Source organism: Triticum urartu, chromosome 3A (assembly GCF_056163025.1).
Source record: "Triticum urartu cultivar PI428250 chromosome 3A, HENAU_Tu73, whole genome shotgun sequence".
NCBI lineage: Eukaryota > Viridiplantae > Streptophyta > Magnoliopsida > Poales > Poaceae > Triticum > Triticum urartu.
This window is the reverse complement of record NC_141875.1, coordinates 388227559-388299647: the sequence shown is the minus strand read 5'-3', so window position 1 is coordinate 388299647 and position 72089 is coordinate 388227559. Positions and strand designations below refer to the sequence as shown.

The 72089-nt window shown below is 46.1% G+C and overlaps 1 pseudogene; it reads left to right on the top strand.

Annotated features, from left to right (window-relative positions):
* The first annotated feature begins 45932 nt into the window (after nucleotides 1-45932).
* LOC147979794 (uncharacterized) lies at nucleotides 45933-47139 on the top strand (annotated as a pseudogene).
* Nucleotides 47140-72089: the final 24950 nt, after the last annotated feature.

Here is a 72089-nt window from a genome sequence, read left to right as displayed (position 1 = left end):
CGGCGGCTCTAGCGATCCCTGGGCGAGGAGAGGATGTCAAAGATGTGCAGGAGGAGGTGGAGGTTCGGGTGAAGGTGCTGGGAGGGGCAGAGAGGGCTCACCGGCGTCGGGAGTGGCAGCGAACCGAGGCGACGGCGGCAAGATGCGTTCGGCGAGGGCGTGGGCGGTGGTGGGTTTCGGGGTTAGGGTTTTAGGGGGATCGAGAGAGGAAGGGCGTAGGAATTTATAGGGCATGGGCGTACGCAAGGGGAAAGCTCGGAAGCGTGATCCGAGAAGATCGGGATTCGGCGGCGGCGCGGGCGCGCTCTGGCTTGGCATTACGTGGAGAGGAATAAGAAGAGGGGTGGGGTCCAGCGGTCAGCGAGAGAGAGGAGGGGGAGGAGCGAGCGGGCGACCGAAGCGGAGGAGGCTCGGGGGTGCGGCGCGCTGCGCTGGGCTGGCGGCTTGGCGCTGGTTGGGCTGCGGCTTCGCTGGCTGGGCCGTCGGCCTGGCCAGTTCGGATTTGTTTTTTGAAATAAAGCAGAGGAAAAAAAACTAAAATAAGATAAACCTATAATATTTTTATATAGGACATATATATATATATATATATCAAAATGTTCATAAAAAGAAATCCTAAAAGATGAACATATTTTCATCTACAAATAAAATTCAAAAATAATAATAATAAACCAAACAGTGCTACTATTGCATTAAAACCCAACAAAAATCATTTGTAAAATACCAACATGATTTCAAATTTATTTTCTCCTAATTTTTCATTGTAGGGAATCATTTTACCCTTATTTCCATTTATTTAATTTCAGGAGAAAAATAATTTGATTAAAAGTCAAATAACTCCTAAATGGTTTTGAATTTGAATTTCAAACCACTTCCAACTCTATTTCATATAATTTGAAGAAGTCATTTTATCTTCTCTCATGAAAATCATTGAGTTGCATAAATCTTCTGAATTTGAAATATGTCCAAAAGGAATTCAAATCTTTTCAAAACCCTTTTAATTTTAAATGGAAGAAGTCATATTTTCTTCACTCTAGGGGTTTGTGGTGAAATAAAATTTGAATTCATTGAGAATCAAAAATGCAAAGTGAAAGTCTGGGAAAGTCATTTCATTCCCTCTCATTCAACTTTTCAAAAAGTTTCAAATTCCACTCAGTTTCACACAATCAGTCACTCACAATCAAACAAATAAATCAAAGTTATTTATTTAATATAACATTCCAAAATTTAGAATTTTGGGATGTTACACCGCCTATTATGTCGGGGAAGCAGCGCCTCGGTGTTTATCTTAGGGGCGTGTGGGGCCTAGAGCTACTGGCACCCGATCTGGAGGTCGGCCGTGATTAAAGGGATGGCCTGGGGGTGCTGCCAAGCATGGCGGTGGTGTGAGGTCGAGGGGAGGGTGGGGCGGCAGAGGCAGGGGTCTGGGCCGGTGGTCGCTGGCGGTTCAAGAAAGATCATCAACAGTGACTGGCGGTAGGTAGACAAAGGCCATCTGCCTGTTCCTTATAGATCGGACGGTTCATTAAAAAATCGGCTGACCTATTTATTTTCAGTCGACTGTTATCTTGATATGACCACATGTGGTGCTCTGCTGGAGGAGTACCTGCATTTCCCGTGCTCATATATTACAAAATCATATGGAGTAGAATCAAATTTTGTTTGCCTTGCAATGTTGTAGAGCTATCATATGTCTCCTGTCATTTATTTTTCAGCCACCTGGTATCTGCTACTTTTACAGTGCACTAGTTCTGCACACACTTCACCCATACTCTCACTATTGTGTTTTTATGCAAGGGTATTTCAGACTCGGCTGCTATGAGAGAAGCAAAAAAGAAAAGAGATAAGTCGCTCCAGCGTAGTACGCAGATAGGCCAGACACGTTTCAGCCTTATAATAGGTGCAGTGTCAGCAGTTGGAGACGGTAAACGTAGCTCTGGAGTTGATGACCTCGCTCGCAATGAACCACCATCCCAGGAGCTTGCTTTAACTTCGCGGTGTCATATGTGGTTTCATGTTCCATATGGTGTCTAGCTTGTACTCGAAAGGCCGAAGTCGGTCTTTATTAAGATAAGTAAAGATATTTTTTACATGAATCACCATCCCGTGAGCACCAAAAGACAAATAGCTAGTCAGGGCACTGGCCGAGCCAGTGACAAGCCCAGCAAAGAGAGGCATCACCTGGAAGCCAACTAAAAAGTGGCGATTGTGGCAAAGCAGCCCTCCTCCCACCAGGCTCAAAGGTCCTAGATGATCATGCTCACCACTCCAACCGGATGTCCAGCTTGTATTGCTTCCAATTTGGTTAAATTGCATCTGCTTAGCTTATACATTATACCTTTGAATATGACATGCCTTCCTGTTTTTGGTACATACTAGTACATCTGTGTATTAACCATGTTCTTACATCAAACTAATGTTCTTGGGTATCCCTCATCAATCACTTATGATGAGGCAGTCGGGCAAGTGGATTACTCCTTATTTAAAGAATGCAGCATCAGCCTCCCGACATGATTCTCAAGAAACAGCAAGGCTAGATGAAGATAGTGAACGTAGCTCTGTAGTTGATTACCGCATTTCCCCTACACTAGCATCGCATGTGCTTGCTCTAACTTGGCAGCGTGATATGTGGTTGCATGTTGCATATGGTGTCTAGATTGTAATTTTTCCAATCTGGTTAAACTGCATGTGCTATTCTGCTTAGCTTATACATTATACATGTTCATGTGACATGCCTTCCTGTATTTCGTACATAGTACGTCTGTCTATTAAGCATGTCCTCACATAAAACTATTGTTTTTTATATCCCGCATAAATCAATATGATGAGACACCTTTAGTATATGCAGTGTGATATTAGTTGCATCTTTGATATGATTTATAGCATGCGCTGCTTCTAATTTGTTGAAATGCCATTTATGATGGGACACTTTTAACTTGGCAGAGTCATATTGGTTGCATCTTTCACGTGGTGTCTAGCTTGCATTGCTTCTTATTTGGTGAAATGGTTTCTGCTTAGTTTACACAAACAGTTGTGAATATTCCATGTCGTCGTGTTTTTCATATTATTCCATCCTGGAATCATGTGTTTGCCTTACATCAAAGTAGTGATTGTCAGGATCATGCATGAATGAGTTCTTAAGAGTGGATTTATTGCTTTTTCTTGTCGGTTTTACTTGACAATTCAAAATCAATAAAGCGGAAGGAAGTTAGCAAGGAAGCGGATGAAGGTGATCCTTCCAAATGGAGGGCCTCTACAGGTTCTACTCCTCCATCCCCCCAAGATGATTTCCAAGACAACACATGCATAAACACTCAACATAGCTGTGTGGGTGATGAGCACGTCTCCCCTACTGCACCATCATAGGTGCTCCCTCTAACTTGGCACTGTTATATGTGGTTGCATGTTATGTATGATGTCTAGCTTGTATTGCTTCTAATTTTGTTGACTTTCATCTGCTTACTTTACACATTATACTTGTGACTAAGACACGTGTTCCTGTTTCTAGAACATACAATATCTGTCTATCACACCATGTTCTTACATCAAAGTACATTTGTTCTGAAGAACTAAATTGTTATTCGTTTTTCTTGTCGGCTTGACTTAACATGCATAGAGAAAGAGGAAGCAAGACAGAACGACAGGGAAAGGGAAGCAAAACAATCCTGCAGATTCTGCTTGTACTGATGGTGCAATAGAAGGTCAAAGTCCAGCGGAAAATTATACCGACAGGGTATCCCAAGGTACACGAGCTGCAGAACAAGCCAAACAGAAACAAATAGCTGCCACCAAACAAGCAGAGACAACCCTAGTTGTTGAAACACCTTCCATAGTACCACCAGCTGGATGATTTACTCGTTCGTCAACTCAGCTAGCAGCAGGTTCCCAAGCTCCCTTGCCACCTGACACTACATCCGAAGCACACTTGACACAAGATGAGTTGGCAAGATCATATGAACTTTGTGAGCTTCAACAGCAAGAAGGTAGTTGCTGGAGTCAAGTTACAGTTGCATGGTTCTTTATATGTAGTCTCTAAGTTTGATGTACACTAACACTTCCTATGTTTGTTGTTGGACTAGCACCTAGGAGCAAGAGGAAACAAACATCAGGGATAATGCTCGATAGGTTAACTAAATCTAGAGGAGGAAGAATGGAGATCCGTTTTGAGGCAGGTTTAAAAAGGCCACATGATGCTACAAAGTCAGCCAAGTTAGTATCAGTGGCAGCGGTTGCTGTTAGGTGTCATGTACGTATCCTCCCAACATGGATTCGGTACAGGAATGGCAAAGACGAAACCCAGTTCAACACCTTCCTCAACCATTTATATGTAAGTATGGTTATGTATGGAAACTAGTAATATCGTCTTGCTCTGTCCAATACTTTCTAGGTTGCTGATAATGAGACTCCAATAATTTTCAACAGATGAGGTTCAAGTTGGATAGCCAAGATGATGCAACCAGACAAGCTTGCTCCCATGTTTTCAAGTCTGCTCTACGATAGTATCGGTATAACTTGAGGAAAACTCACTTTGAAGGCAAGGCTAACAGTGAACTTGCCCAAACATCTCCAGTGGAAAATATATCTGATGAAGACTAGAGAGGCCTCATTAAACACTGGTTCGATCTGAAGTATCAGGTACATTATATATATGTGATCAGATCACATGTTGAAGTCCTATTTACGCATGTTCCACACAAATCTATTTTCTTGTAGGTTAACTGTTCAAAGAACAAGGCCAACCGTACAAAAGTGAAATTCCAACAGACGACAGGATTAGTAGCTATATTGCACACTGCAACGCTCTTGTAATTAGATGTTGTTTCACTCTTTTTGCTGTACCATATTATCATATCTATATTAACTTGTTCCAAATGCAGAGGAAAGCCCGCAAGGACCAAAAAGTACCTGAACCAAATGTCGTCGAGATCTTCAAGGACTGTCACACCAGCAAGAAGAAGGGCATGACTACACCAGTCAAAGCCGCTGTTGTAAGTCCTTAATCCTCATGCCTTTTAACTACTACTTACTCTGACTTGTGCCTTGAACTGCATGGTTTGCAGCCAATGTCTATTACTCTTTTCAATTTTATACACAATTGTCTTAGCGTATCATTGCACCTTACAAGGTTTAAAAGAGAGGAGTGATGTTCCTTTGATCTTGACCTGTAATCTAGTTCCGTGCTGGACTTGCCCACACAACGTTACAATTGCTTGTTTGTCTGTTCTCGGTTGTTTTGTGATATGAATGATGTCATACTATGCTTACCGTATTATAAACTTCGTATCTTTATCATTAGCCCTTAATACAATGTGAAGAAATAGACAATACACTAGCGATGGTACATGGTCATATGTTTGGAACCTGGTTTTATTATGTACTTTGCAATAAAATACAACTATCATTTTACATGGGTTCACCAGAATAAGTCCTGTATATAGACCAAAGCTATTTCGTTTGGTTTTGCTGCCTCCTTAATATCTTCTGTTCTGGTACTACTAATGTAAAACCACAACTTTTCAGCGAGCTATGGAAAAAATGGTGGAACCGCCACCTTCTGAAGGTGGCGAGGCAACTATAACTACAATGTCAGCTCTTGCTGCAGTGGGTCAGTACCTATCCACTAATAGTGCCAAAAGCACGTTCCTGTGTAATACTGGCTTGGTTGTTAAGGCAATGTCGTCCAAACTGCCTCATGATCAAGATATGCAAGCTCAAAACAATGTTGTATCTGCGCTTCAGACACAAGTCCATTCCCTAATAGAGACCCTTTGTGAAACAAGGAGAGACATTCTTCGATGTTGTCAAGATATGCATGATTTTGAAACCAGACTATCAGACATTTGCTATGTTCTTCAGGAGCCTAGGAGAACTGAAGGTGATGGTTATGGTGCTCCATCGGACAATACAGCGTGAAAACATAATAGTCAGGTCAAATGAACTGAGCTTCTGAACTTCTGGTGGTGCATTTATCTGCTAGACTGTTAACTTTTATGCCCACCTTCCTTTTGTTTTATAGTTGTAATTTGTTTTGGTGCGATACAAAATTTGTTCTTAACGTGCAGCCACCGGCTGAAGAAAACAGCAAGCCATTTTTGTATAGTGTAGGGTGTTCCCTATATTTTCACTGGTGGCGAACTTTGATGCCCACCGGCTGTAGTTAACATGGGCCTCCTACGGGCCATAGAAACAATGGGCCTTCTAAGGGCCGTAGAAACAATGGGCCTTCTACATGGCGTAGAAACAATGGGCCTTATACGGGCCGTAGACACAATGGGCCTTCTGCGGGCTTATGATCGATTGGCCAAACATGGCCATAAATGGGCTAGAGTTGAAATCGTTCGTTCATTGGCAGACCATAACGGGCCATCATTAATCGGCCGTATTTTTATGACGCTATGAAAACTGCCCAACATATTAACGGGCCACAAACGGGCCGACTATAACCACGGGCTGAATTTGGCCCACAAGCAGAAAATGACAGTAACGGGCCGTAAGTAAATGAATGTGGAAATGAGCCCAAGAATAAATGGGCCTCGAGAAGGCCGAAAGATAACATGGGCTGGAAACGGCCCAACGGAATAATGGGCCGTTAATGGGTATAAAGTGATACACTATTCATTACGGGCCAGTTTCACCACGTGCCGTTAATGGGTATAAAGTGATACACTGTTCATTATGGGCCAGTTTTACCACGGACCGTTAATGGGCCGAGAGTAATAAGGGCCTCATACGGGCCAAACGAAGTCATGGGCCATACATGAGCCGGAAGTTAAAACGGGCTAGAATTATATTGGACGGCCCAGATGATGCTACTGGGCCTAATTCGGATAGGCCGTAAACGGGCCCTGGGTTAGCGGGCTATGAATGGGCTATATGCGAACAGGCCATTAGCAGGCTTGCCATGGGCCGGCCCGCCACCTTTTGACCAAGTCAAATGGGCTGGCCTTTTCATAGGAATGGGCCTCTGTTCGGCCATGCCACGTGTCGACGTATCATAGGCGCTTTGGGTCCAATGAGTGGATGACATCTATCTCAACGGTGAGCCGACACGTGTTTCCTCCAGCCAATGATGATTTTACACGTGGAAAATCCCCATTGGCCGGGGCTGTTAACGGGTTATAGGATCCAAAACCGGACCCGATAGCTTAATGGTGTTCCGTTACGGTGGATGCCACGTGTCGGTCACCCTTGACGAAAGCACTTCTGTGACGCGCGATTTATCGTCATGGAAGTGGACACCTCCATGATGATAATTTTGGTAATGTCATGGAACACTTCTACGACAGCACAGGTATGACTATCTTGATTCTGTCATAAATTTTTCATGGATGTACATGCATGACAAAAAACGTGACCTACTGTGACAAACACGTATCATCACGGAAGTGTAATTTTTTTGTAGTGAGCTAAATCTTTGGGAAGGGGAGCTGGACACCTAATTAATTCCACCTTCTTTATCCAGCCCTAAAAAAGGATGATACTGTTGGTATCTTGCCACTTGGTATCTGATTATGAGGTATTCGGTAAACGGGTACTTACCGGGGTGTCCGGATGGTTACAGTCTAGGCCGACATCTTCGGCGGTGTCCGGCCATTGCCTTCGTTTCCCGAAGAATAATCTCCACATTCCTTCGTGCGTTGTGCCTAAGAAGTGCTGAATAGTCCGCGACCCTTCTGGATTGAACTCCCATAGGCAGAGAGGCCGTCGCTAGCACGACACGGTCCAACGAACTAGCATTACATGAACGACGTTGGCTATGTCGATGTCCCTCTCAATGAGGCTTCGGATGCGACTTTGTAGAGTTCGCACATCATTCATTGATCCCCAATCTAGCCCCTTGTTAATCCACGATGCAAGCTAAGTTGGGGGCTGTATCGGAATGCAGGCGCGGTTGCCCACTTGGAACTGCGGGGCTCGGTGTTATAGAACCACCCCTGCTGCCACAGATCGGAAGATTTGGCGAAGGATCCTTTCAGCCAAACGAAACTAGCAAGCTTGCTCACTGTAGCGCTGCCGCACTCGGCCTACTCCCCCTCTACCACTTGCGGCTTCACATCAAAGGTCTTGAGCCACAAGCCGAAGTGTGGAAGAGTTCGGAGGAGGGCTTCGCACGTGACGATAAATGTCGAGATAAGAAGAATAGAATCCGGGGCCAAATCGTGGAAGTCCAGCCCGTAATAGAACATGAGCCCTCGGACGAAGGGGTTAAGTGCAAACCCCAACCCGCGGAGGAAGTGGGACACAAACACGACCCTCTCGCCGCATCTGGGGGTGGGAATAACCTGCCCCTCGGTAGGAAGCCGATGATGGATTTCAGCGGTCAGCTACCTCGCCGCCTGAAGCTTTGCAATGTCTTCCTCCATAACAGAAGAAGCTACCCACCGGCCTTGATGGCTAGATCCGGACATGATTGAGGCTGGTGGCGACCGAAACTCGGGTGTTGGAACTCAGGGTAGCAGGGGTTGAGGAAGAGGCAAGCGTGGAAGAAAAAGACGGGTTTGTACCCCTATATAAAGGCTGCAAATATCAAACGTCTCCTCTTAGGCCTCAAAAACTTGCTTGTTTCCAAGGAGTTGTAGCCAAGCGATGGTTGGGTTACCCACGTCCGGATCGACAGGAATCCCTTAAAAAAGGGAGGCACGATCTCTGCTTGGATAAGACGTGCCAATAAGGCCACGTCCTGGGACGTGGGGCGACGGGCCGGCTAAAACGGTTCGCAAGTAGTGGTCGGGCAGGGGTGGTGTCATATTCCCAAAAAGTGGTCGGTGGGTCAAACCCATGAAATATTATGTCCTCTGCGGTTGTGTATACAAGTCCGGATACAATCATCACATCCGAAGATCAAATAGGAGTTCGGAAGGGGGAACACGCCTTGTAATGCCGAAGACAATCTGCGCACCGAACTCCTCGTCATCGAAGTCAGGTTCAGGGGCTACTGAGGTAGTCCTGGACTAAGGGGTCCTCGGGCGTCTGACTTGTTATCCATGGGCCGGACTGATGGACTGTGAAGACATGAAGGCCGAAGACTGTACCTCTGTCCGGATTGGACTCTCCTTGGCGTGCAAGGCAAGCTTGGCGACCGACTATGAAGATTCCTTCTTATGTAACCGACTCTATGTAAACCCTAGATCGCCCCCCGGTGTCTATATAAACCGAAAGGTATAGTCCGGAAAGGACACATTCATTACCATAGTCATACAAGTTATACTTCTAGGGTTTAACCATTACGATCTCGTGGTAGATCAACTCTTGTAACACTCATATTCATAAAGATTAATCAAGCAGGACGTAGGGTATTACCACCATAGAGAGGGCCCGAACCTGGGGAAACATCGTGTCCCCCATCTCCTGTTACCATCGATCCTAGACGCATAGTTCGGGGCCCCCTACCCGAGATCCGCCGGTTTTGACATCGACACCTCCCCCTCCCCCTCCTCTCCCACTACAAGGGAAAAGCCTAGCAGCAGCACGGGTTTTGGGCCTCTCAGTAGCGCGGGGACCGACGCTACTAATAAGGCGCTATAGCTAACGTAGCAGTAGTGCGTGTTGTCCCACGCTACTGCTATACATGAATAGCTGTAGCGCTCTTTAGAAAAGGGCACTTCTGATATTATGTGCAACGCTGTTTACTAGGAAGCGCTACTGGTAAGGCGGCGCTACTGCTAAATTTCCCCCCTCTCTACTACTAGTTTTATTAGTTTTTTTCCCTGCATATTTGTTTTGTATTTGTTTTGTATTTGAATAGGCTTTATACAATAATCTTTAGCATATCATACACATACAAATGTAATCATAGCATATACATACAATTAGTCTCATCAAATCATGTCATCATCATAATCATCATCCAACACAAAGTGGTCTCTCGTCATCATCTTGAAAATAGTGATAAAAGTCTCGATTACTTGCAAATACATCGTCATCCATCTAAACAATGATATACGCGAGAAGAGCTATCACTTTGAGTACATGAGTTCGTATCCCTCTCTCGCATTAGCGTGAACCTAAACTAACTACTGCATGTCACTCGGAAACCGGAAACCGGTACACCTGGGCCTGACACTCCGGCCACTTGTCGTATATATACTCCTGGCGTAGCACTTCTTCGCCATCTATGATCTATGCACCTGCATCATCACATGAGTCGATGATATGCAACATCTATAGTTGAGCAACAGAAAGAGACAAACTTGGCAAAAATAGAAACAACATATCATAAGCATAAATAACAAAGTTCATCATACCCCAAAATGCCCTAACTAGAGTGATTTTCGCTAGTCGAGGAGGAGGACGGTTTAATTACATCACAAATAAAGTTTCATCGTGCATAACTCAGAGTAATGTCACACAGAAAGTATGGACTAAACGAACCTATTGTTTTGTAGGAATGTTGACTCCTTCCTGGTGCGGCAAATCCCGGGCACTCGATATGTCCTAGTTTGTAGCACAAGTCATGTCGAAAGTCACGGAAAATTTTGACATGACCTTTGCTAAAAAGTGGACAAATCGAGAACCTGAAATTTGCCGGAACAGAAATGAATGAACATTCTGGCAAAACATAGGCCACTCAGCATCATTCCCTGGAAACAACAAAGCCACTTGGGCACAATCGAACAACTTTAATGAAAAGATATAACACGAGCAAACACTATTGAGGAATTTCCATATAACATGTCCAATTCAAAGAAAAGATATAATCAACAATAATGGAATATGCAAATGAACATCAATGACATATATCATATAAAAACAGTCTTGTTTTTTGTTTACATAGCAACAATTAGTCTGACCAAGTTTTTGAAAAGAAAAACAATTTTGTTTTTTGTTTATAGCTAAATGCCATTGCTACTGTTTTTTATTTATAGCTAAATACTTTTGTTTATTTGTCTAAAGCTAAAAGTCTAGGAACTCCATTTTCTCTAACCCTTCTGACCTCACCATAATTTCCACAGCAAGACCTTAGTACCTACACCCAATTTCTTCAAAAATATTCAGGTCCATAGTCCAAATAATTCAATTTCATTTGAATGAAATTTGGAACAAATTCAGGTCCGTAGTCCAAATATTTTTTTATAGCTAAGTGTTTTTTGTTTATAGCCTCTGTTAATTTAAATCTAAATGCTACTATTATTTATATACCCTCTATTAGTTTAAAGCTAAATGGAATTACTGTTTAGGCATTTTCATAAAAAATTTCCCTAGCTAATTTCCTAAAAAAATTGCTAATCATTTTTCCTAAATGCTATAAAATGCCTACTGCCCTAAAAAAATCTAGGGTTCATATGAACACCTAGGGTTCATATGAACACAGTATCAACATATATATGAATTGCCATAGCAGTGAGAGAGAGGAGGTTAGGGGACAGGAGAGGCAGAGCCTTACGGTCGGCGGTGAGGGCAGGCTCTAGCTCGGGCGGCGGCGGTGAGGTCGAGGGCGGCGACGATGAGCTCGAGGGAGGCGACGGTGAGGTCGACAATGGCCTCGGGCGGCAGCGGTGTGGTCGAAGGCGGCGGGCGGCTGCGGTGTGGTCGAAGGCGGCCTCGGTCGGTGGCGGTGTGGTCGAATGCGGCAGGGCGACGGCGGCGATGGAGCAGTAGGGGGACAGGGGGCCGGGAGTAGAGAGGGGGGAAAGGACTTAGCGAAATTTTGAGCCCGGGCCGCCGGGATTTGAGTCAAACTAGCAATAGCGCGTTTTGCCGAAACGCGCTATAGCTAAGATAGCTATAGCGTGTTCCAGAGAAACGCGCTACATCTATTCCTTTGTGTTTTATTTTTCTTTTTCTTTTGTTTTCTTTACATTTTCTTTTTTTCATTTCTCCTTTTTCTATTTCTTTCATTTTCATTTACTTTTCTACTTATTTTTCTATTTATTTTCTTTTTCATAGCAGTAGCGCTCTACAGCATAAACGCGTTGCTACAAAGTTTTTAGCAGTAGCGTGCTTCTGGGTGAACCGCTACTACTATTCCTAGCCTACAGGCATTAGTGAGGGAATTTTAGTAGTAGCGCTTTTCTTGGAGACGCGCTACGCTAAAACAATGGTTGTAGCGTGGTTTTGTAACAAGCGCTACTACTAACTAGTGCTAGCGCCGAGCTTTGACCAACGCTACTGCTATAACTCTGTGTATAAGGTTTTCCCTAGTAGTGTCCCTTCCTCCCCCACCCCATGGATTTGAGCTTCAGCGGCCCTCCCTTCCCAGTCGGCCGGCGCCAGTTCATCCCATCCCTGGCCGCTCGTTCCGCCTCTTCCCGGCCGCGGTCGGTTCCTCCTCTCCATGGGCCGGTTCCTCCCATCCATGCCGGCCGTTTCCTCCCTTCCGGATGCCTGATAATATCTCTTTCTCTATAGTTTTGCAGCAGCTCGACGGAAGAACTCCAAGCAGCGGGTGCTCGACGGTCGGACTCGAACTATGAAGGTAGAATAACCCCCCTGTATATGCAACTAGTGTTCATGTTTATTTGCTGTCCAGTATATGTTTGCAATATATATGTTGATGTAAGCATCATTGGTAACTTGTAGATGGTCATGAAGATGAACAAAAGAAAAAAGATGGTTCGGGAAGTTGTTGTTTTTGTTGCACTAGCTGCAATGGCAGTAATTGTTTGGGCTATAGTAAGGAAGAGAAGACCACATATTACCTATGAACTTGACATATGTGGTTGTCAACCAGTGGTGAACTTGACATGTATGACTATTGCACTTTGATAATGTTGGGAATTTCTTATGTGAACTATATGGTTGTATGTGCACCTTGTTGAAAATTATGTTATGTGATGTCATTCATGTGTTATAAACTTGTCAATGTCTATTGTTATGTTGTTTTTAATGAAATTACAAACGAAACGATGCCGAAATTTTAAATTTTAGGTCGTTTAATTTTTCATTACGTGCTTCCAACCAAACACCGGAACGGAACCGACCCGTTCTATTCTTTTGCTCCTACCAAACACAGGAATGGAACGGACCCGTTCCTCTGAATCGAACCATTCCATTCCATGACAGTTGTGCCCCAACTGAACACACCCTAAACTCTCTAGGGAGGGCTGATCTGGAGTCCATTCGGGGCTCCGCAGAGGGGAATCCGTTGCCATCGTCATCATCAACCTTCCTCCATCACCAATTTCATGATGCTCACTGCCGTGCGTGAGTAATTCCATCATAGGCTTGCTGGATGGTGATGGGTTGGATGAGATTTATCATGTAATCGAGTTAGTTTTGTTAGGGTTTGATCCCTAGTATCCACTATGTTATGAGATTCATGTTTCTATGACTTTGCTATGCTTAATGCTTGTCACTAGGGCCCGAGTACCATGATTTAAGATCTGAACCTATTATGTTTTCATGAATATATGTGAGTTCTTGATCCTATCTTGAAAGTCTTTAGTCACCTATTATGTGTTATGATCCGTTAACCCCGAAGTGACAATAATCGGGACCATTGCCGGTGATGACTGTAGTTTGAGGAGTTCATGTATTCACTATGTGTTAATGCTTTGGTCCGGTACTCTATTAAAAGCAGGCCTTAATATCCCTTAGTTTCCAATAGGACCCCACTACCACGGGAGGGTAGGACAAAATATGCCATGCAAGTTCTTTTCCATAAGCGACTATATTCCGAATACATGCCTACATTACATTGATGAACTCGAGCTAGTTTTGTGTCACCCTATTTTATATCAGTTGCATGATTGATCACATCCGACATAATTATCCATCACTGATCCAATGCCTACGAGCTTTTCATATATTGTTATTCGCTTATTTACTTTTCCGTTGCTACTATTACAATCACTATAAAACCAAAAATATTACTTTTGCCATCGTTACCACTACTATCATATTACTTTGCTACTAAATACATTCGCTGCAGAGATTAAGTTTCCATGTGTGGTTGAATTGACAACTCAGCTTCTAATACTTGAGAATATTCTTTGGCTCCCCTTGTGTCGAATCAATAAATTTGGGTTGAATACTCTACCCACGAAAACTGTTGCGATCCCCTATACTTGTGGGTTATCAAGACTATTTTCTTGCGCCGTTGCCAGGGATCGAAGCTCTATTCTTTGAGACACTTGGGATTTATATCTGCTGGTCACTATGAAGAACTTGAAAGATCAAAGAACCAAGATTTTTCCCTCAACTACGAGGGGAGGTAAGGAACTGCCATCTAGCTCTACACTTGATTCACCTTCTGTTTTGAGTAAACTTGCGACACCTACTCTTGCTATTCATTCTGATATTTCACATGTTATTGATGATGCCACTTTTGCTTTGTATGATACTTATGATGAAACTAATTCTATGCTTGATACTACTATTCCACTAGGTGAATTTCTTGATGAACAACTTGCTAGGGCTAGAGAGAATGAAATAATTGAAACTGATAATATTGATGAAAGTGATGATGAAGATTCTCCCCCTAGATATGAATTGCCTGTTGTGCCTAAGGGTTATGTTATGGATGAAGAAACGGCTAGAGACTTTCCTGCTTGCAATGATAGATCTGATCTTAAGAAATTATTAGCTAAGCTTAAAGAAAAGTCTTTGAATGCTAGAATGAAATATGACCCTACTTTTGCTACTTCACCTATCTTTATTACTGATAAGGATTATGATTTTTCTGTCGATCATGAGTTAATTACTTTGGTTGAATCTGATCCTTTTTATGGTTATGAATCTGAAACATTTGTGGCACATCTTACTAAATTAAATGATATAGCCACCCTGTTTATTCATGATGAGAAAACTCGCTATTACTTTATCCTTAATTTGTTTCCATTCTCATTAAAGGGTGATGCTAAAAGATTGTTTAATTCTCTTGATCCTGGTTGTGTGCGTAGTCCCCATGATATTATTTATTACTTCTCTGCTAAATATTTCCCCGCTCATAAGAAACAAGCTACCTTACGGAAATATATAATTTTGTGCAAATTAAAGAAGAGAGTCTCCCACAAGCTTGGGGGAGGCTTCTCCGATTACTTAATGCTTTGCCTGATCATCCTCTCAAGAAAAATGAAATACTTGATATCTTTTATAATGGAATAACCGATACTCCAGAGACCACCTGGATAGTTGTGTTGGTTGTGTTTTCAGGGAAAGAACTGTTGATCAAGCTGAATTGCTATTGAATAATATGTTGACTAATGAAAATAATTGGACACTTCCTGAACGAACTCCTAAGCCAACTCCGAAGAAAAGGGGTATTCTATTTCTCAGTCCAGAATTTATGCAAGAGGCAAAGAAATATATGAAAGAAAAGGGTATTAAAGCTGAAGATGTTAAGAATTTACCACCTATTGAAGAAATACATGGTCTTGATAACCCGACACAGGTAGTAAAGGTAAATTCTCTCTATATATTTGATAAATGTGAAATCCCATTTACTAAGTTTGCTAGCCAATGCTTGGATGAGTTTGATGAATTTATGGTTAATCAAGAAAACTTCAATGCTTATGTTGGTAGACAATTGAAACACAATGCTGATATGCTCGAACACTTGAGTGAGTATATGTCTAGAGTTAAAGGTGAACTAAAACTTATTAGTAAACATGCTTCTATGGTTACCACTCAAGTAGAACAAGTACTTAAGGCTCAGAATGATTTACTCAATGAATTAAATAATAAGAAAAATGATAATGCTGTTAGAGTTATGACTAGAGGGGGTAAAATGACTCAGGAACCTTTGTATCCTGAGGGCCATCCTAAGATGATTGAGCAAGATTCACAGAGAACTAATGTTGATGCACCTAGTCCTTCTTTAAGGAAGAAAAAGAAAATGATAGGACTTTGCATGATTCTAGTGAACCAGTTGTAGACACACCTGAGAATCCCAATGATATTTCTATTTCTGATGATGAAACACAATCTGGTAATGAACATGAACCTAGTGATCATGTTAATGATGATGTTCATGTTGATGCTCAACCTAGTAATAACAATGATGTAGAAATTGAACCTGCTGTTGATCTTGATAACCCACAATCAAAGAATCAATGTTATGATAAGAGAGACTTTGTTGCTAGGAAGAACTGTAAAGAAAGAGAACCATGGGTTCATAAAACCATGCCTTTTCCCCTTAAACCATCCAAGAAAAAGGATGATGAGGATTTTGAGCGCTTTGCTGAAATGATTAGACCTATCTTTTTGCGTATGGGCTTGAGTGATATGCTTAAAATGGATCCTTATGCTAAGTACATGAAGGATATTGTTACTAATAAAAGAAAGATACCAGAAGCTGAAATTTCCACCATGCTTGCTAATTACACTTTTAAGGGTGGAATACGAAAGAAACTTGGAGATCCAGGAGTACCAACTATACTATGCTCTATTAAAAGAAACTTTGTTAAAACTGCTTTATGTGATCTTGGAGCCGGTGTTAGTGTTATGCCTCTTTCTTTATATCGTAGACATGATTTGAATAAGTTGACACCTACTGAAATATCTTTACAAATGGCTGATAAATCAACTGCTATACCTGTCGGTATTTTTGAGGATGTGACTGTTGTGGTTGCAAACGTTACTGTTTTAACGGACTTTGTTATTCTTGATATTCCCGAGGATGATAGTATGTCGATTATCATTGGTAGACCCTTTTTGAATACTTCAGGGGCTGTTATTTATTGCAACAAAGGCAATCTCACTTTTCAAGTTAATGGTAATGAGCATACAGTACACTTTCCGAGGAAACAACCTCAAGTCCACAGTATCAATTCTATTGGAAAAATTTCAACAATCACTATTGGAGGTTTTGAATTTCCTCTTCCTACTGTCAAGAAGAAATATGATATTCTTATTGTTGGGGTTGTGCATATCCCCGTTGAGGTAACCTAGTGTTATTCAGAATTTCTCCGGTTTCATGTTATCCGAAATGAGTTTGTTAACAAGACCTGATCAACCTTGTTAGTAGATTCCTTTTGAGGAGCATGAGATGGATGAAGCTAGAAAACACCACTCTCTGTACCCTCTTTTTACTTTCTGTTATTTCTATTAAATAAAGTAAAAATAGTTTTTTTTTGTCTGTTTTCTGAATTATCCTTGCAATAAAAAATACCCCAAAAATAAAAGTTCTCCAAATGACCTGAAAATTAAATATGATTTTTTACTAGAATATTTGAGAATATCTAGCACTAAGAACACAGCAGGGGAAGCAGCCACGTGCCCACGAGGGTGGAGGACGTGCCCACCCCCTGGGCGTGCCCCCCTTCCTCGTGGACCCCACGTGGGTCCCCTCCACTTTTCCTTTCACACACACACTTCGTGTTGCTCCAGAAAAAATCACTAGCCAGCTCAAACCCGAGTTCTTGCTCATCTTGCTACCATTTTCGATCTCCTTGCTCAAAGCTCCATTCACAAAACTGCTTTGCGGGATTGTTATTTGGTATTTGACTCCTCCAATGGTCCAATTAGTTTTTGTTCTAGTGCTTTATTTATTGGAAATTATTGCTGCTTAGGTGACCTCGTTCTTGAGCTTGCATGTCAAATTTATGTGGTCAAAAGTAGTTTTAATGCATGATATAGCCTCTAGGCACTTGTAGGAGTAGTTCCTATCAATTTTGTTGAGTTTGGTTCATTATTATTTTGAGTCACTAAAAATTTCAAAAAAAATTCAGACGAAGAAATATGTTCAAGAAAATGTACCAAGGTGGTTCCTCAAGGAAGCAAGGACCTAGGCCCGCAATAGGCGAGCCGGACAATGAACTACCATGGGAGGCTCATGTGCGGCCTTGTGAATGGCCGTCAGAGGACTTCATGGTTCCAGCAGGAATCAAGGAGGAATTTGACGCATATGTGCTTAACGCTGATCTTGAGAGCTTCGAGGCAGATACGTGCCGTTAGTACTACTACCTCACTGATTTCTTTGTGAGAAGGCTTGAATTTACATCATCACACAATTCTCAAACTGTCGTGTTTGATCTTTATGATAAATCTTATACCATGGACATAGAAGATTTTAATACTGCTTGTAAACTCCCATAGTGGGGTAATGTTAGTGAACCTCGTAAATCTAAATATAAACATTTTCTTGCGAGTATCACTATGGGGGGAATCTAGAGAAATTACACAAGCTACCATAGGGAGCATTCATTTTCCTGCCATACATTATTTTGCTCTCTTAATAGGTAGATGCATTAATGGTAAGGATGAAGCATGTCACATGTGTGTTCCCGACCTAAGTGTTCTCAACAGTGCTGTATTAGGAGATAGACAATATAACTTGGGGGGCCATTGTTGCACGTAGGTTGCATAATAATAGTATTAATGGAGATTTCTTTGGCAGAATTTATGCAACCCGTTTAGCTGATTTTCTTGAGATACCCATACGTGGAGATGATATTGAGTTGCCTCCTACTTATTTAGATTATAATGCTATGGTTCATCATCAGTTTGTTGAGAGGAACGATCAGCCCCTCCAGTACCAACTAATCTTTGACAGACGACACACATATCACGTCGCTCTCCCTCCTCCTACTTTCTTTGACTTTCAGGCAAAAAGGAGATATGTTATAACCAGGGAGGAGGTGAACGAGTACGAGAGGAGGGCGGAGGCAGCTCGCCTCCAGGCTGCAGCTCTTCAGGTAGTAGCTGATGCATCTCAATACGACCCCAGCTTCAACTTCGGATATCCACCAGGCCATCCATGGGCATAGACCAACTTAGGCCAAAAGCCTAAGTTTGGGGAAGTACGTATTTCTCACCGACATTACATTCATGTTCACACACTCATGCCAATTTGTCGGTGCTCATACTTTTTCATTGTATCATCCATGCTAGTTTATTTTCCTTTTAAGCTTTCTTCTTGTGTGTTTGAAAAACTTCATTAAAAACCCAAAAAATTAGTTGTGGCTTTTAGCTAGTTTACTTTTCATGCCTGTAGTAGTAGTAATTAAAAAGAAAACCCCTAAAAGATATTTGTCGTTCTTCTTTTGCTTGTTGGGAGCTTTCCCATGTAAATAGTTTTGTTTCTTTTCTTTTTCTTTCGGGTCGAGAGGAGAAGACCATATTGAAAATGTTGAGTGGCTCTTATATGCATTATTGTTGATCTAACAGAGAACCCATATTACCTTGTCTTCTCCCATGAATTGAATGCTTGCAGATTCCAACTTAGTCCAATGCACTTGCACTATTATTATTATCCACACTATTCGGTCGTGCAAGTGAAAGGCAATAATGATGATATATGATGAACTGATTGAGATGAGAAAAGCTGGTATGAACTCGACCTCTCTTGTTTTTGTAAATATGATTAGTTCATCGTTCCTGATTCAGCCTATTATGAAAGAAACATGTTTGCAATGACAATTAGAGATTGTAGTTGCTTATGCCATGCTTAATTAGCTAGGAGTTTATAATGGTTTACCTTGCGTGCCAACATGCTATTAAAATGGTTAAGATGTGGTATGATAGGGTGGTATCCTCCTTTGAACGATTCGAGTGGCTTGACTTGGCACATGTTCACGCATGTAGTTGAAACAAAATCAACATAGCCTCTATGATATTTATGTTCATGGTGCATTATATCCTACTCATGCTTGCATTCAGTGTTGATTAATTTTAATGCATGTTCATGACTGTTGTCGCTCTCTAGTTGGTCGCTTCCTAGTCTCTTTCTAGCCTTCACTTTTATGAAGCGGGAATACTGCTTGTGCATCCAATTCCATAAACCCCAAAGTTATTCCATATGAGTCCACCATACCTTCCTATTTACGGTATCTACCTGCCATTCCAAGTAAATTTGTATGTGCAAAACTCTAAACCTTCAAATAAACATTCTGTTTTGCATGCTCGAATATCTCATGTATCAACTAGGGCTGTCTGTATCCTCCATGCTAGGCGGGTTATTCTCAAGAGGAGTAGACTCCGCTCCTCACTCACGAGAAAATGGCTGGTCACCGGGATGCCCAGTCCCATGCCCAAATCAAATCAAAATAATTGCAAACAAACTCCCCCAGGATTGTTGTTAGTTGGAGGCACCCGTAATTTCGGGCAAGCCATGGATTGATGCTTGTTGGTGGTGGGGGAGTATAAAATTTACCATTCTGCTTGGGAACCGCCTATAATGTGTGTAGCATGGAATATATCGAGATCTCTCGGTTGTTATGTTGGCAATGAAAGTATACCGCTCAAAATATTATTCATCTCTATTTCAAAACCGAGCTATGGCACCTCTACAAATCCCTGCTTCCCTCTGTGAAGGGCCTACCCATTTACTTTTATGCTGAGTCATCATCCTCTTATTAAAAAGCACCAGTTGGAGAGCACCGCTGTCATTTGCATGTATTATTGTTAGTTTACATTGAGTATGACTTGACTGGATCTCTTTTACCATGAATTACAATGTCTAGTCAGTCCTTGATCTTTAGAGGTGCTCTGCATTTATGTTTGGCGGTCTCAGAAAGGGCTAGCGAGATACCATCTTGTTATATCATATTATGATTGTTTTGAGAAAGTGTTGTCATCCCAGATTTATTATTATTGCTCGCTAGTTCATTATGCCATTGATATGAGTAAACATGAGACCTAAATGTTATTGTGAATACGGTTAGTTCATAATCTTTGCTATAAACCTGAATGCTGGCTTTACATATTTACAACAACAAGAGCAAACAGAGTTTGTAAAAGTTTTTCTTTGTCACTTTCAGTTTATCATCTGAATTGCTTGAGGACAAGCAAAGGTTTAAGCTTGGGGGAGTTGATACGTCTCCGTTGTATCTACTTTTCCAAACACTTTTGCCCTTGTTTTGGACTCTAACTTGCATGATTTGAATGGAACTAGCCCGAACTGACGCTGTTTTCAACAGAATTGCCATGGTGTTATTTTTGTGCAGAAATAAAAGTTCTCGGAATGACCTGAAAATCAACGGAGATTATTTTTGGAATATATAAAAAATACTGGAAGAAGAATCCACGTCAGGAGGCCCACACCCTGTCCACCCTCTTGTCTCGTGGGCCCCCTGACGCTCCATCGACCTCAACTCCAACTACACATATTCGTGTTCGGGGAGAAAAAAATCAAAGAGAAGGATTCATCGTGTTTTATGATACGGAGCCGCCCCCAAGCCCTAAACTCTCTCGGGAGGGCTGATCTGGAGTCCGTTTGGGGCTCCGGAGAGGGGAATCCGTCGCCATCGTCATCATCAACCTTCCTCCATCACCAATTTCATGATGCTCACCGTCGTGCGTGAGTAATTCCATCGTAGGCTTGCTGGATGGTGATGGGTTGGATGATATTTATCATGTAATTGAGTTAGTTTTGTTAGGGTTCGATCCCTAGTATCCACTATGTTCTAAGATTGATATTGCTATGACTTTGCTATGCTTAATGCTTGTCACTAGGGCCCGAGTGCCATGATTTCAGATCTGAACCTATTATGTTTTCATGAATATATGTGAGTTCCTGATCCTATCTTGCAAGTCTTGAGTCACCTATTATGTGTTATGATCCCTTAACCCCGGAGTGACAATAAGCGGGACCATTACTGGTGATGATAGTAGTTTGAGGAGTTCATGTATTCACTTTGTGTTAATGCTTTGGTCCAGTACTCTATTAAAAGGAGGCCTTAATATCCCTTAGTTTCCAATAGGACCCAGCTGCCCCGGGAGGGTAGGACAAAAGATGTCATGCAAGTTATTTTCCATAAGCACGTATGACTATATTAAGAATACATGCCTACATTACATTGATGAACTGGAGCTAGTTCTGTGCCACCCTATGTTATAACTGTTGCATGATTGATCGCATCCGACATAATTATCCATCACTGATCCAATGCCTACGAGCTTTTCATGTATTGTTCTTCTCTTATTTATTTTTCCGTTGCTACTGTTACAATCACTATAAAACCAAAAATATTACTTTTTCCACCGTTACCACTACTATCATATTTCTTTGCTACTAAATACATTTGCTACAGATATTAAGTTTCCATGTGTGGTTGAATTGACAACTCAGCTGCTAATACTTGAGAATATTCTTTGGCTCCCCTTGTGTCGAATCAATAAATTTGGGTTGAATACTCTACCCTCGAAAACTGTTGCGATCCCCTATACTTGTAGGTTATCAATATACTTGAGGCTCTTGTGATCGGTGAAAATGTCCACTTGCCTTGCCAACAAGAGATGTCTCCATGCTATTAATGCATGGACAACTGCCGCCAACTCAAGATCGTGAGTGGGTTAGTTCCTTTCATTGGTCTTCAACTGGCAAGAGTTATAAGCCACAACTTTATTCTCTTGCATTAACACAGTGCTGAGATCTTACAAAGCGGCATCACAGAAGACTTCGAATGGCTTGGATTGTGGCACCCCGATCCGCATGGAGCAGGGGGCCTTCGCACGTCTGCCCAAGATAACACCTGACGCACGACAGGTCCATGTTACCACATTTCAGGTACAATAATATTCATCAAATACATTTGTATAAGATTACATCATGGATGAATACAATTATCTGGCATAGACCTAAGGTTATTAAATGGCAGCGGAAGTCTATTTAACTGGCGGCAGAAGTCTTGTTTGGCAGCGTCTCATCTAGGCTGGGCTCCATAACTCATAGGACTGGCAAGATTACGGCCTAGCACGACGGAATAAGCGAACAAGTTGGGTACGACCTACAAAACTGGCATGACACGCCAGGTCAGTACATGGAATGTACATGCAAGACAACCAAATACATAGCATCCAAACAAACAGATGACAAAGCAAGAACCAAACATATGCAATAGTCTACTTTAACACAACTTCTAAGCATGGCAATGATATTAACTAGAATCATAAATCAAACTAAGCATCAACCCCATAGCATCTACTAGCATGGCATATCCAATTTACTTCTAACATAACAACAGCACAACATAGCATATCAAAACATGGCACGGCAATCATGAAACTATAATGAAAATAAACTACCATTTACCTCCCGTGAAGACATGTTGTATTAACCTTATGCAACTATCACTTACACTGCCACGGCTCCTCGGAGCACACACATGACTTACCAAGACCTCGTCTCGGGGTCCTATCAACACATCATCGTGACTTCTCACGATTTTCCCATAGTCCAAGTCATCACATGATTTATCACATTTAATTATCACACAAGTTATTAGCAGGTTTATCCTCCATTTCAACCAAGATCCGATAGTGTGACCTACTACGAACTTTTGCCCATGACCGAGGACGCGGCTATCAATAGATTAAATACACCTCTGTAGAGGTAGCGCACTTTACCCACACCACGGAACCCTGGCCTCGCACTCCCATACGTGCGGACCAAAGCATTCTGACAAAACCAAGCTACTGCCATGACACTCTCCCGGCCACTCCGACCAACACCCCCTTGGGGTTCAGTCCTAGGTGGCCCTGTGTCTACCAAAGACACCAACGGCCACCGTCGTGGCAAAACGGTCCCAAACGGGGACAAGGTACCATAAAAACAAAAATGAGCACACAAGGTTATGTCCGCCTACCTGATCAGGGTAGCGCATGCCCATAAGCTTCCCTCGCGGGAGGCACCGGCGAGAGACATGACAATAGACCCAGCTAGTACCTTCTCATAAGGTAAATGTGGTTGCACTAGAGAAAGCTCGACTTGGGTGGCACTATGATATCCCAGTGATAATGGAGGAGGTTTGTAATTAAGTCATATTATTAACTTCTCCATCATCAATCATCATGCAAGCGTTATTAACATGAATGCAACAACTAACATGCAACATACTGATGTAGTAACAAACATCAAGCTTTTGAAGAGAACAATGATAGCATGCGAAACATGGCAATACCAAGTACTAGCAAACTTACCAGTGCAACAGAATTATCATAACATCGATACTTCTAACATGAAACTAAACTAGACAGAGGCATGATATTGTTAGTAACAATGGTAAACTAGTATGTCAACATATTTCATGAAAGCACAAGCATGCAAGACAGATAACAAAATCAGATAGCACGAATGAAATAATAGCAGACGGAACAAACAAGAAGCTACTACAACTAAACACACACACACGAGGTGCAAGCAAAGTCAACGTGCAAGTTCGGGGCTCCCGATAAGAGGTTGGCTTGCCTGGGGTCGAGAAATACTCTGGAAAAAGTGCGGAACAATCGCGGAAAGATTTGCCGGAAATAGTTGTCTCTCGGAGGGGGCTATTTACGTGCAAGGGAAAAGTGGTCATTTTCACTGTGTGAAAACATAATGAAAATGATACCAATGGAAAGAGTTCGACGAGATGAAGAAGTGAGCGTTGGTTTCACCTCAATCGAAGTTATGGTTGTCGAGATACGAAGGGTTGAAGCTCAGGGACCTATCAGTGAAAAAGTTTCAGCAAACAGGCCACTGGAGGAAAAACCGAACGTGCCTTTCCCAGAAATACGCTTTCTAGAGAGGAAAGCACACTCTGGCCTGAAGAGGAAGCAAACACTACAAAAAAATACACTTCCGTGATGATACGTGTTTGTCACAGTAGGTCGTGTTTTTTGTCATGCATGTACATCCATGACGATTTTATGACAGAATCAAGATAGTCATACCTGTGTTGTCGTAGAAGTGTTCCATGACATTACAAAAATTATCATCACGGAAGTGTGCACTTCCATGGCGATAAATCGTGCGTCACAGAAGTGATTTCGTCAAGGGTGACCGACATGTGGCATCCACCGTAACGGAACGCCGTTAAGCTATCGGGTCGGGTTTTGGATCTGATAACCCGTTAACAGCCCCGACCAATGGGGATTTTCCACGTGTAAAATCATCATTGGCGTGAGGAAACACGTGTCGGCTCATCGTTGGGACAGATGTCATCCACTCATTGGACAGAAGGCGCCTATGATACGTCGACACGTGGCACGGCCCAACAGAGGCCCATTCCTGTGAAAAGGCCGGCCCGTTTGACTTGGTCAAAAGGTGGCAGGTCGGCCCATGGAAAGCATGTTAACGGCCTGTTCGCATATAGCCCATTTACAACCCGCTAACCCAAGGCCTATTACGCCCTATCCGAATTAGGCCCAGTAGCGTCATCTGGGCCATCCAATATGATTCCAGCCCGTTTTCACTTTTAGCCCATGTATGGCCCATGACGTCTTTTGGCCCATATGAGGCCCTGTGTAACTCTTGGCCTATTAACGGTCTGTGGTTAAATTGGCCCGTAATGAATAGTGTATCACTTTACACCCATTAACGACCAGTGGTGAAACTGGCCCGTAATGAACAGTGTATCACTTTATACCCATTAACGGCCCGTTATTCCATTGGGTCGTTTCCAGCCCATGTTATCTTTCGGCCTTCTCAGAGCCTATTTATTCTTGGGCTCATTTCCAGCATTCGTTTACTTACGGACCGTTACTGTCATTTTCTGCTTGTGGGCCAAATTCAGCCCGTGGTTACAGTCGGCATGTTTGTGGTTCGTTAATACATTGGGCCATTTTCATAGCGTCATCAAATATGGCCTATTAACGATGACCCGTTATGGTTGGCCCATGAATGGACGATTCCAACTCTAGCCCGTTTACGGCCATAATGCGGCCTGTTATTGGCCCATGTTTGGCCAATCGATCATACGGCCCGTATAAGGCCCATTGATGATACGGCCCGTAGAAGGCCCATTGTTTCTACGGCCCGTAGAAAGCCCATTGTTTCTACGGCCCGTAGAAGGCCTAATGTTTCTATGGCCCGTAGAAGGACCACTGTTTCTACGGCCCGTAGAAGGCCCGCTATTTCTATGGCCCGTAGGAGGCCCAGTGTCACTACAGTAAATATTAGCCCATGGTTATTGTGGCCTAGTTTTAAGAAATAGGTTATTGCAGCCACTAGAAAACCGCCAAAAGAGAACTGCACTGACTACAAGTAAACAAATAAACAAGACAACAAGGAAATAAATAAGCAAGCAACTTATGCTAGGCTATCACGGCTATTACACATATTACATCCACTGGGCATCAAAGTTCGCCACCAGTGCAAATATAGGGAACAAAGCAGCATATAAACGTCGTAGCAAAACAAGTCCAAAACTGAAACCACTTCAGAAGAGTTCAAGAAAGAATATCCTGGGTACCCATAATGCTGGCAAGATGCTTAGCAAGCTTATTAACTTTCTCTTGTTTGGCGCTTAAATCCTCCAGCGCTTGCTGTTGCACAAGAAAGTACGCATCTGAATTCTACAGGGACTTCCTCGGTCCTTCGGCTTCTTGCCGTAGCACAGCTGACTGATGCCTTTCAGCTTATAGCTGAGACTGAAGAAGCCGAAGTGATTCAGGCAGCGAGTTCGAAGAGCTTGTGCCAGCGGTACTGGCCAGTAACTCGAACACTACATCAGCGCAGAACTGTGGGGTTATCTCACTGTCTACAATATCGTTTTTATCACATTTCTTGGAGACCAACAGGCTTGTCTCACTATCTTGAACCTGATCTGCATTACTTTCTCTACCATTGCATAGTGGGGTGCTCTTCTCCAATATTCTGTTTGCATACTACAAGAGAAACAAGCAGACACATCACAAGTTTAGCTTGTAGTATACGAAACTCATTTTGGTAAACCGGTTCAGTAGTAAGGTGGACAGGATAACAGCATGAAACAAACATATATCTATGTACTATGGTCACTATATTGTCCATATCATTCTAGTTTATGTTCCCTAATCAAGATAGAGACACAGTTCAACTCATATATTTTTAAGACACAGCAGCATAGACAGAATATAAGTGTGAGAAACTACACAGCATTGGCAGCACTTGTAATGTGCATCACATGAGAACATAACTGTTTATACAACTTAAACTGAAATCAATATAGAGTAAGAAGTTAGAACAACAATCTAGTTAAAGAAATAGGTTTAAAGCATACATGTTGCACCATTGGATTTTCAATTGGATCCTTCAAATTCGAAAGAATTTGGTATGAGTAAATACAGTGATGCAACAGCAAAGGAGTATGGACCATAGCTACATAATCTGACCTAAGAACAGTTGCTCTTCTGCTTTAAACGTGGAGTTTGGGTTAGCTGTGGTGGTCTTTGTGCTTTGGGCACTGCAGTAGCTTTACAAACTGCTCGTGTGGGGGTACTCTGTGGTGGACATGGCGCTTTGTCAACTATAAGTGGGTTACTATCCGCTGGGGTTGCGGTTAGATGGGTTGTAGCTGGTTCTCTGCCCAACGGTGTAAGTGTGCAATCTGGAAGAGTCTCGATTATGTGTGGTGGGGCTAGTTTGTGGGCCAGTATAACCATGGTTCTATCTGCATCGATGGGTAGCATTGTCTTTTGTGAAGAACGGGTTTTTGCTCCCTTAGATACTGCCATCACCCCCTCCAATTCAAATGGCTGATAAATAAGAAAAGAAATTGAACGTACAGACATTGTATGATAGACAGATGTGGTAATTCACATATATGTTGTCTAACCAAACAGGACAGCATGACACAGTTTCACATATATGATGCCTAACTAAACAGGATAGCATGACACAATTTCAGATATATGATGGATAACTTAACAGGATATAATGGCATAATTCAACATATGATGAGTACCTCAACAGGATGACATGACAAAACTATATGATGTCTTTCTAAAATAGGTTGGGATGAAATAATTCACATACATGTTGTCTAAGTATACAGGATGGCATGATATAATTGACATAATTGATTCATATACTAAGCGGGTGGCACTCGCATGTATGATCTCTAAACTAAGCAGATAGAATTCAATATTGTGCATATGATGTCTAAACTAGGCAATGCAAGACACCATATGCATCATATGAGAAATATAAACATTGCAACTTAGAGCATACACCTCAGGTGGGATATAGGACTGGTCATCTGTCTCTGAATCCTCCTCTGAGGAGCTCCCTGTAACCATCGAGATATATGCTTCAACAGGTACCATTGCCTGCTCTGAAGACCTTGTTTTCACTCCAGATTTTTCCATAACCGGCTCAAATGGCTGATACACATGAAGAGTAGTTCAATATACACAGATTGTCGACAAATGGAATATGTAATGAAAAAAAGATGGCATGAGATAATTCACATATATGATGCCTGGCTCCATGGCGGTGCATAATTCACATATATGATAACTGGCTGAAAAACATCGCATTGCATAATTCACATATCTGATATAGAAAGCAAACAGGAGGCATTCACACAAAGCATGTCTAATCTAAGTAGATGGCATGGCAATGCAAGACACCATATGCGTGATATGAGCAATATAACCCAGCCAAGTTAGAGCATGCACCTCGGGGGGGGGGGATACGACTGGTCGTCTCTCTCTGAATCCTCCTCTGAGGAGCTATCTATAACCAGCAAGAAATCTGCATCGACAGGTAGCACTGACTGCTCAGAAGACCTTGTTTTCACTCCAGATTTTCCCATGACCGACTCAAATAGCTGATGCACAGGAAGAGTAGATGAATGTATAAACATTGTTAACAAATGGAATACATTATACGATGACTGGATAAACAGGATGGCATTGCATGATTCACGTATACGATGCCTGGCTAAAGAAGATGGCATTGCATAATTCCCATATACTCCCTCCATTCCTAAATATTTGTCTTTTTAGAGATTTCAAATGGACTACCACATACGGATGTATATAGACACATTTTAGAGTGTAGATTCACTCATTTTGTTCTGTATGTAGTCACTTGTTGAAATCTCTAAAAAGACAAATATTTAGGAATGGTGGGAGTATGATATAGAAACCAAAAAGGTGGCATTCACCCAAAGCAAATCTAAACTAAGCTGATGACATATAAGATGTATAATATAAGCAATGCAAGGCGCCATATGCATGATATGACCAACATCAGCATGCCAGGTTAGAGCAAACACCTCAGGTGGTAAACAGGCATGGTCGGCTCCTTCTGAATCTCCATCTGAACAGTTATCTTCCTCTGTAATACAATCTGGAAATGCAGGAGGGGGGCACTTCTCCCACCATGGAGCGGCGTCTGCATGACATTATATTCGCACGCAACAGTCTTCTCTTTTTCTCTACATGTTCAGTACGATTGCGTACAATATCTGACAAGCATAATAAAAAAATAGTTAGATTTTGTAAGGCCTAAGGGGTGCATGCAAAAATCAAGACTGATGGTAGCAAACGAGTGGATGGATCCAAAACTAATGATAGCAGGTAGATTATATCTTCAGTTTAAAAAGATAGGCAATGGATCATCTATTGTTTGTTGCCCACCCAACATGAACCACATAGAAGACCCCAGATGAACCAGATAGTAGACAGATACTATTTGTTGCTGGCTCGATATGAGACCCATGGGCAATTCAAAACTCAAGATTGAACGATAAAGTAGCAGGTAATAATAACCGATGTATAATGTAAGCAAACACGAAAGACTGCGACCTCTCTTCCGGAACTGTGTAGTCCTTAGGTTCATCTGCTCAGTCGATGATGGTAATGCAGTTGGCGTGGCTGCCGGCAACGGGGAAGATAATCTGAGGCGGCGAAAGGAAGTCTGCAGGGGGGGATCTCTACTGTAGTGAACGCTTTTGTCGATGGTGCACCTCAGGTGGGGTGGATGACGGCACGGCAGGAGCAGGACATAACACATAGATTTTTCTTTGACGCCTATCTGAAAATGAAGTAAATCTCTAAGGGCTCCTTAGAATTGTAGGATTCTATAAACGCAAGGACAGGAAAACACAGGAATAGGATAGGAATGCACATGCAAAACAGAGCATTTGGAAACATAGGATTTCAGTCAACCTGGGTGTTTGGCTCACATGAATTGGAAGAACAGAGGAATGGAGAAACAAAGTGATGCGACGAGTGTACAACCACTTTGGCATAGCCTTGTGGACCTCAGCATCATTGGGTTGGACGTGGAGGATTGTGATGATGCTGGTGTGACTGTCGGAGGCGGGGAAGAAGATCCGAGGCCTCTGGAAACGGCGCCGAGGGTACTGCTCCGCTGTGATGGACGGTTCCGTCATTGGAGCAGCTCCACTAAGGTGTACGGCGACGAGGCTGAAGCATGACAAGACAGACAATGTTAATCTGAAGTGGGACCCTAATATCATCTGCAATAGATGATGTAAAATACATCACCAAAAAGTGCTAGATGTAAAATGTATCAGCCATGCCACGGCCGCTCTGACAGATGTTGTAAGTACTGTTCACTCTGAACTTAACTAAAGAAAATGAACTTCACAGTCGAAACTGAATTTTAGTGTCGAAACTGACTGAACTAGTAACAGAGCATTGCAATAGATGTTTAGGGCATTCGAGAACTAGTAGCAGAGAAGCAGTGATCTAGATCAACAGATGCTCGAGCAGGGAACGCACTAGCAGAGAGCAAGTCGTGCAGTAGCACCGCTAGCGAGTGCTAAAGCAGCAACTCCTGTAGCTGCCAGAGGTCGTGCAGCAGCAGCAGCGCAAGAGAGAGCAAGAGCAGAGCAGCAGCACGAACGAAAGCAGGAGCAGTCCAGCAGCGCGACCGGCAGCAAGAACAGAGTCGCAGCGCGAGCGAGAGCCGGAGCAGCTACAACTAGTGCCGTTGTGGAAGTCGCCGCTGAGGAAGCAACGACATGGGGGAGAGACGCCATGGATGATGTGGCCGGTGACGGCGCTGTCGATGGAGACACGCCATGTCTGCTCGGTATCGAGCACCGGCAGCCCTGTGAGATCGAATAAAAGATAAAATGCATCGGTGAGTGCAGAACCTCCATGGTGGCGCCGAGTTGGCCTCGGCTTCATCGGAGGAATTGGTGAGGGTGCTGCGGTTCCGGTGGGTCAGGTCAAGACGGCGATGTGGGGATTGAGGTGGTGTGATAGACGAGGCGAACATCGGGGCAGCTCCTTGGAGGTGGAGGACGGGGCGGCTGATCCAGCAGGACGACGAGATCGACAACGGATCCTCATCCGGTGCGGTGGATGAGGGACGGCAAGCTGTTGCGGTGGACGACGTAGTCGGGGAAGAGTCTCCTGCTGGGCGGCGGTCGGGAGGCCGGCGGAGGAGCGTGGGGTTTCGTGGGTTTTGGCGGCCTCGGTGTACGAATGGGGGGTGAAGGGGGAGGGGGAGCCAAGCTTAGGGACGCGCTTGTCCGAAATGTAGGGTAAGTTACCAGCGTACCCCCACCGGTTTTGACACCGTGATGTGGAGCTTCATTTTCGGCTGAGGGGCAGAAGGGGGATTTCGCGTGTCTGGGCTGCGGGAGCGATTTCGAATGAGGAGGGAGTTCTCACGCGTGTCCAAATTTCGGGATAACAAGGCGCGGCACGGGTTGAAGAAGCGGGAGTTTCAAAGCAGGTGAGACAAAAGATACTCGAGCTTGAAAATTTCGGGATAACAAGGTGCGGATTCCTTGTTCGGAAGAACAAACTTAACGTGTAAAAAAACAATTCATACAAGACACAAGAGAGTCATGTCCCCTTTTACTATATTGCTATAGATGCCATTGAAAAAACTACAAGAAAAATGTAAAAAAAATCAGGAGAACAAGATTACCCTGCACAGTACCAAATCGATTCACACTTCCCTCAACAACAACAAAAACAAATCAATTCCCACCAAAGAAAGAGTAATGTCCCTTTTTATATGATTACAGATGCCATGATCTCGAATTTCAATTTTTGAATCCATGTTATGTTGAATTCGAATATATCGTTAGGTGACCTTGCGGTTTATAATTGATGTAGTCGTACATTTTGATCTTCCATCATATATGAACATTTTACTCCACCATGTGAACATATATATTGTCGTCTACCATATGGACTAAATTTGAATCAATTTTCCTTATTTGAATACGATTGTTGTCAAGTTATACAATAATTTAAATATTATCTTGATAACAAAAAGCATACATATAGAAGTAATCATATTTCACTATGAACTACATGTACCATACGCTCTCCAATTCAAATATTTGTATTCATTTTATGTTGAATTCAAATCATTAGTACACTATTGGTCTAGGTAGCGAGATGCTTGGGATAATCTAAACCCTGTTTTCATACGTATAATTTTTTTGGCTGAATTGGGACAAGTTTTGGTATAAGCCTCTTGCAAAACCAGAGATTCTCTCAACAAGCCTCGTGGTTTCGAGAGGGAACATGTCACCTTTGTGTGCGAAACGATATACGCTGCCTCCCGCTGATTTTATTTACAGAGGCAACATAGAACTATATGAGTACCCTGTTAAAATTTTGGAATTATTTCGGGGTCATTTGGCCTTTTTATACATTAATTGAGTTTCTGGACTTTTAATGTGCATAATCTAAATATGAATTGCATGCACATGCTCCGGTGCACCAAAGTGGGTTGAAAAATCACATGTGTGTCCTTGGTTGAATTTCTAGGTCCCATGGAAGAAATGAGAATGAAATTCAAACATCTGGGCGTCATGACTCGGCCGAGAACATTGAGAAACTTTGATTTTAATTCATGTAAATCCAAAACTCGCCTGGAAATCATGAAACTTGGCATGGTGTCATGTCATGGCACTAACATGTTGTGGTAAAAAATTGGACCGATTTGGAAGCTCGTGGTTCTAAGTGGGAACGTGCCACCTTTGAGTGTGAAATGATATACGCTGCCCCCCCTTGAGTTTCTTAACAAAGGCAACATAGAACTACATTAGTGCCTTGTTAAATTTTGGAATTATTCTGGGTTCGTTTGTCATTTTATATACATTAATTGAGTTTCTGCTCATTTAATGTGCATAAGTCAAATTTGAACTACAAGCACATGCTCTCGTGCACCAAAGTTGGTTAAAAAATCACATTTGTGTCCTCTGGTGAATTTCTAGGTCCCATGCAAGAAATGAGAATAAAATTAAAACATCTGGGCATCGTGGCTCGGCCGAGAACATTGAGAAACTTGGTTTTAAAATTCTTGTAAATCCAAAACACATCTGAAAATCATGAAACTTGGCATGGATGTCATGTCATGGTACTACCATGTTTTGGTAAAAAAAATTGGCCAAATTGGAACAGCTTTTGGTATAAGCTTTTGCAAACTGAAGCTTCTCTCAAGAAGGCTCGTGGTTTTGAGAGGGAACGTGCCACCTTTGAGTGTGAAACGATACACATTGTCCCCCTTGAGTTTATTTACAAAGGAAACATAGAACTACATGAGTGCCCTGTTAAATTTTGGAATTATTCCGGCTTCGTTTGGCCTTATTTACACATTAATTGAGTTTTTGGTCATTTAATGTGCATAATTCAAATTTGAACTACAAGCACATGCTCCCGTGCACCAAAGTTGGTTGAAAAATCACATTTGTGTCCTCAGGTGAATTTCTACTCCCTCCTTCCATCTATGTAGGTCCTAATGCGTTTTTCGAGGCTAACTTTGACCAAACATTAGAGTAATAATATATGACAGGCAACTTACACAAAGCATACCTTCAATTTTGTATGTCAAAGGAGCTTCCAATAATATAATTTTCATAGTATACATCTCATGTGCTATTAATCTTGTCAATAGTCAAAGGCTGTCTTGAAAAACACATTAGGCCCTATATAGATGGAAGGAGGGTGTAGGTCCCATGCAAAAAAATGAGAATAAAATCCAAACATCTGGGCATCGTGGCTCGGTCGAGAACATTGAGAAACTTGGTTTTAAAATCATGAAACTTGGCATGGTGTCATGTCATGGTAGTACCATGCCATGGTAAAAAAATTGGCCGAATAGGAACAAATTTTGGTATAAGCTTCTTGCAAATCGGAGCTTCTCTCTAGAAGGCTCTTGGTTCTGGGAGGGAACGTGTCACCTTTGTGTGCATAATTCAAATTTGAAATAGAAGCACATGTTCCAGTGCACCAAAGTTGGTTGAAAAATCACATGTGTGTCCTCGGGTAAATTTCTAGGTTCCATGCAAGAAATGGGAATGAAATTCAAAAATTCTGGGCGTCGTGGCTGGTTGGAAACATTGAGAAACTTAGTTTTTCAATTCCTGTTAATCCAAAACACGCATGGAAATAATGAAACTTGGCTTGGTGCCATGACATGGCACCAACATGATGTGGTAAATTTGCACGCCGATTTGCGAAGGCGCACAAATTAACAATCAACAAAGTCATTTTGGAACAAATGCTGTCATGTTACAATCAGAAACACATGTATTATTGAAACCATGGGCGTTCTACTTACTAGTACCATTTACGTGCCGCCACGCGTCCCCATTTTTTATTATCTAGGAGGCTCCATGCATGGTAGCTATTTGAGTACGAGAGGCGTGCGATCAGACCCCTGCGCGTGCTTACCGGGAGGAGAGCCCTTTGACCTCCATCTACCGTCCACCTCTCTCCCAAGGTCTCCATTAATGGCGCCCGAGCCTCTGTTTAATGGTGTGGCTATGTCTCACTCGACTGAGATTTAAGAGAGAAAAAAGAAAATCTGAAAGCACGGATCTTGATGTAAGATCTGACGGACCTATATAGCATCTACTGCGACTTATAGCAAGACTGATGAATATATATAAGGACGATTAAATTTTTTTTGATCAAAGAAGGGCTTGCCCCTTCCGATTTTCATCACTGAAAACCACCACAATTCACAAGAAGATCAGCACAACTCCAGCCTAACACGAAGGACTAAAAGCTACCAAATTGAAATCGCAACATCCCAAGATGCCAACAAAGGCCAAACATCCGCGCTAGAACCCAACATTTCACAACCGACGACACAATCCACATCCTAAACCGATTATTACATCAAAAGAGACCAGGAAACTAGTCTTCGCGGCGAGCGGCGATGAGCTCTTTCGTGTCCTCAAGACGCTGCTTGAGAACATCCATGGATTCCTCCACCAGCCTTTGGCGCTCATTGCGGAGCATGTCATTCTTGTCCATAAGTTTCTTCAACAAGGCACTGGTCTCCTCCTGCAGGTCTGCACTTTGGACGATCTTCTCCCTCAGTAGGCCGCGCTCGGCCCGGAGCATCTCATTGCCCTCCCTTAGTTGCCGGATGATGTCGGTAGCCTGTTCAAACGAGGCTATCATGTCGTCCTACAACCTCGCCGAGCTGGAGATCTGATCCATCTGGCTATGGACGATGGCATGCATGCGCCTGTAATAGTCGTCGCCTGCCCGTGAGAAATTTTCCCAGGCCGCCGCGGCGCGGCGGGACATCTCTGCTGCATTCGTGGCGTGGCGGGACATCTCTGCTGCTTCCGCGGTGCGGCCGGACCAATCTGCTGCATCGACGGTGCGGCGGGACCTCCGTGCTGCTTCAGCGGCGTGGCGGGACCTCTGTGCTACTACTTCCGCGTGGCGGGACATGTCAGTTGCTCTCGCAGCGAGGTGGGACATCTCTCGTGCTTCCGCTTCCATGCTCGCCTCTCCCTGGTGGCAATCTCTCGACCCAGAACTCACGTTCGCTATGGCAGACGCAAGGGAAGGATGCTGAATGACTTGTTTGTTTTTGTGGATGAGGAGGTGAGGAGGAATGTGCAGTCATCTTGGCATACTAGTATTTATAACCGAGTACTAATACGCTCCTAAGTGGGAAACCGTTTAGGTTGTGATCGGTGTGAACAGGTTTGCAATTAAATATAGCATGGAGTAATTTGGAATGTGACGAGATGCAAGCTCAAAATTTATTGACGGTTCTAGTTTCGAAGTGCGGCACTATTCCCGGATGGAGTACTTCTTTTTCTACTCCCTCCTTTCCGGTTTTATAGGGCTTATCTCAAAATTTTAGTTTTTCCATTTTATAAGGCTCAATTTGGTTGTCCCCAACACATGTTCAGATTCCAAGGTGCATTAAATCATTGCATGCAAGTATTAAGAGAAAATTGACCAATGCATGTACTTTATGCATGCATGCATTGCAATTAATGCATTAAACCTATCTCTCAGGACTTCTCGCACGCACCATCGTGCCACCCACAAAAACTTGTACTCTGAGTTTAGTAGTATGTTATACAGGAAGAGAAGAGGTGCACGCACGCACTCGTCCTCTCACACACGCGTCTGTTTTTTCTCGAAAAGGAGGATGATGACCCCCGGCCTCTGCATCTGGGAGTCACACATGCAAATTATTGATATATATATAGAGGGCAGTGCTTTGATGTGTCGCGTCAACTCGTACATCAACGAGAAGTTTGATTATCCTCTCCCTCACGGACTTAACTGCACCTGCCTTTGGCTGTATGACAGGTTGGCCACACACCTGTAGGGCCCACCTGTCATACACGCAAAGGCAGGAGCGTCCATCTCTCGCCCATGAGCGTGGTGGCTGGCAATACTAGGAGAAGCTTTCACTACACGCTCTCCCTCCCGCACGTGGTGGACATGCAGCAGTTCAATCGGTATTAGATGGCCAGAAGCGTACTGTAGTACTCCTCCAGTGCAGTAGTATTCCATCATTGTTCGATTTCTCGAAGAGGTGAAGAGCCAAGCGCGGCCCGGACGCTCGTGTGGCATTTTCATGTGTATAGTAGTCTAGGATAGCGTGTACCGTGCTTGTAAGCTTAAAATCGTTGGGGCCGGCTCCATGCTATGTGGCCGTCTCGAAGTTTTTAAAAAATAAATTAAAATAGTCTTCTGGCCCTACCCGAAAACTGCCGCGCGTACTGCCCGGGAAAAGCCCCGCCCTCAACTTTTAACTACGTGAAAATAGTTCGAGCTTGTTCATTCTATATAAATGCAGTACTTACTGTATGTTTATTCACCCGTGGGTTGTTTAATGAATGGAGGGGCGGGGAGCACAAGTGAACAATACTGTAGTACTACTAGTAGTAAGTAGGAGTCGTACAGTAGTCACCTTAAATAGAGAGTTTCTTTTCTTTAATGCCACGTACACAAATTGAAACGCTCGTTGTGGAGAGAAAAAAGATAGTCACTCCACTATATATGGACGCAGGGGCCTGAGCGCTTGCTTTACTAGGGTTGCTCTCTTATCTCTCATCCTCTCCAGATATAAACAAGACAGCGGTAGCGACATTTTCTCTCTGCTCACCGCTGGTCATAGATCCGGTCGGATCCCTTCGGCCAGTGTGTGTAGAGGACTAAAAGGTGCATCGTTCACGCGGTCATCGCCGCCGAGGGAGGAAACCCACAGCTGCCGGAGGGGCCTGATCCTCTGCCCGTGTCGTTCTCTCCGACACATGGCCGACTCGGGAGGTCCTCCAACCCTTCTTCCTCCCTGCCGTATTGTTCGCAGATCCGACCTGCCGCCGCCGACATCCCGTCGACCCTCAGGTATAAGTTCTTCAAAAGCGGCCTTGCTCTACTGCCCCAGCTCCCCACGTGTCTGCATGTGCATCTTTTTCTACTCCCATCAGCTCTTCCAAAGCCACCTAAATTTTTAGTATTACTAGAGGTAAAGCTACTTCATGCATTCGAATCTAGGGCTTTGTTCAACCAACAAAGAAAGGGGGGAAAGTTGTAGCATGAATCTAGGACTTGATTCAAAGAGGAAATAATATGGTGAAAGTAGTAGAGACCGGATACCCAACCGGTCTCTTGGTTGAAAAGGGAAATAATGGGAAAATGCAGTACAGACTGGATAAGGAACAGATCTATTATTGGTTGAAAAAAGGATAGAAAGTGGCGGCTGGTGGACAAGTCAACAGAGTATGTCCAGGATTAGATTTGCTGACATCACATAGTAAAAGGTCTCCAGGATTAGATTTACTGCCCTCACATAGTAAAAGGTCCCAGGATTAGATTTGCTGACCTCACATAGTAAAAGGTCTCTAGGATTAGATTTGCTGCCCTCACATAGTAAATGGTCTCCAGGATTAGATTTGCTGCCCTCACATAGTAAAAGGTCTCCAGGATTAGATTTGCTACCCTCACATAGTACAATGGCACTCCTGCTATTTTCCCCAATATGATAAGTAAGTTGCTCCTTTACGCTGCTGAGTGTCCTGGTGTCCCCACGGTCCCATACCCTTAAACCAACTCTTTAGCTGCTGTTGATTTACTGTGTGTGGTAAACAAGCAATTCCACCATTAAAGTAATCCCATATTTGTGGAATCTCATCGTTGATCGTAATGCTTCTGGTAACATGAAGCATTGCTGACGTTTTAAAATTTCTACTGTCCTTGCGTGATTGCCATGAACATAATTAAGATGCTTCTTTTCATTTTGTATATGTTCGTATATTCTTATTGACCAGCAACTGTTTACTTTCTATCTTTTTGTGCAGATAGGGATATCCATTTCACCTTGTTGCTATTGTGACCTTTTGGTGAACTGCACAAAACACTTTTTTTGGAATGAGTTTCTTGTGCAGTTCAACTAAAATGTCACGTGGGCAACATCTCTCAATTTTGGTGGAACTGCACAAAATGGTGATTGGAGTTTCCAAAATCTCCGTCAAGTTCTGCTGGTAATCTCGTGCAACATTTTATTAGCCTTTGCAAGATGGAGCCGTCACTGTCACCACAATGGCACTTTATTTTAGTGGAACTGCACAAAAGGATAAGAAAATTACAGTTGCACCATACATGAGCCGGACAGCCAACCTTAATGTTCCTCAATTTTAGTGCAACTACTAAAGAAGAACCTGCCAGCTCACAAGAGCAAGTACTTCTTGCTAGCTGAATGATGCAATCTTTGCTTCATTTCAGGTGAACTACAGAAAAAGGCACATGAATTGAATCATGGAACTCCAGGCAGACCTCATCCAAGTACAGCTGGAGGTTGAGTTCAAGGAGGCCGCTATTAAAGCGAAATCATGCTCTCCTCTCTCCTTGTTTGTGATGTGCAAACATGTTGTGCAAACATGAATACTCAAATGCAGATGTTGTGACGGTCAAGAGCATTCGCCAAGTTCTTCGATTTTATGACATGGCTAGCCAAGATGGATTTAATCCTGATATTCACTTTATCAAAAGTCTCTAATGGGTTGGTTCTGAATCTCGCAAGCTTGGAATCAGTGAGATGTGTAGCCATCTTTGTTGTACTTATTATTTGGATCTTATTTGTTGGTTCTGAATCTTGCAAGCAGGGAATCAATGAGATGTGTAGGCATCTTTGTTGTACTTATTATTTGGATCTTATTTGTTGGTTCTGAATCTTGCAAGGTGGGAAACACAGCATGATGATGCAGAGGACAACAACCATAACAAATAGTTCAAACTTGGTAGTATTATCTTTGTGAAAGTGCGACAAATGTGCTGATCGTGTGCGTCCTGAGAATAATAATTCTAATTGTTGTGCATGTTGATCTTGTGGCACTGATAGAACGAGCAAATGCATTGCTTGTTTTAAGTACAAATTTCTATTAAAGCTAATTCAATTTAAGTAAAGTGACCACTAACTCCTGTTATTACAGTACCAATACAGACCCGCTCGTGAACCGACGTGTGGACGAGGGTGCATCTTCTGCCGGGCGTGCAGCGGATGTGGGAGGGGTAGTAACTGTTGTCGCATGTACACACTCAGCTTACTGTTGAATCTAGTTCTAGTTCCCCAAGAGCTGAAAAGCGAACTGTTGCCGCCGCCTACATACTCGTTCACTCGAAGAGACTCCAATGGCGATCCGAGGGGTGAGCCTGCTGGATATGGACTTTAGCAAGGAGTTCCCCTTTGAGTTCGCCGTTCAGTCCTATGGCTGCACCAAATTGAATGTGATGTACACCAACGATACGGACTCGGTGAAGCTCTGCCTTGCCTCAGTCCTATGGCAGCACCAGGTTCTGGAGCATTTGCCTGTTTCATCGGCAGCGCCGACTGCACCTTCGCTACGGTGGAGAGAAGGAAGAATGCGACGATTCGGCCATCTGGTGCAACAAGCTTGTCGACACCCAGAAGCAATACAAGATCATCAGCAATGGGCAGGAGAAGGACTCCGTGGTTGACCTAGCTAAGACCATCATCGACCCCTGATACGCCAACATGAAAGAAGACGACCTGAACACGTGGGAGGTACCTCTGAATCTAGCCTACATAACCTATGCGACCAAGGTCACATACGCATGCTACGACATGTACAGGCAGATCTTGGACATGAGGGCGTGTCTGCTTCCTGTAACCGACGAGTACACGGACAGCCGCAGCGTCATGATCAAGCGTGCCAGGAAGGTCTAGATGTTGTACTTTATCTCTTTATAAGCACCTTTATCATCTGAGTGTTTCATGCATTAGCCTATGTGTCGTAATTATCTGTTTTGTCTGAAATATTTCTTTTAAGAACTCATTAACCTGATTGCTTTTTTAGTGGCTATTTGCTTATGTATGTAAACTAGTTCACTTGTCCGTAAAAAAAACTAGTTCACTCGGCTGCCGTGCTTTGAATCTCCTTCCTCCCAACATATTCCCCTCCTCAGGTGGACCCAGCAGGTCTCTGAATTTTCTCCCACTTTCTTTTTCGATGTAAATTGAGTTTTCTCCCACATTCTTTTTCGATGTAAACTGAGTTTTCTCCCAGTACTTTCCCCTAGAACCAACTTAACTGTCCCACGTCTAGCCTAAAAAATAATAATACCCCACGTACTATTAACTTATCAAATTAAAATGATATTTTATTTCGTAAGTTGAAAGTTCTTACAAAATAATAATAATAATTGTTTATATATAACTTGGCAAGTTAGCTCCTAGTGATTGTGTACATAAGCTTGCAAAGATTTTACTGACGTGCAATCATGTGTTTATGTTTTTATAAGATTTCTTTGTCTAGCCCAACATGATATTTTCACCCAGCCCAGCAAGTCCGCGGATTTTGAGAAAAATGCAAATGGGATTTAAACGGGCTGCATAGATGCTACATCATTGTTTCACCCAGCCCACCAAATGGACTAAAAAACAAATGGACTGACAGCTGGGTCCACGGCCACAACCCAGTTTTTTTGTGATTTGCCAAGTAAGTCGCTTTGTCAGGCCTGTTGGGCTGCAAATCTTTCAAGACGAGGAGAGCTTTCATTCGGCTGGCCGAGAAAATGGCCCATCAGTAATGAGAAATGGGTTGTACATTTTTAAAGCACCTCAAACCGGCAATTAGTTTCAAATATCTTTTTTTTCATTTTGAGATTTTAAATTACATTAATTTTTATGTGTGGAGAATTTGTTGGATTTTATATTGATATACATTTATTTTTAAAATCAGTTTGAATGTGATTCAAAATTTCGGGATTAAAAACAGTTTGGACTGCACCGAAATATGCAAAATTTCGTATAATTTTTTAACCGTGGCCACAATATGGGCTATAATGCTAACAAAAAGAATATGGGCTCCAAAAAAACCTTAAGAATTAGCAAATGGGCTGTATGTTGTTTTTCACAGATTTGAGGGTTTCCTAAAAGAAGGTTGACGCACAAGCAGTGACTATTGGATGTCCATCGAACGGCCGTCGTGCTTCTTCAATCTCTGCTCTTCTTGCTGCAGCCGCTCAAACAAGCGCCGGCGGGAGGACTGCCTGCTCCCTCCTCCCCGTGGCCGGCTGTGCTGCCATGCAGGCCTCACCGCCCCACCGTACTCCCATCGCTGGCCTAGCCATCCCTCTACTCACCCACACTTGTTGTTATTCTCCGGCGACGACAGACGAACCAGTAAACCCTCGTACAGTCGTACTCCCCTCTGCGTGGGAAATAACTGCCGAGTCTTCCCTTCCTCTGTGTCGTTCCCTTCCTAGGCCTCGCCGTCACCCACCGCCCTGGTGCTCTTGGCGCGGCCTAGTCAACGTGGTCAACGACCTACATGCATCTGAAGTGGATTGTACGTGGAGTGGCCGACATCTGGGTCCACGGCCGCACGCAAGGAAATGCCTCCTTATTACGCGCAAAATAATGATTCCTCCACCTGACACCAGGGACCCACCAAAAGGGCCTCTGTATTTCGCGAAAAAAACGTTACCGCCGCTAACAGCTCAGACCCATCAGCTATATCGTCGCATGCAAGGAAGTGCCTCCTTATTACGCACAAAAAAATGAATACTCCCCCTGTTAGCTGGGACCCAGTATAGTGGCAGGCTGACTTGTGGGCCCACTAAGTTGACGGGGACGGAGGGCTTTGTCAACTTAGTCAATATATGCACGATTCTAGCTCCAGTGACCGTACGATGTCCATCCAACGGCCATAGTGCTTCTTCAACCCCTGGACTTCTTGCTCGACCCGCCCAAACCAGCGCCGGTCATGCCCCATGCTCCTGCCTCCCGTGGCCGGCTGCGATGCGGCGGAGGCCTCACCGCCCCCTACTACTCCCACCGCTGGCCAGGGCATCCCTCTACTCACCCACACCCCCTGTTATTCTGCGGCAACAGCAGCCTCACACCACAGCGAACATGTGAACCCTCGTACTCCTCTACGCGTGGGCATCCACTGCCGCGTCTTCCCCGGCTCCGCGTCGTCCCCTTCCTAGGCCTCACCATCATCCACCGCCCTGGTGCTCTTGGCGTGGCGTGGTCAACGTGGTCAAGGAACGGCTTCCATCGGACGTGGACTGTACGTGGAGAGGCTGACAGCTGGGTCCACTGTCGCAGCAAGGAAGTGCCTCCTTATTATGTGCAAAATAATTATTCCGCCACCTGACAGCGGGGACCCACCGGACGGGCCACCGTATTTCTCGAAAAAAACGTTTCCCCCCTGACTGCTAGGACCCACCAGCTACACCTTCGCACGCAAGGAAGTGCGTCCGGGCAAAAAAACAAAACGAATCGCCCCCTGACTGCTAGGACCCACCAGCTACATCTTCGCACGCAAGGAAGTGCCTGACAGTCAGGACCCACCTGGTCGAAGTGTACGTAGCATTGTCATTCTGGTCGCGAACGTGTACGTATATGTATACTGGTCGATGTAGAGGTGTGCACGTGTCATAGTAGAGGCGCGCACGTAGCATGTACACGTACGTATAGCGGCCAGGGTGCAAGAAAGAAAATACAACCACGTACATACATACGGGCAGGGTCTCAAACGCCTACTCGCGCATACGTACGGCCAGGGCTCGTGTACATGGCTGGGTCCGAACGGAGTGTCGGATTTCGGGTTCCGGCAGACCCTTGAGGTTCGAACACTGGGATGCGCACGGAGATCTCTCCCCTACCGATCTACGTCCAATCTCCTCGCGTGATCTAAGATGGAAACAACGAACAACACAAGGGACACGAGGTTTATAATAGTTCGGGCCACCGTTGTGGTGTAATACCCTACTCCAGTGTGTGGTGTGGTGGATTGCCTCAGGGGCTGATGATGAACAGTACAAGGGAAGAACAGCCTCGCGAGAGGTGTTCTTGAGCAGGTGCGACGAACTGCTAGGGTGAGTTTAGTCGCCTATCTCTCTCTGCTAGGGCTCTACCAGATTTCTAGATCTCTCTCTCTCGATCCTTGTCCCTCTCTCTCTATTCTGTGTGGCTAGTTCTATTTATAGAGGCCCTGGGCCTCTCCCCAAATAATGAGCGGGAAGGGCGCCAACACTTGGCCATTTTGAAGGGGAACATATAGTACGAGTTATCCTGACCAAAGGTGGTCTTCGGCTCCCAAAAGTACTGGCGATGACGACGTCTTGGGCTCCACGGTGACCTCCATCCTGCCGCTCTGCTGGTCTTGGTCTCGTTCCACCGGAATGGTAACCTTTGCCCGATGCCTTGGCCTATGCTTGCCCCCTTTGCACCAAAGGGGAAACAAGGACATTGCGCAGGCCGGCGCCCGCCTGGCGCCCGCCTAGTCTCGAACATCATGGCTTGCGTCACGGGCTCCTCGCGAGGTACCCCCGCTTGATCTCTCCGCCTCCTCGCGAGCCTGCCTGACGAGGCTGCCTCTGAGGAAGCTTCCTGTCCTCCGCCCCGCGAGTCTTGGCCCCTCATGAGGGTCTTGAGCTTGAGCTGATGAAGATTGGCTGCGCTGGGCCCCCACTTGAGCCACACCGCAGGCCGCAGGCAGGCAAGTCTAGGGACCCCCGTTCCAAGAACGCCAACTGTAGCCCCCGAGCCCAAGGCGCGCCCGGGCTTGGCCTAGCAAGGAAGCGAAAAGGCAAGCGCGAAGCACCGCGGGCCCCAATAGCCTGCAGCCTTGGGCACCGCGTGGCGATTGATTGGACGTGGGCATCTGTGCTTGCCAATGATGCCTTGTTACGCGCCCGACTAAGCAGACCCGTAGTTCCACACAGTTGTTCCTCCTTTCCACTGCTCGCCCGCCTCCTACCTTTCCTTCTTCTTTGAGCTCCAGCCTCCGCCGCCAATTCGGCTCGAATTTTTCCTCCTCTTCACCGCCATGGCGCCGACGAAGAAAGGAAGGGGAAAGAAGCCCGCGCCTTGGCCCCGCATACCTCCGGCGGCGACCCCCGCCGTCGCCCGGTCGATCATACTCAATCCTGAAGCTTTGGACAAGGTCCGCTCCGCCCTTGCAACTATCTTCAACGAGTGCGGCAGGACCACAGCCTGGCCTGCGTCCCATGCCTCCCTTGATAGGATCGTCACAGAGGTCCGATTCTTCGTCGATGCCCTATGGGCGGGTCTGGTTCCCCCCTTTTCCGCCTTCTTCAACGCGGTGCTCTCCCATTATCATATCTGCATGATGCACCTCGGGCCGGAGTCCATTACTCTTCTGGCTATCTTTGCTTTTGTTTGTGAGGTGATGACAGGCATTCGTCCTTCTGTGGCCCTGCTGCGCCACTTCTTTTCCTTGTGCCTAAGCGATCCCACTCAGTGCTCAAGGTGTGTGAGCTTCCTAGCCGTGCTAGAGATGGCCGCTTCGGGGATCGACTTCGGCCTTCCTCCTTCTGAGGCCAGGTTTAGAGAGCGGTGGTTATACATGGACGTTGGAGTGCCCAACCCTCTGCTCCCGCACCCGACCTCACCTGCTGTTCCTCACGCGGGTTGAGACCATCAGGTGCTCATGAGCCCCCGGCTCGCCTTCGTCTGGCACCGCTTCCAGAGTTTGAGGGCACTCAACGTGACAGCGCCCAAGGTGGTGAAGGAGTTCCTCCAATGTCGCATTGCTCCTATTTAGCGCCACTCTCGCCGGATGTGGGACTTTGCGAGGCATGGAGACCGCATGCGGCTTCAGGAGAAGGACTTGGCGCCTGAAGTGCTGCAAATAGTGCTCAGGGTCTTGACTGGCGATCCTTCCCCAGGCAGCCTTCGGAGTAATGGTGTCCTCTTGTATCTTTGCTCCGGCAGGGCCGATTTTGTGAGGCAGATGCCCGGCTTCGACGAGTGGGGACTGCGCCTGGCTAGCCTCACGGGGCCCCGCGAGAACCCAGCCACCGTGGTTGCTTCTCCTGCCGCCCACAGCGGTCCTTCCTCGGGCGTCAGGGCAGGGAGTCGAGAAACGGCGAGAGTTGAGGCGCCCGATGTCGAGGTGCTGATGCCGCGAGAAGCCTCGAAGGCGGCATCTCCCGAGGCCCGCCCTGGAGCGGCGGCAGGTGCGGAGTTGCGGCCTGTGGTTCCTGAGGCCGGGGCTCCTAAGCCCCTAGCCGTTCCTTGCGAGGCGACGCCTGACGGCGCCCCCAGGCTGACTCCTCCAGTGCTGATCATCTTGACGCTTCTTCCACACCAGGGGCCGACCCCTACGCCGGGCGCTTAGGTCGGTTCCGCGTAGACTTCGAGGCCCTCCGCAAGAGGAAGCAGGCCTTGGGTGGCAACGACCGCCCTTGCCGCTTGTTGAAGCGCATGAAGTTCTTTGCCACGGACGACTGAGTCTTCTTCTTTCCTTGCTTGTTTGCTTTGCCATCCCTGCGACTGATTGTGGCCCTTTCAGGTCCTGCCCTGCAGAACCCGCCGAGCCAGCCCGGGAGCCATCCCCCCAAGCTTCATCTTCTCCACTGGCCTTGGGCTCGTTGAGCTCGAGCGACACCCCTGCTGCCAGACTAGTTGATGGAGTGGTCTGTTCCATAGGGCGCCTCGAGCCTGCGCGCCCGCTGTCCTTTCTTCATGAGTCCTCCTGGGCACATCCGGCTTGCCCCGTGTTCCTCCTCTAATCATTGATGGTGAATGGCTGAAGTCTGTCTTTGGCTCCTCCTCCATGGGTGGACCGACGCCAGGCCGGATTCCCAGAGAGGTCCGTTCGGCGATGGCTAGGGCGCCAGCCCCTAGCCCCGCGCTGGGAGGGGGCCTGCCGCCTCGGGACCCTCCGCACGCTCTGGTGGAAGAGGGTGATGCGGAAGACGTGCTCCGGCGCGCTCAGGAGCGATGCGCCCTTCGCGAAGAGTTCCTCCAGAGGGCGGCGGATGCGGTGAGCTGGATCGGGGCAGTGCTTGCTGACGAGGATGCGTGCCTCGAGGCCGAAGGTTTGCGCCTTGACAAGGAGAGGCGCAAACTAAAGGTAGCCATCGCCCTCGCGCGTCACCAACATGATCTCGAAAATGCGAAGGCTGAGGCGTCGCTGGCAGCTTCGCGGGAGGCATGTTCCCAGGCCGTCGAGGAGGCTCGGGAAGCAGACCGACGGTGCAAGGATGCGGAGGAGCCCGCATGGGAGCTCCTGGCCTGGGGCAACTCCCTGGAGCAGCAAGAGGAACTGCACCAGGCGACCCTTGAGTCGATGGAGGGGGCCCCTGTTGATCGAGCGGAGCTTCTGAAGCACGAGGAGGCGCTGACGCTGGAGGCTGCTGAGCGCAACCTTGATCTTGAGCGGTTGGAGACGAGGGAGCGCCTGGTGGCTCGGGCAGAGGATGATGTTGCCGCGCGCGAAGCCCGGGCTCAGGAAGAAGTCGATCGTCGCGTGGCGGAAGCTCGCTCGGCCTTCGAGCGCGAATACGAGACGAGGTTGGGGCTGATCAGGGCCGAGCCTGAGGGCAGGACCATGGCCCTCAGGGCCAAACTGGCTGAAGTGACGTGTCGTGCGGACTCCTCTGCAGCCGCCCTCAGCACTGCACAGGCAGAGATGTCCTCTTCCCGGGCCGAGCAGCTTCTTCTCCAACAGAGGGTTGATGATGCCGAGGCCATCGCGCAGCGGAATGAGGACGAGATCCATCGGCGGAGGGTTCTGGAGCGTGAGCATGCCCCCATGCTTCAGACGCTCAGAGAAAGGGCCAACACAGCTTTGGGCAACATCTGCGAGGCTGCTGCTAAGGAGCCGCATGAGGTCAACTACGCCGACAACCTCCAGTTTTTCACCGATGTGGTGACACTTCTGGAGAACTGCTCCGAAAGGTCCCGTTGGCTTGTCGAAGAGAGGAGCCGAGCCTTGCTCGGGCATGCATTGTCCCGTGTCTTCAGCTATCTGCCGGACAGGGACCCCCACTTTGACTTCGACGCTGCCATCGCACCCGTGCCCATAGCCCTCCGGGGTGCCCTGGCACGATGTGTGGAGGGAAATGTGGACGCCCTTGTCAGGGCCTTTGCGTTTGATGATGATGTCATGGTCGTGGCCGCTAATGAAGGCGGTGTTGTGGACGAGCATGGCGCTGATGGAGATGCTGGTGGCGGCGGCAATGTCAATGACGCCAGCAATGCCTCCAAGGATGCCCAAGAAGACGCGGTGAGTGATATGTCCAACTGACCGCATGTCACTGCTGTTTATCCTGCACGAAGAAGGTTCGGGCTTGGCCTTGAATAATGTAAGAGCATTTTGGGAGGGGTAGCCCCTCATGTAAAGGTTTGCAATTAGTACCCTGGTAAGTATAATGTTGCGTGTGAACTTAGCAGCTGGCCTGGTGATGAGTCAGCTGACTTGTGTACCTTCCGACCCTGACGAGTCCTGAGCAGGCCTGCGGGGGCCGCCGTACCTCGGCTGTCGCCTGATTAACTTGTAGATTCCGCGATGAGGACCTCCGGAGAGGGTGCGGCAACAGCGGTCCCGGCTATAAAACGTGCCTGGCCTGGGCCCGGCTCGCGAGGGGGGGGGGCAGTCGACGCTAACTTTGGACACAAAGCCGAAACCAGAACGTGAGAGATTGCTCGAACAAGACTAAACACCCCTTCCCCCGAACACACGCAAGCATCATGCTCAAATCCAACTTAAATCCAAATCGAAGAACTTGTCAACAAGGAATGGCAAAAGCAAAAGGCCGCGTCCGGCACCTAGTCTAGTCTTCGACGTCTTCTCACTAGCGCGGAGCTAAGTGCTGCTACTTGGCGTGGGCGGGAGCCCCCGAGGCCCGAGGGCGGCTCTCCGGAGACTCCGGGGCATGTACAGCCCCACTCATTATTACGTGAGAGTGTCACGGGCGGCGAGCTTCACAGGCACTGGGCCTTCTTCACAGGTACCAGCCTTGCTTCATATCGCCAGATGAGGGCCCCGCCTTGCGCCACACCCTGCCGCCATCGACGGCGACCGGAAACCAGGACGACACCAATGAGGCAGAGCGGTCACCAGTGGTTCCCCCGACGACCACGGGTCCCCTGCTGGGGGCAGGCCCTGGGGCACCTCCCCGGCAGCGGGCCTACCTCCTGAGAACGCCTTGCTCCGACCGTCGCGGGTACAAACCCGAATCTCGGCCCCTCTCCTGCAGCCCCCTGCGTCCTCCTCCCGAGGGGTATGAGGCTGCAGGATTGGGGCAGCCACCTACTGCGGAGACCTGTATCTCCTGCGACCCATGGTTAGCATAAGCTTGCTCCTGAGGGATGAGTGGTACTCGATAGTTGCCACCGCCGGTGCGGTTGTCGAGGCTCTCCTAGGGTTCCCAAAAGACTCAGCTTCTGGCGTCTCCTCACCCTAGTCTGGCCTGAGGAATGAGCCAAGATCTTCTTCCAGCGCGCACCCCTGATCCACCATGCGGGGCACATAAGCTTCTGGGGCCACCGCCTCGTGCGCCACTTCGTGGCACCCTGTATGCCATGCAGCCTGGCTTGGAGCGCCATCTTGGGGGTGATGGCGCGGCGGTCCGCCGAGGCTGAAGGCCGCGTCGTGCACCCCTTCGCTGGCCTGAGAGGGGGCTGGCGTGACTTGTCACCCGGTGCCGGCGGAGATGTTGGCGCTGGACGGGCCCTGGAGTCCTCTGGAAGTCGCGTGCATGCGCATGATGCCACCATGCGGCCCGCCTTGGGTATGGGGTGGCAGCTGGAGGCAGAAAGGAGGTGTTCCTGAGGCGGCGGCGTCCAGGAGCTCAGCTACTCGCTCCAACAACACGTCACGGCTGCCCTCCAGCAGCCAGCACCGTAGCAGCTCTTGGGCCACCGTGAGCGCGGCCCTGGAATTCGCTTGCTCCTGTCGGGTGTACAGCGTTGTGGCCACGGTGTGGTCTAAGGCCCTTGCTGTGGCCCGCACCTGCCGTGGTGTGAGGGCAGGCGGCGTCTGGCCGCGTCGCCCGCGCCTCGTAGCGCCCTGCGGAGTGCGGGCTGCCTGAGGCGCAAGGTTGAGGTTGCCCTGGGTTGGTGCCACAGCGTGGGCGGGCCACGCTGCCCAGCGGTCGGCATTGGCTGTCGGGTCGCTTGACATCTGAACGGCGAGGCGATGGAACATGATGTGGAGGAAGAAGGGTTCCGGCGCACCCCTACCTGGCGCGCCAAATGTCGGATTTCAGGTTCCGGCAGACCCTTGAGGTTCGAACACTGGGGTGCGCGCGGAGATCTCTCCCCTACCGATCTACGTCCAATCTCCTCGCGTGATCTAAGCTGGAAACAATGAACAACACAAGGGACACGAGGTTTATACTGGTTCGGGCCACCGTTGTGGTGTAATACCCTACTCCAGTGTGTGGTGTGGTGGATTGCCTCAGGGGCTGATGATGAACAGTACAAGGGAAGAACAGCCTCGCGAGAGGTGTTCTAGAGTTGGTGCGATGAACTGCTAGGGTGAGTTCAGTCGCCTCTCTCTCTACTAGGGCTCTACCAGATTTCTAGATCTCTCTCTCTCTCTCGATCCTTGTCCCTCTCCCTCTATTCTGTGTGGCTTGTTCTATTTATAGAGGCCATGGGCCTCTCCCCAAATAATGAGCGGGAAGGGCGCCAACACTTGGCCATTTCAAAGGGGAACATATAGTATGAGTTATCCTGACCAAAGGTGGTCTTCGGTTGCCAAAAGTACTGGCGATGCTGCCGTCTTGGGCTCCATGGTGACCTCCGTCTTGCCGCTCTGCTGGTCTTGGTCTCGTTGCACCGGAATGGTAACCTTTGCCCGATGCCTTGGCCTGTGCTTGCCCCCTTTGCACCAAAGGGGAAACAATGACACTGCGCAGGCCGGCGCCCGCCTAGCGCCCACCTGGTCTCGAACGTCATGGCTTGCGTCACGGGCTCCTCGCGAGGTACCCCCGCCTTGATCTCTCCACCTCCTCGTGAGCCTGCCTGACGAGGCTGCCTCTAAGGAAGCTTCCTGTCGTCGGCCCTGTGAGGCTTGGCCCCTCGCGAGGGTCTTGAGCTTGAGCTGATGAAGATAGGCCGCGCTGGGCCCCCACTTGAGCCACGCCGTAGGCCGCAGGCAGGCAAGTCTAGGGACCCCCGTTCCCAGAACGCCGACACGGAGAAACAGCGTCGTCGTCGTGTTCATGGGGAGGCAGCGTCGTCATCATGTTCATGGGGAGGCAACAGAATGTGTCGTGTTCATCGGGAGGCAACGGAACACGTGGTAGCCAACCGGCTGGGTCAAAACAGAATGCATGGTCATGTTCATCGGGAGGGCTTGGATGGAACAGGCGATGGAATCGAGGCCTAAACGGGGTCCTGTTGATCGGGAGGGGTCTGGCGTACCGCAAAACGGAGGAAACGGACCTCCTATGGTCGAAACGGAGGTCCTGTTGATCGGGAGGGGTGTGGCGTACCGCAAAACAGACAAAACGGACCTCCTATGGTCGAAATGGGGGTCCTGTTTATCGGGAGGGGTGTGCCGTACCGCAAAAAGGACGAAACGGACTTCCTACGGTCGAAACGGGGGTCATGTTCATCGGGAGGGGTGTGGCGTACCGCAAAACGGGACTCCAAGAGATACTGTTCATCTCCACCATCGACCTCCTCCAGCCTCCACGGGCTACCGTCGACCTCCTCCAGCCTCCACGGGCTCCTGTTCATCCAGCCTCCACCGCACGCTACTCCACCGACTACTGTTCAACCACCCCTCCACCGTCTACTGTTCATCCAGCCCTCCAAACCACGGGGTCCTATTCAACCACCCCTCCACGGCCACCCCTCCACCATCTACTGTTCATCTAGCCCTCCACCACACCACGGGGTCCTGTTCATCCATAGGCAACGCCATCGCTCATTGTTCATCCAAACCCCCCGCAACGCTCACTTTTTCATCCCAGAGGCAGCATCGATCGGCTTCAGTTAGCAGCAATAGCGAAGGAATCGCTCGATCGGGTTCAGTTAACAGCCATCGATCGATCGCTCAGGTTCAGTAATGCGTAGCCTGCAGTGCAATCGCTCGGGTTCAGTTAGAGCCCAACGCCTCGCTCGGCTTCAGTTAGAGCCAACGCCTCGCACACACGCGCGTACGTGTACGAGAGAAACGCACATCGCTCGGCCCCCGACCTCCCACCGTAACCGGGAACTCCCCGAAATTTTCCTCCCACTCGCTTCTACCACGGTTTTTTCCATCATGGACGGCCCAAAGAATATCATGCAGCTGCGTCTCCGGCCCGCCCAGGACGAAAAGCCCATTTTTTGTCATGATTTTTTGTCATAGAAGTAGGAGCCCACCACATCTATGATGATACCGTTTTTGTCACAATTATCGTCATAGAAGTGTCATATGTATGACAGAAAAAAATTTCTTTCGGCCCAAAATGTTACGGATGTGTCTTTTTTTTGTAGTGAAATACGCTTTCGGTTAAAGGAAGGCGTACTCCATGGAGTTCGTGTCCACTTAACCACGTCAGCGAGGGGCGGGGCCGGGCCTTGTGGAGCTTACACGCGGGACCTACCGCAGCTCTTCTCTCTCCTCTCGCCTCCATCTTCTTCCCCCGACTCGTGCCCACAAAACAGAGACGTGCCGCCGGCGCCGGCGCTCGCCTGGCCAGCTCCGGCTGCCTACGGTGGAGCTCGGACCACCGAAGCGTTCAGGGCGGCGAGGCGCAACTGTTCTCCCACCGTTCGAACGCTAGGGAGCAACGGGCAGGACAAGAACATGGCCGTGGCGGGCGGGGCTTCGGCCGAAGATAGAGGACGAGGCCATGGCGATTCCAGCGACTGACGGAGGGCTGCGCAAGAGGCTATGGTGGCTGGGTGGCCTACTAGAGGTGGAAGACGGAAGAGAGGGGCTTCGGTTCGCTAGAATCGGAGAAGAACCGAGGCGGCGGCTATGGCGATGGGGAGGGGTTAGAGAGGCTCGGGAGCTTGGGGGAGAGGCTTGGGAGGGGTGGTGAGCTGCGAGAGAGCTCGTGGGATGCTTATATAGCAACGGGGAAGAGCTCTAAGGGAGGGGCGAGGCGACACGCGGCGAGGCTACGTGTCCATGCGCCGGCCACCCTAATCGGCCTCCATGGCCGGAACCTCTTTCAAGCACTGGTGGCCCTGCGTCTGCCCGCCGATGCCATGAAGAATGTCCACCTGGAGGTCGCGCGCACCGCGAGGCACCTCGCCCTGCAAGAATCGTCGACCTACACATCCACGTGTATGAGCAAATTGTGTACATAGGTATCTACAAGACCAGTGAGGACACTACGACGTTGGCCTTCCTCAACCAGCTGGAAGCCTTGGATGCCTTTGTTGAGAAGCACCTCGACCTCTCCACAAAAGCCGCCGCTCCTTAGCATCCAGTCGGTGGCACGGCGCACTAAGTTGAGGAGGAGGAGGTCATACGTTGATGGATGCATTTTTCTTCTTTCCTTCTGTAACCACCACTGCGATTGCATCATCATCGTGGCCTTAATTCTTATTGTGCTGTTGCATTCTCGTTCCAGTCAATACCTACGTGTGCGATCCCTTTGCTTAATTATATGCATCACTGTAACTAGTACTCCATCCGTCAATTTATAAGTTGTGCTTAGCTTTTCCATCAACTTCGTGCAATGCGTGGGCATCTTGCTAGAAACACTAGAACATGTCGGACCGCGTGTGACCAAACCAACGATGCGCCAACCTAGCTACTACGTACCATGCTTATCTGGCGGAAATAGCCCCACCCTAGCATTTCCAATCGTTATTTCTATCTATCGATCGTGCCAAGGAGCAGAACCAAAATGTTACAATTTATACATGTTTCTCTACTCCTACTCCTATAAAAGACTCAGTTGGTGAAGGTGGTGTGTCTGCCATCCGTCGTTTCTGACCATTAGATCTGCATCTAACGGCTGTGAGGTAAGTTGTGGCATTTTTGCAACAATAGCCCACTTCTCTGCTCCAATTTGCAGAGAACCCCTTATTATCTTGAAAGCAACCACATCCCTCCCTCACCTCATCAAAACAACCCGAGAAATATATTTTGAGTGAAAAGTACTCCCTCCATTCCTAAATATTTGTCTTTCTAGAGATTTCAATAAGTGACTACATACGGAGCAAAATGAGTGAATCTACACTTCAAAATATGTCTATATAATCCGTATGTGATAGTCCATTTGAAATCTCTAAAAATACAAATATTTAGGAACGGAGGGAGTAATATATTAGGAGTATATCAAAACAAGAGTGATTTCTTTCAAGTTTGTAAACAAGTACTACTATTCTACTTCTTTGGATCCATCGCAACGCACGGGCACATTGCTAGTAGAAGGAAAAGGCTTGTCGCGTTCGCGTCGCACTCCCCCACACACACGCCCAGGAATCGGGAGTACTCCATGGCCCGTCTGGCACGACACATAGCTTAGAGAAGGCGTGTTGCCTAGCATTTTCACTTTCATGTGGGACCGCCATTGAAGAAACCGACTATTGGCAAACCGCACCCTGCCCGCCGCCGGGTTGGAAAACAGAAACGAGGGGAAGATCTAGCCGTAGCACGGAAGCCAAGAAATTTGGTGTCAGATGGGGCTCGTTGATAGAGTAGGAACATTCCGTACTACTATACTCCTATTAGTACCAAGTTTGTAGTACTATACAACTAGTACTACCACCATACAACTAGTAGGTCCGTGCACAGCACAGCATCGTAGGAACAAAAAACGGGAAGATCTTGTTTTGGGTGATTTATCTTTTTTTCAGTCAACGTAGTACTCCCTCCGTTCCATAATGTAGTGCCTATAGATTTTTTGAGAAGTCCAACTTTACAAACTTTGACCAAGTTTGTAGAGAAAAATATTTATATTTACAATACCAAAAATATATAATGTGAAACTACATCTTATGATGAATCTAGTGATATATGTTTCGCACTCTAGATGTAAATATTTTTCTCCACAAACTTGGTCAAAGTTTGTTAGGTTTGACTTTTTAAAAAATCTATAGGCACTACATTATGGAACGGAGGGAGTATGAATAATATGATGTGGGGGCACCCACGAAACTTATGTGGCTTGGTTGCATGGCTACGAAAGGTTAGAGAAAAATAAATAGATAATGTGTTTAGAGTGCACTCCACTAAACAGATATACTTTGGATCCATTGCAATGGGCCGGGACATCTATATATATACCCCCTATATAGTGTGTGGATAACTTTTAAAGTTGGTCATTGGATGAAGCCAATACGACGGTACAAATATGGCAAATCCGAGCACTACTGGCCGTTGCATATCATCTACATTCCACCAGATTCTGCCACATGTAGAATCTAGAAGACTCCATGGTTGAGCTTCATTCATGACTAACTTTGCCACAACTAAGCTTAGGCAAAGTGTGTCTGCCACAAAAAATGTGGCTAACAAAATGGCACCACAAGTGTGGCAAGATTTGGCAAGAAGTTGAGTCTATGGCATGTGGACCATGTAGCTAGAAAAGTGTGGCAAGCCACAAGTGTAGCAATGAACCAAACACATGCCTGGTGTGTTTGGTAGGGTGTATGAAGGGTGCATGATCCCAAGAGTTCCCTTCTCGACCCTCTTTTGGGTGTTTGGTAGAGTGTATGGAGGGTGCATGAGTCCACACTAGATTAGCACAAATACACTAGAAGCATGCATGAAGAGAGCATACATGAAGAGGGGTGTTGAGTTGAGCATGCATGAAGAGGGAACAACTATGCTGAGACGAGAACGCAACCAAACACACTTGTGGCACACCTAAGCTTAGGCGTGGTAACCTTAGGCTGCAAACAAAACCATAACTTTGAAAGTTGGTCGTTGGATGAAGCCAATCTGACGGTACAAAGATGGCAAATCCGAGCACTACTGGCCGTTAGATATCATCTACATTCCACCAGATTTTGCCACATGTAGAATCTAGAAGACTCCACATGTAGAAGCATAATGCACAAACCACCAGAATCTCATGCGTGCAATGAACGTCTACCTTACTAGTAGTTGGTAGTAGTAAGAAACAAATTCCGGGTTTGGCATGAGCTCGTACTGCGGGAGCACCACAAGGCCTGCCGCAGGAGTTACATTTCCCTCTCGGGGCCCACGGGACCGAACTTTAGTGGCTTAGTGCTCGGCCTATGAGTCAATGACATGCAGACCTTAAATGCGGCTGGCCCACATGTCATTCTCATGGTGGTGGTGTGGTTCGCGACTCACAAGTTCATGATGAACCGGCCGGTGGTGGCGTGGCCGTGGCGAGGGTCCCACAGCTGGGCATCGGGGCATTACGAGGCGTAGATGGCCACACCGGCGGGTACTACCTATAGTACAGAAGTACTCCAGCTGAGGATTGATGCCCGAGACGAAATGTGTCACAGCCACTGGATGAAAATCCGATGGTGCGGGAGTACGGATTGGAGCATAGCAGCGGAGCAGGCAAACCACGTCCAATCGGGTGTGGCTATGGTAGAAAGTTGATGGTCGCCGCAGTTCAGCTGGCCCGCATGTCATGCACACAAAGGCAGAGGAGTGGTGGGGCCAAGAGGGATGAGGCGAACGTCGGGAGGATGAGGATCCCCTGACGTGAACAATCCTACCATTCTATCACTGACATGTGGGACCCGCAAGTGTGGGTCCCACCAGTCAGCGAAGGAAAGGCAGGCTAAGGCAGTGGTAGCCACGTCAGAGGATCCATGTCCACGTCGGGGGACGTTGTTCTTACAGGTAGGGTTGGAGCGGCATCATGGGAATCGCGTGTGGGTGTGGCAGTGGTAGAAACAAGAAACGTGATGGTCTCTGTGGTTCAACTTCCATGGACAAGCTATCATGTCTGCTAACACATGTATATCAAAACTAGAGTGTTTATATTTCAAGCACGTGAACAAGTATTATTCTACTACTTTGGATCCATTGCAATGCACGGGCCAACACATTGGTAGTAGTAGTGTCTATCTCTATCTCTAGATGCCTTCCCTCGTTCATCCTTTTCTCTCACAAGATAAACTACTCATACAAATGCATCTTGATGTTCCGTGGTGACAAACCAAGGGACTTGTTTCGTATGGTACACATCCTATGATATACTCCCTCTCTCCCAGTTTATTTGTTTTGAATCTTTTCGTTTTATAAGTTTCAAATTCAAATTTAGAGGGGCGGTGGGGCCGAGAGGCGTGAGCCGCAGGTCGAGGGACGTGTGGTGTCATGGATTCATGCGGCGTCATGGGAATCACATGTGGTTGTGGTAGAAACTTGATGCTCGCCGCATTTAAGGTGGCCCACATGTCATGCACACAAAGGCAGAGGGGCGGTGCGGCCGAGAGGGGTGAGGCGCACGTCGGGGGACGTGGTGCCGTGGGTTGGAGCGGCGTCATTTGAATCACGAGTGGCAGTGGATGAAACGTGATGGTCGCCGTAGTTGAACTTCCATGGACAAGCTGTCATGTCTACGGACACATGCATTGCATACCGATCACTGGAAGGAGTAGTAGAGAAAGCTAGGTGGATAAATAGTTCCTTATAGTCAAGCGGACCCACAGTACTACTTGTTCCAAAGATATGCACACCATCGAAATAGTCCATTTTTATCAATATACATAGAGAGGGAATATATTTTTTTACAAGAGAGGAAATAGTTCATCCATCCATAATGCCCTGCTGCTGGTGCAACATCTTCTTGTTGTTGTTGTTCTCATTTTCTGTGGGAGACGTCTTCGCAACAAGCTCTCTGGACCTTGCAGCTATCTCAAAACTCACACGGGCATCGAGGGCAGCATATTTTATCCGCTCATATGTCAAGGGATAATTCTCCCATCCATATGACCTTAATGCCAGTGTCTTGTCACTCTTCTGAAGATTTCTTCCGAGCACAAAATTTGCTACGTTGAATAGGGATGGTGTCGGTTTATCACAATCTTCTACAGGAGTTTTTATTCTGGCTTGTAGGTCAGCGATGCTTTTCAAATCAAGGTTTTACGGCTCCAACTTCTGTTTGTCCCCTGCGATGGCTGCCCCACAGAAGTATATATCCTCCCGAGACAAGAAATCGTGAAGCTCACCTGGTACGGAGGGCGCGTCTATGATGTGGTACACCAAAACATCATCTTCGAGGCACATCTGAAGGACAGCAGCGCGTTGGATCTTCCTAGTGGCACGCTTCGTGTACTCTGTGTCAAGACCGATGACATTCATCTCCACCTTTTGGAGGGAGTTGGATACATTGTTGATCCACTTCCGAACAACCCTTGGGTGGTCGGTGACTGTGGCAACTATGCTCAACGAGCCTTCGACGAGGACGTGTTGGACGCTAAAAACCTGCATCTTGATCTCTTTCGCCTTTTGGAACTGCTGGACCGGAGGGCTATGGTTTGAGAATTAGGATTAGATGGCTAGTCTAACTAAAGAAGATGATTATTTATAGGGGCTTCGGAATTACTCCAGGAGGATGTGAAGAGGTTAAAACAATGTGAATGCAGTGTGGTTTGGATGCAAATGAAGATCAAGGAGTAGTGAAAAAGCGGAGGAAAATCGGTTCCCGATGGAGAAGTAAATGGGAGAAGTTATGCGCATGCATGAGGAGAGCTGCGGTGGTTTGACTGCTGCATGCAATGGATTGGACGGGCTATTCGGTTGCCTTTTCTCTCTCCCACGCGCACATAATGGCCCACTCGTATGCTGCAGTTTATTGGCTGGAGTCTGGCTGCAGCTGCTCATGCGTACGCTAATTAATGTTGTGAATACGGGGCATGGAGGGAAATGGGCGCATGCAAAAGGGTATATACGCAGACTAATTAGAGAAATAGTGAAAAAAGTTATGCACAGACAAAAGAGGACTGGAGGGAGTACTACTCATGTTCCTACTACGGTTAAGGAATATGCGATTATCCTCAAAAAAGAAAAGTCCTTCGCGCTTCTGCATGCACGAGAATTTGGTTCTGCTCGCAATATGGATGATAGCTGGAGGATGAAGTGAACCCAGAGGCATGCTAGCATGGGAGTGTACTCATGTTCCTAGTACTCCTACTAGTAGTAGTAGTAGTACAACTGTGGTACACTTGATGGTCAAAATACTATTATTCATCCGGTCCTCATAGTGAAGTGACAAGACCCTACGCCCGAGGTGACACCAGTCCAGGCGGCGTGTCCTGGTTACCGAAGTCAGCCTCACCTTGTGCACTGTGCAGTCACTGTCACCGCCGCTATATAGCATGCCTCACCTCGTCTCCCTCTCCCCTAGCACCACTACATCTCCATCTCCGTCTCCCCGGAGATCTTGAGGTCACTCTTCATTATCTCACTGTGCCCCCGCATATCCTCGCCTCGCTCGCCTCCCCCAGTACCACTATTCCCTCGCTAGCCGCTCCAGCACCGACAACCTTCTCCCCCGTAAATCAAGACCCCCAAAACCCCACCTTCAAAAATCCACCATGGACAAACGCGAACCGCGCAGGATCCATATGATCCGCGATTGGAGCAATCTCCCAAGTGACGTCCTCGACCTCTATTGTTCGTGTATGGATATGTTGAGCACCCTGCGGCTGCCTGCATGCTCGAGGGGCTTGCACACAGCCATCATCGGAGCGAGGCCAAAGCTTTTCAAGACACCCTGCTTGCTGCTATCTGGTCTTGAGAGATTGGCTCACCATGATATGGAGGTGTACATGATGCCCCTCGACTTCAATCTGATCTCCATTAGCTGAAACTTCTTTGCAGGTATGTAGTGGGTCGGTGTACGTCATTTCCCTTAACTTCGATCCGATCACCATCGCCCGAAACTTCTTGGCAGGTATGTACTGGGTCGGCATGAACTCCCACTGGATGGTTGCCTTCAGAGAAGACAGTAAAAAGTTGGTGCTCATGAACTTGCAGACCTCCCATGAGATTATCCTTCCTCCGTTGGATTATATAGAGTTTACCATCACGGTCCTAGTCATCTAGATTACCAGGTCAGTTGGACGGACCATGTTTTTTTCAGAAGATTGTAATCTGCCAAGTGCGCACATGACATGCGAATTACGCAGACTTCAAGATAATTGCCTTGTTCGACCGTGGACTCGTCTATCTTTACGCCGGTGCCTTCTTTAGCTAGAGACAACTCAGCTCGCAGTGGATCATCGTCAAAGTTGATACACACTTCCGTGAAGCTATTGAACACAATGGCATCATCTACGCGATCGACAAAGCAGATGGCACCACCTATTGCTGGGATGGCGTGTGTAAGTTGTTTCCATCTCATGTTAATGATGACGCCATGTTACTATTTGAACTTTTTCTGATGATTGGCATATCCCTGTTTGAGCAAAATTTGAGTAGAACTATGGCAATGTATTAGAGACGCCAGAAATCAACTATATTTGGAATGAGTTAATTCATGCGATTGTGATCATGTCATTACAGCCAATTTGTACCGTTGATAATCATACGGTTAGGAATATATGGATATTCTCCTTATTTTATAGTAATCTATATACTACTAGTAAATATGAGTGTGTATCAATGGCCATGTTGGTTTCCTCATTTTCATGATGTAGAAACATGCACCACACTGTTGGTTTCATCTAACCATACATTAGGGAAGTAAATGTGCATATGGAGAACTCTATATTTGGAAGTAGTGAAATCCTATAATGCTTACCATGTGTACATACCTATATTCGCCTTTCAGCAATCAATGGCTAGAATAATATCCTCAAAAAATTTGCCCACGGAACACGAGTATATAACAATGCATGGTCTGTTAGTTACCTTGAAGAATTTGTTTGTGAGGACAGAACATGATTCCATAACATGCATGACATGGTAGTTTCCTGTGAAGAATTGATTGTGAGATAACATGAGTATAACCATGCATGGCACTTCTATATTTTCGAACCCAATATACATTTCCCTGTATTTTCCTCCCAGTTCCAACAGGGACATATCAATGATGTTTCTTGCATTATCCTACTCATACTCTGAACAATGCCGATCTTACATTAACAATGCCTGTCCCTTTTTATCTGAGGCAGTGTCCCTACAGTTACCGCCCTTTGTAATCACACCACCTTTGCCAAAAACAAGGAAGCACAACTGGTTCCTCGCTCGATCAGACGACGGCAAAAGACTGATGACCGTTCGGACACATGAGCCGAAAAAGTTATATTGCCAAAACCCAACTATATACAAGCACCGTGAAATACGTGAGTATCCAGACAGTGGCTGTTACGTCTATGAGCAGGATACCGGCTTGTTGGGGCCTTCAGGATTTTTTAGTTGGAGGCAGGTAAACAGCCTTGGTTCATGCTCTCTGTTTCTCAGACTCAATTATCCGATTAACCAGGAGATCACCATTGGCAAGGACCTTGATGGCAGAGAGGCTCTGTTTGCTATGGAAAACTGTGTCTACACGGCGAGCCCTAGGAGTTCGGGAGCAAACTCCCCTGATTGTCAACGATACAACCTGCAGCCAAAACAAGGTGAGAATGATGAAGGCATCCAGATTGACTTTGAACCTTGGATGTCTCAATTACGACAAGCAGTCATGTGGTTCAAGCCTTCAGGTTGATAGGTAATTGGGATGTTGCGTCGAAAGGGTGGAGTACTGGTGTCTTCGGATCATTGGTCGCTGAAGCGGGGCTCCAAATTATGATGGTGTTGGATCATCTCTTCGAATGACTTTGTTTTCATTGCTGCTTGTTCTAGATTGGTAGTTCTTTCTTTTGTTATGCATATTCCTTGTCATTTGGTCATCCTTGTCTATGTCACACTTACTATGTAATAGTTGCCTCTGTTTAGAATGTCATTTTCGTCTGGATCACGAGAGTCTGAGCACTGCAGATGGGTGCATTTTGGTGGTGTAGCAAGACTTCTTATGAACTATCATGTCTTGCTGTTTATGTCAGTAGTAGTCACTAATCAGTGTTTGAATGTTGTATATATCGTTGTTTAGAACTGTTTATTGTCTCGAACTACTGGTGGGCTAAATGAGGGCATCACCAATCTCTAGTGTTCAGAGTGTATCTCCTCTTTTCAAGTTATATAATTTGAGCTCAGTGTCTTTTCGATGATGTACACTTGTTTGGGCCAGTGAGGTGTCGTTGAATATGGGCCGAGTAGTAACGCAATGCCAAACAGGTCAATTATGACTCTCAGGCCGGGCTCTCAAAAGATTCTCAAAAAAAGGTCGGGCTCTCCAAAAAAGAAAGAATAAGGACTCTTAGGCCGACATGTGGGCGCCACCGGTGTTTTCGTGCGCTTGCGCGCCGAGAGCATATTGGCGCGTGTTCGAAATTCAAGCTACCTTTTCATCCCCAATCTCCCGCCCCTCCCCCACCTCTGGAATCTCGATTCCTACTCCAATTCCCCCAAATCCTCGTCCTGTACTCCCTATACTCAAGCTCACTCATGTCGCCGGAGATCCTGAGGTCCATCCTACCTTCGGTCGTTGTGTGCTGTCGCTCAACAGTGGCATGGTAGCGCTTGACGACCAGTTTACCGGCAAAGTGCTGATGGTAACCATCAACGGTGACCGGCCACCCGTCTCGATGGACGACCTTGTCAAAGCTCTTGGCATTGCGCACGGCATCCAAATAAGTCACTTGCTCATTGAAGTCTGTACGCCACCGGCTGATTTCTTCATCAGGTTCCGGGCAACTTTCGACTGCAGTCGTGTGTTCGAATCTTCCCGGTGTTTGTTCTGCGATGGTGCGCTGGTGAGCTTTGACCGGTGGCTCCCGGGATGGGGCTCGGTGGCCTCTGAGCTTGAGTTTTTAACAAAGCTTACCTTCCATGGCATGCCTCGACGTGCTTGGAACAGCAAGTCCCTGAATGAGCTTATCAACGACCTTGGAGGTGAGCTCGTAAGTATGTTTGTTCCTCCAGATAGCTGGGCTCTGACGGTTATGGCATGGATGAAGAAGGCGTCCACCATACCGAAGGTGATTGGTGTTGAGATACTGGTGCGGGAATCGGGGTTGTGCTATTTGTCGCCACCAAGGCCGCCGCGGACCACGTTTGGGATGTACCTGTATTGAGTGTTCGTGCATGTCGAAGAAGTGGTCAATCCATCAATCAAAGTCCTGCCGCCGCCGCTGGTGCCAGGGTCCGTGGACAACGTCCATTACAGGAGTCAACGTCAGACTTTCCTCGTGTTGCTCGGAACGATGGATGGCACAGGGCCTACTCCATTGCGTGGCGGAGGCCACTGCTTCTTTGGGAGAAGAGGCAGGTCTGGCTGCCTGGATGTGCTCTAATTTGAGGTAACAACTGAATCTTGTCAGATACTAGTTAAATCCGAGCTATGGGTGTGAAGCACTGATGTGCCAGTACATTTGATTGTGACCTTTTCTAATTTTGTACCTGAACTTTTTTTAGAAAGGGTTGTACGTCAACTTAATGTGCTAGCAGAACTTATTGTGTTGTCTATCAGTTTTCTTTGCACAACATTCAAGGGATGAAACATTATGTACGAGTTCGTTGGTTTCAACATAGCCCTACCCATAGCGATCCACTGCTTCCATCCTGATTGTGCCGCCTGCGTGAAATTTTTGTATGCAAGTTCAGTGTGCTATGATGTTCTATATGATTGTGTCAACTATATAAGTTTTTACTGAGCATCAGCAATGCATATGGCTGAAAGATGTATTTACGAGCATCGACCGATGGGTCTCTCTCTCTCTCACACACACACACGGACACACACACAAGTGGGACCCGTTGAATTATTTCTTTGCTCGTGCCAGCTTTTAATTAGGTTCCACTGTAATCTAACTTTTTTTGCTTAAGTTATTAATTGAGCTCATTGACTTCAAAAAGTTGTACAAAAGCCTTGTTTGGGCCTTTCCGGCGTCGCTGAATGTGGGCTGAGTAGCCATGTTAGGTTGTACTGTACTACACAGGCCTTTTTTCAGCATGAGCAATGCAAATGGGCCGACAGTTGTACACAATATCCGGGTCAACTTGTTATTCTCCGCCCCGCTAGGCTGCAAACTTTCCTAGGAGGTATGCATTAGGCTTAACAAGAAAATGGAATTTAAGAAATAATAAATGCGATGTAATTCTAATAACTGGGCAGTAACTATAAAAAATGCACCAAACGCGTAATTAGTTTAAAAAATATATTATTTTTGGAATTTGAAATTTTTAATTTCATTACTTGTTGCGCGTGCAATATTTCATTGGATTAACTTTATTTTGAAATTATATTTAATGTGACTAGAAATTTTGGATAAAAATATTTTGGATCCCATGAAAATGTGGGAATTTTTTTTGAATTCTATTTTGAGCGGTTGGTTGAAATTATTAATCGTTGTCCTAGCTAGAAAATGGGATGTACATTCTTACAAATCGCGAATGGGCTATATGTTCTCTGCCACACACTTGTGGGCCTTCTAAGTTGACGTGTCCCCTAAAAAAACTAAGTTGACGCGTATGCAAGGCTTTGTTAACAACACACGGTTCTGGGAGCTGTGGCCGTTGGATGTCCATCCAACGGATGTCATGCTTCTTCTTTAGTCTCGGATATTCTTGCTTCAGCCGCCCAAACAATGATTCCTTCCCTGACATCTGGGCGCACCGTTTCGGAGGCTGACCTGTGGGCCTACTAAGTTGACGCGTACCAAGGGCTTTGTCAACTTAGTGAATATAAACGATTCTAGATGCAGTGACCGTACGATGTCCATCCAACGGCCGTAGTGCTTCTTCAACCTCTGGTCTTCTTGCTCCAGCCGCCCAAAGCAGCGCCGGTCGTGCTACGTGCTCCTGCCTCCCGTGGCCGGCTGTGATTCCGCGGAGGCCTCACCGCCCCTACTACTCCCAGCGCTGGCCAGGCCATCCCTCTACTCACCCACACCCCCTGTTATTCTGCGGCGACGGCAGCCTCACACCGTAGTCGAACCAGTGAACCCTCGTAATCCTCTCCGCGCGGACTTCCATTGTCGCGTCTTCCCCGGCTCCGCGTAATCCCCTTCCTAGGCCTCAGCGTCGTCCACCGCCCTGGTGCTCTCGACGCGCCATGGTCAACGTGGTCAAGGAACGACTTCCATCGGACGTGGACTGTACGTGGAGAGGCTGACAGCTGGGTCCATGATGGTATCAAGGAAGTGCCTCCTTATTACGTGGAAAATAATGATTCCTCCACCTGACAGCAGGGACCCACCGGAAGGGCCACCTTATTTTGCGAAAAAACGTTTCCCCCTGACTGCTGGGACTCACCGGACGGGCCACCGTATTGCGCGAAAAAAAGTTCCCCCCGCTGTCAGCTCGGACCCAGCGGAAGTGCCTCCTTATTACGCACAAAAAAATAAATACTCCCCCTGCTGGTTGGGACCCACCTTGGTGGGAGGCTGACTTGTGGGCCTACTAAGTTGACGGCGACGGAGTGCTTTGTCAACTTAGTCATTATGAACGATTCTAGCTCAAGTGACTGTACGATGTCCATCCAATGGCTGTAGTGCTTCTTCAACCTCCGGTCTTCTTGCTCTAGTCACCCAAAGCAGCGCCGGTCGTGCCGCATGCTCCTGCCTCCCGTGGCCGGCTGTGGTGCCGCGGAGGCCTCACCGCCCCCTACTATTCCCACCGCTATCCAGGCCCTGCGGCAACGGCAGCCTCACACAGCAGCCGAACCAGTGAATCCTCGTACTCCTCTCCGCGCGGGCTTCCACTGCCGCGTCTTCCCCGGCTCCGCATCGTCCCCTTCCTAGGCCTCGCCGTCGTCCACCGCCCTAGTGCACTTGGCGCGGCGTGGTCAACATGGGCAAGGAACGGCTTCCATCTGACGTGGACTATACATGGAGAGGTTGAGAGGTGGGTCCACGACCGCAGCAAGGAAGTGCCTCCTTATTACTCGCAAAATAATTATTCCTCCACCTGACAACGGAGACCCACCGGACGGGCCACCGTATTTTGCGAAAAAGGTTTCCCCCTGCCTGCTGGGACCCACCAGCTACATCTTCGCACGCAAGGAAGTGCGTTCGGGCAAAAAAATGATTTGCCCCCCTAACTGCTGGGACCCACCAGTTACATCTTCACACACAAGGAAGTGCCTGACAGTCGGGACCCACCTGGTCGAAGCGTACGTAGCATTGTCATTATGGTCGCGAACGTGTATGTACATACTTGTCGATGTAGAGGTGCGCACGTGTCGTAGTAGAGGCACGCACGTAGCATGTACACATACGTACAGCGGCCAGTGTGCAAGAAAGAAAATACAGCCACATACGTACATACGGGCATTGTCTCGAACGCCTACTCGCGCATACGTATGGCCAGGGATCGTGTACATGGCTGGGTCGGAATGGAGAAACAACATCGTTGTTGTGTTCATGGGGAGCCAACCGGCTAGGTCAGAACGGAATGCATCGTCGTGTTCATCGGGAGGGCTTGGATGGAATAGCTGATGGAAACAAGGCCTGGCGTACCGCAGAACGAAAGAAGCGGCCTTGTGTTCGACCGGCCACAGTCGAAACGGGATCCTGTTCATCGGGAGGGGTCTGGCGTACCACAAAACGGAGGAAACGGACCTCCCACGGTCGAAACGGGGGTCCTGTTGATCGGGAGGTGTGTGGCGTACCGCAAAACGGAGGAAATGGACTTGTGTTGGAGCACTACGGTCGAAACAGGGGTCCTGTTCATCGGGAGGGGTGTGGCATACCGCAAAACGGAACTCCACGGGATACTGTTCATCTCCACCGCCGGCCCCCTCTAGCCTCCACGGGCTACTGTTCATCCACCGTCGACCTCCTCCAGCCTCCACCTACGACTGTTCATCCACGGGCTCCTGCTCATCCAGCCTCCACCGCGCACTACTCCACTGGCTACTATTCAACCAGCCCTCTCCACGGTCTCATGTTCAACCACCCCTCCACGGGCTACTGTTCATCCAACCCTCCACCGTCTACTATTCATCCTGCCCTCCACGGGGTGGTCCTGTTCATCCAGCCCTCCACGGGGTGGTCCTCTTCATCCAGCCCTCCACGGGGTCCTGTTCATCCAGCCCCAACCGGCTCGATCGATCAGGGTCCTGTTCATCCAGAGCCAACACCATGGGGTCCTATTCATCCACCCCCACTGGGAACTGTTCATCCAAACCCCCCAGCAACACTCACTATGAATCTAGAGGCAGCATCGATCGGCTTCAGTTAGTAGCAGTAGCGAAGGAATCGCTCGATCGGGTTCAGTTAACAGCCATCGATCGATCGGGTTCAGTAACGCGTAGCCTGCAGTGCAATCGCTCAGGTTCAGTTAGAGCCCAACTCCTCTCTCGGGTTCAGTTAGACCCCAATGCCTCGCACCCACGCGCGTGTGTGTACGAGAGAAACGTGCATCGCTCGGCCCCGACCACCCACCGTAACTGGGAACACCCCGATATTTTCCTCGCCCTCGCTTCTACCACGATTTTTTCTATCATGGACTGCCCAAAGAATGTCATGCAGCCGCGTCTCCGGCCCGCCTAGGACTAAAAGCCCATTTCCTGTCATGATTTTTTGTTATAGAAGTATCACCCCAGCACATCTATGATGATACGGTGTTTTTTCACAATTATTGTCATAGAAGTGTCATAAGTATGACAGAAAATAAATTCGTTCGGCCCAAAATGTCACGGATGTGTCTTTTTTTGTAGTGTTGTCATGTTCAGTTAACTATTTGGTTCAATTCTGCAAATGTGATGTTCAATTCTTCATGGTGCAATTTTGTATTGTCTTCCATGTAAGAAATAAATCGATTTTTTCTTTACAAAATACATGAGAAACAAATACAATTGCTATATTTCTAAGTTGGCAAGCATGCTTGGTTTGGTTAACTGTCTGGTCTTCTAGTATGTTATACATTGTGTAATGTGGTGCTCAGTTAACGTTTGGTTCATTTGTTGTGGTGTTTAGTTAACTGTTTGGTCCAATTCTGCAATGCGATGTTCAGTTGTTGTGGGTACATTCTGTTATTGTATACCATGTGAGAAATAAATCGAATTTGGCTGTACTAGTTACATGAGAAACAAATACAATTGCTATATTTCCAAGTTGTTAAGCATGCTTGGTTTGGTTAACTGTCTGATCTTCTATTAGGAGTATGTTATATTGTGCAATGTTGTGCTTAGTTAATGTTTGCTTTATTTGTTGTGGTGTTTAGTTAACTGCTTGGTGCAATTCTGCAATGTGATGTCCAATTGTAGTGGGTAGAATTTTGTATTGTTGTGCATGTGAGGAATAATCGAATTTGGTTGCACTTAAGACATGAGAAACATATACAATTTCTATATTTCCTAGTTCTTAATCATGCTTGGTTTGGATAAATGGGTTTTTCCATGTGGCTTGAATTAATCTCATGAATCTGCAATGTGCTTATTTTTCATCAACATATTTTACTAATAGCATGCGAACCCTCACTTGACCTGATCATTAACTACCTTATATCTGTTGCAGGGAAACAATGGAAAGCACTGAGGTTTACAATCGAGGTTTGCACATGCATGGTCCTTTGTCTAATAGCACATTATTGTGCAATTGCAGGAACCATTCTAATATTTAGGTTTTTAACAATTTGGTCTTGCACATGTAGGTCCTGCTGTCAGAGGTTTTGACCCACTGTTCGACCCTTTTTGCATATGGGGAAATTAGTTGTCCATGAATATCAGTCAAGTCAAGAAAATTAGAAAGATTGTTAGGTTAAAGAAATTAGCGACAAAAAACAAAAAGATCTTTGTCTGAACAATGAAGAAGACATCAGTTCACTACAGGATGGTACTAACTATTATACCTTGCGTTTTTTATTCCTTTGCCCCACTTCCAATATAGAGAAGATATTTATGCACATCCATGTTTTCAGGTCTTTCCAAAGCAGTTCACTGATGATTACCTCTAAAACCACCGGTATGGCCAGGAGGCGAGGAAGGTATTCATACAACACCCACGGTTCAATATTGAAGTGTTCCTGAAGAGGACGAAGGATGGACGGTCAATCATCCATAGGCACTGGCCTAAAGTTGCACAGACATTCAACATTAATGAAGGCTCAGTATTTGCCTTCTGCTTCAGCAGTTTTCCAGATGAGATACATCTGTCTATGTACCGTCTATGATGCTAATTTTGAAAGGTTATATATGTTGCATGTGAAACTTGGTGCTAGTGCAGTTGTGTAATGGGGTAGCTGAGTGTTGAAGCTATGATGTTGTACTCTGATGTATTTCATTTATGAAAATGAAATATATTGTGTGCTTAATATGAAATGTCAATTAGATTGATAAATGGATTATTAATAATAGGATAATTAGCCTGCTAATTGGGTTTTTCTATTGCAAATAGTTATTGAGAAAACACCATGGGCGATGACCTCAGGCAACACAGACAGTTTCTAGGAATAAACCGTGTTGGATTAATGAACAATCAACATGACATCCTCTTGAAAATTGTTTGTGTTAGGCCACCTGGTGCAAACGTTACCACATAAAAACTGTGTGTGATGGGCAGCCTTTGCCACACAGTTTCTTCTATGCACCATGTGTGATGCATTCAACGACAGAAACGATAAAATTGTTAATACTGTGTGCAATGGAAATGCTATCACAAACGATTTAATGGGGAAAATTGTGTGTGATGTACCTGCGAACAGAAATGTTTTCCTTGGAGCAACCGCGTGGGATGTATATACGAACGGAAACGTTTAGCGGGGAATGAATGTGTGGGATGAACTTACGACCGGAAACGATTTCGCCTGTATAATTGAATTTGTTTAGCACTACTGGAAGTATAACTGTATTCGATCGCTTGCCGGTTGCACTCTTTGATAATTTGTAGATGAAATTCCTTTGTGTCCTCAAGAACTCTTTGCGTATTATAAAACACCGTTCTGGCCTGTCCGTTGCTACAAATAGGATTTGGCTACCTGATGTCTACTACACAACTTGTTCTTGTAGACTTGTGTTGGGCCTCCAAGCATAGAGTTTTGTAGGATAGTAGCAAATTTCCCTCAGGTGGATGACCTAAGGTCTATCAATCCATGGGAGGTGTAGGATGAAGATGGTCTATCTCAAACAACCCTGCAACCAAATACAAGAAATCTCTTGTATCCGCAACACACCCAATACTTTGGCAAATTGTATAAGTGCACTAGTTCAGCGAAGAGATGGTGATAAAAGTGTAGTATGTATAGTAGATATAGGTTTTTGTAATCTGGAAATATAAAAACAGCACGGTAGCTAGTAACAAAAGTGATCAAAAACGGTATTGCAATGCTTGAAAACAAGCCCTAGGGTTCATACTTTCACTAGTGCAAAATCTCTCAACAATGATAACATAATTGGATCATAAAACAATCCCTCAACGTGCAACAAAGAATTACTCCGAAGTTCCTATCACTGAGAACATAAAATGAAATTGTTTGTAAGGTACGAAACCACCTGAAACTTATTCTTTCTGATCAATCTTTTGAGCTATTCCTATAAGTGTCACAAACATCCCTAAAGTTCATACTAAAATAACACCATATGACATGCATCAATCAACCCTAATGTCACCTCGATACTCCAATGTCATCACAAGTATCTGTGGGTTAATTATACGATGTGTATCACACAATTTCATATTCGTAATATTCATTCCAATACAAAGAACTTTTAAGAGTACCCCAAGATTTCTATCCGAGAAATGAATATGAAAACGTGTATCCACCCCTATGCATAGATTACCCCAATGTCACCATAGAAATCCGCAAGTTGATAACAGAAACATACATCAAGTGAATCAATAGAACATCCCATTGTCAACACCCTGGCATATAAAATTTTTGTAAACATGGCATGAATACTTCGTAAATTATAGATATGTTGGAGAAGTATCAGCATCCCGAAGCTTAATTCCTGCTCGTCCAAGAGTAGGTAAATGATAAAAGAAATAATTTATGAAGTGTTAATGCTAGCAAGTGCACAAGTTTGATCAATGATAGTTCCAAACACTTTTTCTAGCATCATTATATATCATAAAAAATATCTTATCTCATAAAACTTCTCATGATCAAGTAGCAAGGTATTCACAAGTTAACGTATATACCATAAACTTTCTTGAAAACTAACAAACAATGTTCTCAGTCATCAAACAATTGCAATTCATCCTATTTTCTGGATGGGTCTATGTAAGAGCTTGATTTAGCAAATTCCACATACTCGACTATCATATAGTCTTCCATGATGGCTAACACTCGGGGCTTAATGTTTCGTCTCCCAACTTATTTATCATATACATAATTTTTAGCAATACTAATTCATGATCAAATATATTTGAATGGACATATATGCTTGGATCTTTTCCCACCACATGATACTTGCCAACGAGAGAATAATTCACTAGTACAATGAGGTTCTATACAAACGGTTTTAACCCCTTTCCACAGAGGCATTTTGAACCGTCACCAAGTGAGTAACTGCGATAGGGGGGTCCTTCCCACACGACCTAAAAACCGTCGCGGATAGGGAGCCATGATGCATACAGTTGTCCCTATAAAATTGTTTCTGATATCTCGAATATCCCAAATGCTCCATCCTTGCAACTCGTTTGTGCTCGAATTTCCATCGCAGTCAGTATTCTGTGGTGCTACGTTTATGATGCATGACCCATCACAAATAGTTCACGATTATAGAAGCAGACAATCATGCACATTTACTTTTCCTCGACTATATGTGATCTAAAGTAAGAGCGCATATAGTTGTCCCTATAAAACTGTATGTGAAACTTGAATACATCCCACACGATTCATCTGTCGTACCCGCGTCAGATGAAGACCTATCACAGGCGCTCTTCTATGACCAAACGTTTGTGATGCACACAACATCATAAACACTCCATAATTGTGAAGCATGTGTGACAAGGTGACTTTCGCAAACATTTAATAAGGAAGAACTGTGTGCGATGATGTTGTTAATAGCACACGTTTTTTCTTGGCTGGTCGTGTGTGCAGTTTAGATTGATCGCACACGTAGTGGATCCGAGAAACATGTCTGATCTCCACGTCTATCGCAGACGTTTCTTTTTCGCAAACCGTGTGCAGTGTGATCCCTAATTTAATCCCAAATTTAAGAATCACATATTTTGAATTTGAAAGTATGTAATCACTTATTTCATATCGAACCTTGTTTATTACAAATATAGGTTCAACCATGAATGCATAATTTGATGCACAGGCACATATGTTGAAGAACTACAGAAGCTCCAAGTAAAGAATGATGAACCACAGTTGTACTAAAGACTACAAAGAGAGAGGCGAAAGACATTCTGGTTGGTGGAGAAGGTGAAGTGGAGTGCCCATATTGTGCTCTCCTCCATGCGTAATGCGTGCACGACTCTAGGCCAACCCCTTGTGATGGCTGCCCGTTCATCCTTCACTGTCTTCATTAGGACTTCTCGATGCTCATTGTATTCTGGATGAAATACTTTAACATTCATTGCATGGGCACCAATCATGTACTTTGCGAGGTAATCTTGAGTGAACTGCTTCGGAAACCACTGCGAATGAAAAAGATTCTGACATTGTTGTCTAACAACTCATTATGGGCAATAAAAAGAGAAGGTTGCAGAGTTTGTAGTTACCATCCTACAGCTCATTGTTGTGTTGGATAGAGCATAAACAAATAATTTTCTTGCCACTGTTCGTATCTTTTTGCTAATAAACCTTATCAGTTTCCTCACTTGATGCTTCTTCATGAATATCTCATTGTCCCATACGCAAAAAGTGTCGACGCATGGATCATTGCCAAGGGCATATGTACCTACAAGAAACAAGTCAATAATAGAAGCTAACAACTGTCCAGGCCTGGATCTATATGCACTACGTTATGGAACGACGGGGGGAGTACTAGCCGAGGGATGAAACTAACCTCAGCGGAAAATGGTGGCCACTCCCGTTGTTGTCCTGCATAAGTAGTGGACAGTCATGATAAGTACAACAACCTTAACATCAAACAAATATAGCAAAGGTAAACAACATCATCTCCAAATGATAGCTTGAATTTGT